The sequence below is a fragment of the Cetorhinus maximus genome, chromosome 13, assembly GCF_964194155.1.
Source record: "Cetorhinus maximus chromosome 13, sCetMax3.hap1.1, whole genome shotgun sequence".
NCBI lineage: Eukaryota > Metazoa > Chordata > Chondrichthyes > Lamniformes > Cetorhinidae > Cetorhinus > Cetorhinus maximus.
In genome coordinates, this window is record NC_135891.1 from 81,754,643 (window position 1) to 81,826,731 (window position 72,089).

Consider the following 72,089-nt stretch of genomic DNA (forward strand, 5'->3'; position numbering starts at 1 on the left):
TTGTACGCAAAAAAAAATTGCCCAGTTTCCTTTATTGCCCCCAAATCACCGATAAATATTGTTAGAATTAAATCCTTTTGTTAGGGGGTTCATTTCCAAATTGTATTCTCTAATTTTTTTCACTACACTGCCCTTCGCTTTCTACCTTAAAAAATCTTTGGGAGCAACATTTTGACTCAGACTTATCAGAAGAGAACTGGAAGTCTATTCTCTCTTATGTACATTCCTCATCTGTACATGCAAGACATGGGTTGCTACAATTAAAAAATCTTACATCGTATCCATCTAGCCAAGGTGAAATTATCTTAAGATTTATCCAAATTTTGATCCAACCTGTGATAAATGTCATATTGCCCCAGCCCCTCTAATTTATATGTACTGATCTTGTCCTAAATTGACTTTGTTTTGGACAAAGTTTTTTTAGATCACTCTCACACATTTTCAGTAGCAACATTGAACCTTCTCCTATTACAGCACTCTTTGCAGTGGAACCAAATTGCATCCTTCTTACAAAGATTCAGACTGATGCACTTGCCTTTTCAACATTTTTGGCTAGACATATTATTCTATTAAATTGGAAACAGTCTGCCCCACACCCTTTTACTAATTGGATACATGACCTTATGCAGAATCTTAAACAAGATAATAAAGTACACTATAACAGGCCCCACTGATGGATTTTATGTAGCTCGGCAACCTTTCTCAGATTATTTTGAGGAACTACAGCTCTGTACTTTTATATAACCGACTCTAATTAGGTTGTATGTATTATATCAGGTGAAACTATATCTGACCTATGATTGTTGATGATTTTATTATTTATTTTTTGGGGTTTGGGGAGGGTTTTTTTTCTCTTTCCCTTTCCTTCCTCCTACTTCTCTCTTCCTTTCTTTCTTTTTCTTTTCCAAGCATTAGTATATTGAATCATTGCTGTGCTGTAAGATTTTTTTTGTACGGTTACTTATTATGACTGTAGTTAAAATTTATTTTAAATAAAGAATTAATTTTTTTAAATCCCTGGAACTCCTTTCTTAACAGTGCTGTGGATGGAGGAAAGACCCTCCACTGTTTGGAGACATGCCTAGCACAAAGGAAGATGGCTGTGGTTGTTGGAGGTCAGTCATCTCAGTTCCAGGACATCACTGCAAATGTTCCTCAGGGTAGTCTCCTAGGCCCAGCCATCTTCAGCTGCTTTATCAATGACCTTCCTTCCATCATAAGGTCAGGAGTGGGGATGTTCGCTGATGATTGCACAATGTTCAGCACCATTCGCGAATCCTCAGATACTGAAGCAGCACATGTCCAAATCAGACACTTCCTCCTACCTCTCCCTGGACCATGACCCCACCACAGAACATCAAGCCATTGTTTCCAGGACTGTCACTGACCTCATCTCCTCTGGAGATCTTCCTCCCACAGCTTCCAACTTGATAGTCGCCCAACCTCGGACAGCCCGCTTCTACCTCCTACCCAAAATCCACAAACAGAACTGTCCTGGCAGACCGATCGTGTCAGCCTGTTCCTGCCCCACGGAACTCATTTCTCGTTATCTTGACTCCCTTCTCTCTCCCCTTGTCCAGTCCCTTCCCACCTACATCCGTGATTCCTCTGACACCTTACGTCACATCAACAATTTCCAGTTCCCTGGCCCCAACCGCTTCCTCTTCACCATGGATGTCCAATCCCTCTACACCTCCATCCCCCACCAGGATGGTCTGAGGGCCCTTAGCTTCTTCCTTGAACAGAGGCCCGAACAATCCCCATCCACCACTACTCTCCTCCATCTGGCTGAACTTGTTCTCACACTGAACAATTTCTCCTTTAACTCCTCTCACTTCCTCCAAATAAAAGGTGTGGCTATGGGTACCCGCATGGGTCCCAGCTATGCCTGTCTCTTTATGGGGTATGTGGAACATTCCTTGTTCCAGTCCTACTCCGGCCCCCTCCCACAACTCTTTCTCCGGTACATCGATGATTACTTCAGTGCTGCTTCATGCTCTCGTCGGGACCTGGAAAAATTTATTAATTTTGCTTCCAATCTCCACCCCTCCATCATTTTCACATGGTCCATCTCTGACACTTCTCTTCCCTTCCTTGACCTCTCTGTCTCAATTTCTGATGATAGACTGTCCACCAATATCCATTACAAGCCTACCGACTCCCACAGCTACCTCGACTACAGCTCCTCACACCCCGCTTCCTGTAAGGACTCCATCCCATTCTCTCAGTTCCTTCGCCTCCGTCGCATCTGTTCTGATGACGCTACCTTCAAAAACAGCTCCTCTGACATGTCCTCCTTCTTCCTTAACCGAGGTTTTCCACCCACGGTCGTTGACAGGGCCCTCAACCGTGTCCGACCCATATCCCGCGCATCCACCCTCACGCCTTCTCCTCCTTCCCAGAAACATGATAGGGTCCCCCTTGTCCTCACTTATCACCCCATCAGCCTCCGCATTCAAAGGATCATCCTCCACCATTTCCGCCAACTCCAGCATGATGCCACCACCAAACACATCTTCCCTTCACCCCCCCTGGCGGCATTCCGTAGGGATCGTTCCCTCCGGGACACCCTGTCCACTCCTCCATCACCCCCTACTCCTCAACCCCCACCTATGGCACCTCCCCATGCCCACGCAGAAGATGCAACACCTGCCCCTTCACTTCCTCTCTCCTCACTGTCCAAGGGCCCAAACACTCCTTTCAAGTGAAGCAGCATTTCACTTGCATTTCCCCTAACTTAGTCTACTGCATTCGTTGCTCCCAATGCGGTCTCCTCTACATTGGAGAGACCAAACGCAAACTGGGCGACCGCTTTGCAGAACACCTGCGGTCTGTCCGCAAGAAAGACTCAAACCTCCCTGTCGCTTGCCATTTTAACACTCCACCCTGTTCTCTTGCCCACATGTCTGTCCTTGGCTTGCTGCATTGTTCCAGTGAAGCCCAACGCAAACTGGAGGAACAGCACCTCATCTTCCGACTAGGCACTTTACAGCCTTCCGGGCTGAATATTGAATTCAACAACTTTAGATCTTAAACTCCCCCTCCCCCCATCCCCACCCCCACCCCGTTTCTTCCCCCTCCCCCTTTTTTTTCAATAATTTATATAGATTCTTCTTTTCCCACCTATTTCCATTATTTTTAAATCTAAAACTAAAACTTTGTTAGTCTTTCCACCCCACCCCCACTAGAGCTGTACCTTGAGTATCCTGCCTTCCATTCTTAATTAGCACTTTTCTTAGATATCACCACCTTCAACACCTCTTTGATCCTTTTGACTGTGACATCTTTTGATTATCTTCTCCTATCACTGCTTGCTTATCCCCACAACCACCCCACCCTCAACTTCTCTCTCCCCCCCGCCCCCCACCTTAGACCAGCTTATATTTCACCTCTCTCCTAACTATATTTCAGTTCTGCCGAAGGGTCGTGAGGACTCGAAAAGTCAACTGATTTCTTCTCCACCGATGCTGCCAGACCTGCTGAGTTTTTCCAGGTAATTCTGTTTTTGTTTTGGGCTGACAAGTGGCAAGTAACATTCGCGCCACACAAGTGCCGGGCTATGACCATCTCCAACAAGAGAGAATCTAACCATCGCCCCTTGACGTTCAATGGCATCACCATCACTTAATCCCCCACATCCTGGGGGGGTTACCATTGACAAGAAACTCAACTGGACTAGCCATATAAGTACTGTGGCCATAAGACCAGGTCAGAGGCAAGGAATCCACATCCACAAACATTCACTCCCTCCACCACCGACGCACAGTAGCAGCAGTGTGTACCAGCTACAAGATGCACTGCAGGAATTCACCAAGGCTCCTTAGACAGTACTTTTCAAACCCACAACCGCTACCATCTAGAAAGACAAGGGCAGCAGGTACATGGGAACACCACCACCTGGAAGTTCCCCTCCAAGTCACTCACCATCCTGACTTGGAAATATATCACCATTCCTTCACTGTCACTGGGTCAAAATCCTGGAACTCATTTCCTAAAAACACTGTGGGTATACCTACACCACATGTGCTGCAATGTTTCAAGGCAGCAGCTCACCACCAATCTCTCAAGGGCAACTAGGGATGGCCCAGCCAGCGAAGCCCACATCCCGTGAATGAATAAAAACAAATGCTCCTAAACCATGTTGATAGCAGTGGTTCCACAAGGCAACTCACTGCCACTTTTTCCAAGGGCAATTAAGGATAGGCAATAGAATTAATATCCCATCCCATTAGCAATGATTAAAATGTCAACATTCTGATTGATAGCTTTAAAGGCTGTAATTCCAGCATCTTCCTGCTGGTGGCACTGCAAGACAGACTTTTAGTAGCTCAACAGCACCACCTGCAGGATATTAATGAGCATCATGGTAACTTTCCCACCTCACCAGACCCATTGCACACCTACATAAACACAGAGATCGTTAAATATTCCACAACCACACATTTTAACAGTGATGAAACAAGAATCGTGTAGAATTTATGTTCTTTGTGCATTGTTGGATGGTTACCAGACTCAGGACTCCATTTCAATTTTCATGGATCTCTTTCTAAACCACACTTTATTTTTATCACCTGTCACCATTTATTGTGATCATAAATCTCAATGTGATCCAACGTAAAGTTGAGATTGTGGATCATTACTCCCACAATGGCCAAGTGAGTAAATGTACCACCTGGTGTAGAACTAAACATAGGAACAGGGGTAGATACTTCAATTAGATCATGGCTGATCTACAACTTCAACACCATCTCCCCATCTCGGTTCCAAACCTTGGACGAATAAAAATGTATAAAACTCATTTGAAACTTGTCAGTGATCTTGCCCTACATTTGTCACAACAACAACCTGTGTGAAGAAGTGATTTCTGATGTCATCCCTAACAGTCTAGCTCTAATTTGATGGTTATAGCCCCTTGTACTACATTTCCCAATTAGAAGACATTGTTTCTCTTTATCTTAGCAACTCCAATAATTATTCTAAACACTTAGTTCACTCTTTAATCTTCCATACTTAAGGACATACATACCTGATCCAAGCTGTCCTTAATTTAACCGTTTCAGTTGTGGTATGCTGGTGACTCTGTGCTGAACAAGGTTAATATATCCTCTGAGGTGGCATGCCCAGAACTGAATGAAGATCTCCAGATGGAATCTAACCAGAGCTCTGTTCAGCAGTACCAACTAGAGCTCTGTTCAGCTGTAACGCAACTTCCACCCCTGTTGAAATAGTGGACAACATTCCAATAGTCTTTTAAATAACTTTTTCTACTTGTCCACTAGTTTTTAATAATTTAGTCAGACCCATAAATCTTTCTGTTCATCCAGTCATACCTTCTGACCATTTAGAAAAAAAGTGATCCAACTTTCTTAGGTCTGATGTAGACGATCTCACTTTCCCAATTAAATACCATCGATCACAGTTTTGCCTACTCACCTAATCTATCAACGGCTCTTCGCAATTTTCTGCTCCCCAAAAAAAGCTAGGTTCATTGGATATATTGAATCTCACCCTCAGTGGATCACTACCTTGACGTGGTGGAGAAGTTTGGGCACTCCGACGATCCCTGAACCCTTGAGCAATGCAATTGGGAGCTCCTTTGCTCCTGACAAGACTACCATGGTGGCAAGATTGGGGGGAGGTGCCAGACAAAGTGCAGTCCCAAAAGCCCCTCAGCAATAGAACAGGTGAAAGAAGACAGTGCATCTCACCGGCTGTGAAGGTGGAAGAAGGCTGCAATGGCTAGGTGGTCCCGATCACCGGGGTTGACATCACCTAAAACTGACCACCAACCTATCAGGATCATGTGAACCAATGATGGCACCCCAAGATCCCCATGTTAAACAAAGTTATGCATAGGATTCTACCAGGGTCCATTTGCCAAGTTCTGTGGCAATGGAAAATTGGAGACAGGGACAGGGCTGTGTCGTTGGACACCTCTATTGGGACAGAAGTGTCTTTGAGCAGCAGAATCTGTGACTGATCAGTCCTCTTCAGAATACTCTCTGCTCACTCCACATGAGGAGGGGGGCTAGAAAACGTGTCCTAAAAACAAGCTGTCCTACTTCTGGTTGGGGAACCACACCATCTGGGATCACCATTTTGTGGCCAAAGAAAGAACACTTTAAATTTCGCAATTTGGAATGTTAGAATGCTCATGGATAATCTCAGAGTGACCATCCAGAAAGAGAACTCCAAGTTCTATCAAACCTCCAAACTGACATTGTCACCCTCAGTGAGACACGCCTTCCTCAGGAGGGGCAGATGAAGGACAAGCACCACTGGAAGGAAAAGTCTGACAGCGACACTCAAGTCCACAAGAGTTGGTTTTGCCTCCAGAATAGGATCTTGGATGCCCTGACAAAAATCCCCAATTGTATCAATTAAAGATTCACGACATGTCACCTACAGCTCAGCCGTAATCAATATGCCACGACCATCAGTGCTTATGCTCCAACTCTTGACTCCAATGAAGGAAATGAAGGAAAGGAATTAAATGAAAGGTTAAGGAAATGTTCTGTTCTGACCTTGATGAGATCCTTACTGCCATCCCAAAAGAAAAAAAAAATCATCCTTTTGGGGACTTTAATGCCTGGGTTGGCCGTGATTCAGATGTCTGGAACAGAAACAGCAGGAAAAACAGGGTGGGAAAAGCCAATGTAAATGGTGTCCTCTTGCTGACAATGTGCTGCGCATGGCCTCATTATAACAAATACCCTCTTCCGCCAGCAGGATAAATACAAAACCACATGGATAAAAACACCTAGGTGGCACTTCCTGGATTACGTCATTGTTCAAGTCAAAGATCTAAGTGATGTCGGTATCACTCGATCCATGTGGTTAACTGGTGCCTGCTAGACAGATCATTGACTTGTTCAAACGGTGATGAACATCCACCTAGCACCAAGACATCGCAAGAAACAAAAGTCCAAGAGAAAGAAGATCAACATCTCAAAGCAGCCCGACCAAAAAAGTAGATTCCATGTGCACCTCACCACCAATCAGGAAAATCCTCATGCATCTAATTCAACTGCAGAACAGTGGATCAAATAAAGTCAACTGTAGTAGAACTCCTGTGCCCAGATCACTGGGGTGGTTCCAGAGGACTGGAGGATTGCAAATGTTACACCCTTGTTCAAAACAGGATATAAAGATAAGTCCAGTAACTACAGGCCAGTCAGTTGAACCTCGGTGGTGGGGGAGCTTCTAGAAGCGATAATTCGGGAAAAAGTTAATTGTCACTTGGGCAAATGTAGGTTAATTAAGGAAAGCCAGCATGGATTTATTAGGGCAAATCATGTTGAAATAACTTGATTGAGTTTTTTGACGAAAGGGTTCATGAAGCTGTGATGTTGTGTACATGGACTTTCAAAATTTGATGAAGTACCACATAACAGGCTTGTCAGCCAAGTCAGAGCTCATGAAATAAGTGCAATAGTAGCAGCATGGATATGAAATTTGTTGAGTAACAGGAAACAGTATTGATGAGCGATTGTTTTTTTGGGCTGGAGGAAGGCGTATAGCGGGGTTCCCCAGGGACTGGTGTTTAAGACCCCTGCTTTTCCATATATATATTCATGACCCAGACTTTGGTGTACTGGGCACAGTTTCAAAATTTGCAGATGATACAAAAGTTGGAAGTATTGTGAAATGTAAGAAAGACATCAAAAGGACATAGACAAGTAGGTGGAATGGATGGGCAAGTGGTAGATGAAATTCAATGCAGAGAAGTGTGAAGAGCTTCATTTTGGTAAGAAGAATGTAGAGACAAGTGCAGACCCAATGGGCCGAATGGCCTCCTTCTGCACTGTAAAGTTTTTGTGATTCTGTGACAATATAAAATAAAGGGTATAATTCTAAAAGCAGTGCACGAGCAAAGCAGGATGACCAACTCTCATGGAGAAAATTAAGGGACAACCTGCTATGGGGGCCCGTACCAGTGAGGGGTGGGGAGTGGGGGCGAAGGCAATGTTGTGAGAGCGGGAGACCGCTGCCAGAGCTGAGAGAACAGGGGAGGGGGCTGCTGCCAGAGCTGAGGGAACAGGGGAGGGGGCTGCTGCCAGAGCTGAGGGAACAGGGGAGGGGGCTGCTGCCAGAGCTGAGGGAACAGGGGAGGGGGCTGCTGCCAGAGCTGAGGGAACAGGGGAGGGGGCTGCTGCCAGAGCTGAGGGAACAGGGGAGGGGGCTGCTGCCAGAGCTGAGGGAACAGGGGACGGGGCTGCTGCCAGAGCATACATACAGGTGGAGTATCTGCCCCCCATAACCTTTGACTCCCTTGTCTATCAAAAATCTGTCCAACTCAGCCTCGAATAAATTCAATCACCCAACCTCCACTGCTTTCTGGGGAAGAGAATTCCACAAACTAATGACACTTTGAGAGAAAATATTTCTCCTCAACTCTGACTGAAATGGTAGACCTCTCATTCTTAAACTGTGTCCCCTAGTTTTAGTCTCTTTCACAAGTGGAAACATCCTCCCAGTGAGTATCTACCCTATCAAATCCCATGAAGGGTCTGGACAGAGTAAATAGGGAGAAACTGTTCCCATTGGTGGAAGCATCAAGAACCAGAGGGCATAGATTTAAAATAATTGGTAAAAGAAGCAATGGTGGCAAGAGGAAAAACCTTTTCTCGGAGCAAGTGCTTAGGATCTGGAATGCGCTGCACGAGAGTAGGATGGAGACAGATTCAATTGAGGTTTTCAAAAGGGAATTGGATTGTTATCTGAAAAGATGATCATGCAGGGTTACAGGGAGAAGGTGGAGGAGTGGTACTAGCTGAATTGCTGCCTCAGAGAGCCAGCACAGATACAATGGACCAAATGGCCTTCTTCTGTGCTGTAACCATTTTATTCTATGATAGTTTGGGGCACTACACCTCTACATAGTGTATTGGCCTTAGAGGGGAAGCAGCGCAGATTCACCAGAATGATATCAGGGCTAAAAGAGTTAAATTATGAGGATTGATTGCTTATATTAGGCATGTATTCCCTTGAATATAGAAGATTAAGGGGTAATCTAATTGAGGTGTTTAAGATTATTAATAGATTTAATAGGGTAGATAGAGGAAAACCATTTCCTCTGGTGGCAGAGTGCAGTACAAGGTAGCATACCCTCAAAAGTTAAAACTAGAAAAAAGGATGCACCTTTCACAACTGCAGGACATCCCCAAGCACTTTACCATTTAACTCCACCATTAGGGCTTAGCATCCATTCCTTTGTAAAATGCCTTGGACATTATATTCTATGGTAAAGATTCCAACATTAATGCAAGTTATTTCTGTTGTTTATTGTCTTGGCGACAGAGTGCCATAAGAACATAAGAAATAGGAGGAGTAGGCCATTCAGCCCCTCGAGCCCACTGCACCAGTCAATAAAATCATGGCTGACCTGATGTGGCCTTAACTCCACTTTCCTGCCTGACCTCTAGAACCTTTGACTACCTTGTCAATCAAAAATCTAACTCAGCCCTGAATACATCCAATGACCCAGCCTCCACAGCTCGCTGGGAGAGAGAATTCCAAACTCTAATGACCCTCTGAGAGAAGAAGTTCCTCCTCATCTCCATCTTAAATGGGAGACCCCTCATTTTGAAACTGTGCCCCCAGTTCTAGATTTCCCCACGAGGAGAAACATCCTCTTAGCACCTACCCTGCCAAGCCCCCTCAGAATCTTTGACACAGGCATCTCTTGCATTCTGTCTCACATTTTTACATTTGCCGGTGAGTAGGCAGTCTGTTGTCAGCATCACAACAGCAAATGCATAGGACAAGCTCCTCGCATTTACACAAACGAACACAGCTTCTTTCAATAGGCAACAAAATCAGTGGCCCACGCTTCTTTGAGTCTACAGTTATGCAGGATCACAAGAAAGGCCAGTTCTTAGTAGACCATTTGCTAAATACGTCTGACTGATGAAGAGCAGCAATTAACAAAGCCAATGTAATAAAAACAAAGTGCTAGAGAAAAACTCAGCAGGTCTGGCAACAGAGTTAGCATTTCAAGTCCAATAGGACTCTTCTTCAGACCTCAAACTTAAACCAATGTAATGTTGTACAATGTAGCCAAAACAATATAGTACAAGTCAGAAGACAGAGATTCTGGTCACTTGGCATCTCAAGTGCTGCATCCAGTTCTGGTCGCTGAGACACACATAACATTCAGATGAGGTGAAGACTGGAGAGATTTGGGTTTTTCAGCCTTGGAAGGAGGCATCCAAGAGGTGATCTTATAGCCATACACAAGAAAATTGAAAAGATGGGAAAGATAAAACTAAAATGCTGCTTTAAGTAAAATTGCAAGAGAACAAGGGGAACATAGATTCAAACTAAAGAAAGATAAATTTAGGCCTGATGTCAGGAATTTGCTTCACACAAATTGATATTTTGTAATAGATTTCTGAGAGTAGTGGAAGTGAATATCCTGGCCCCCTTAAGGAAGAAATTGAATGTGAAATAGGACTGAAAATGGAAGTAGCTCTCTGGGTAACTGAAAAGGGCTGAATGGTTTTTCTTATTTGTAATTTCTTGTGGTCTTGTGAAGGAACTAAGCAAATTCAATAGATGGTGAAGGCTGAAAAATGTAATTTGTAATATCTATATGCTGCAGTTTTTGTATATAGGTCACGTCAGGTAAAGACAGTCCTTCAGTTTGCCAATGATTACTGCACATTAATTCCTAATGATAGCAATTTGACTATGCTATTATCAACATAATAAAGAAGATGGTTTGATTTGTCAGGGAAGAAAATGCTTTTGCAATGCTGATTAACTCCATGTATGAACTCACAATTGGATACCCTTGGCCTTTTCAGCAGTATTTAAGGCGTTGGAGCTGTTCAAATCTTGATGAGTCTGGAACTTCCAAGAGATATAATTCAGACCAGCACAGTTCTTGCGGTAGTTAGAAATACAAGAAAAAAAGATGTGTAATAATTTTAGATAGAAGAATATTTATTATAATAGTTATTTATTTGTCAATTAAATCCTCTTAAATGAGATCTGATGTGATGTTCTACCACTTGTCAAAAGAGAGGACAGAGAACCTACAGAGATAGTAGATAATTCCATTAACCAAAATAACTAATGGAAAGGATTTTCATGAGAACATTCACGAAAGCTAGCTAATGAAGATGCTCTCGCAGGTTGGAAGCTGACATTCACTAATTAGTGTTCTAAAATATGAAGGATAAAAATGTCTAGAGCAAGAAGTACAAGAGGATAAGACTTATTTTTGCAAAGGAGACCTTCAATTGGCCACTCATCTTCAGTTTACCCTAAAAGATTCGCTGAGCATTTGACCTACATTACAAAAGTAACTAAACTTCAAAAGTACTTAGATAAAAGCAAAAAACTGCGGATGCTGGAAATCCAAAACAAAAATAAAAATACCTGGAAAAGCTCAGCAGGTCTGGCAGCATCTGCAGAGAGGAACACAGTTAACGTTTCGAGTCCGTATGACTCTTCAACAGAACAGTTCAACATTCTGTTGAAGAGTCATACGGACTCGAAACGTTAATTGTGTTCCTCTCCGCAGATGCTGCCAAACCTGCTGAGCTTTTCCAGGTATTTTTATTTTTGTTTCAAATATACTTAATTGATTGTAAAACATTTTGGGGTGTTCTCAAGTCGTGAAAAAAATAAAGGCTTGCATTTATGTAGCATTGCTCACAACCTCAGGATGTCCCAAAATACTGTACAGAAAATTAAATTACTTTTTGAAACGCAGTCACTGTTGTAATGTAGAGAAATCACTAAATGGAATTGTTTCTTTCAGAGATTTCAGTCCACATCAATGCAGCATACAGAAACATCAGTGCTGATGTCATATGCATGTACCTGTATTAAAAATATTTTTAAAGAATCCCTGAAAAACTATACATCACTTCAAGTGAAATGTTGATTTCCAATTCTAGCTGATTTGATTTACATAAAATTTCCCCATAGTAAACCAATCTTCGTACATTTCAGACAAAGCAGTCTCTCAGCATGTTTTTTTTTGAGAGACCGGGAGTGTACCAAGGGCAATCTATGCTATATTCAGAATAAAGCACCAGCAAAAGGATCTGCACAATTTTCATCAATACAAACTTGTCATGCTGTAGTTACACAGTCCTTCTGCTGTGTGACTTTACACCTAGGCTGTGTTCGAGGAATCCATCTCTGGAAATGTTTTAAGCCTGGGAGCACCATCTTGAGCCTGTTAACAGCTAGTTTCATATCATCTTTCCAGGGTTTTGAACCTGCCATGTGAGGGACAGGACCATGGCCTGCCCCTTATCAAGCAAAACGTCACCAGTGGTAGCAGAGCAAAGAGCAGGGACTTCCTGTGTTAATTGTTTGCAGTTCTTTGCATCATCATAGTATTGGAGCCTAGTGAAATTAAGCAACCTCAGGTAGGAGAAAATGGGTGAGTGAGGGAGTGGAAATCAAGCCAAATAAGTAGCCTAGATTCTCAAAGAATGAGAAAGTCAATTAAAAACTTTGATCTGCTCCTAGAGCTTGGGGTGTAGGATATCAGCCTCCCTGGCAGCCATATGCAGAGATGTGGCTGCACTGGAGTTTGTCCCTACCTCTTTTGTACAAATTAGGTGTCCTCCCTTTGACCCCAAAAGCCCTGATAGAGTCAACAATGTAGAGCACCAGCAGGTGGGAGGGCCCTTATACCTGTTTTCACTACCACTATAATTGTTTTTCCACCTTTTTCCATTATAAATTGTGTCTGCCTTAATGATGGCAATATCTCGCTGTAATTACACCCTCCTGCCAGTGATGGTGCTGCTTATGGCATGACAAGTTTAAATAGACAATTCCCGCTATACATAATTTAATTATAAATTCCTATAAGTATGTACGATGCAAGATTTTAATATACTGATTAAAAAATGTTATATAAACTAAAACCAACTCTTAGAGAACACTCAGAAGCCAAATACAAAAATGACATTTATAAGTAGCCCAAAAGTAAAGCACTGCAGACGCTGGATATCTGAAATAAAAACAGAAAATGCTGGAGATACTCAGCAGGTCCGGCACCAGTTATCCTCCGGGAGGAGGGCAGCACTGATATTTGCCCAAACTAAAAATGCAATTCAGTTAATTTTTGATGTGTCAATTTTGAAATTGTGTCAATAAAGAAATCAATAGCTTACAGTCCCACCGGCTACTGAGTATTACCACTCAGAAACAACAGTTGCTGCAAATTGACATATCTTGTCATCTTAAAACAATAACAACTACAACCTAAGAGGATGGGCTTGGCATACCAGGGGAGAGATAACATTTGAAAACTCATCTACTTTCAACGTCGATATATATAATAACGAGCTTTTCTGCAACATATCGAAGAAACCTGAGGTAAGTTTGGTGATATCTTCATACGCACAGCCATATTAACACTTAGCTCATCGAATCGCAAGCTTATACTGCCAACTTCAAAAGAACCGCAAAACCCGGTCCATACAACTTGATTGACAAAGGATGCTGTTCTTCAGGACTCTCCCCTTCCCCGTCTGCTAGTACAGGAGCGGACGGCGGAGCCAGGTTCGCCGCACCCGGCTGCTCTTTGGACCAATGGAAACGGTCGGTCACGGTGGAACCTGCGATTGACGTTAGTAGTGCCCAATGGAGCGACAGGGAAGACGAGGAACCGGTGTGATAGACAGTCGGGTTATCCAATGGGGTAGGAGAGGGCGGTCCTTTGTTGGCTGGCGGCGCGCGGGGTTGACTTTGTTTGATTTTAACGGATTTTTTTTTTCGCCTCTCCGCTCGGCCTGGGCTTTCCCCATCTTCAGCTCGAGTCCCAGAGAGACCCCAGTGCCGCCCGGTACTCTCACCCCGTGCTGAGTGCGGGGCTCAGACAGAGTGAGTGTGAATTTGTCGAGAGAGAAAGAAAATAAATAAATACTCGGCATGAGCCGGGAAACGGGCCCAGGCCATGCGGCATTTGGGGCCTGCGCTCCTGCAAGCTAGGCCTCGGATTTGGAGTAATTGGTCACCCCCGAGACAGAGAGGGATGCCGGTTGGAAAGGCCCAAAGATGTGGTGGCAGAGTGAAGGGCGGGGCGGGACGGAGGGGGAGGTTGGTTGTTGCGCTTTGAGCGGGAAGAGGGGACCGATGGAAGCCCAGAGGCTTTTTAGCGGGAGGGAAAGGGGAGGCTGTTCAGCTAATCCTAAATCAAGATCGAGGATATATGCCGGTGGGGTAGGCCCTTCTAAATAAATGTGACGGTTGTAAGATGGGAAAAAGCTGGAGGCCTCCGAAGAGCGGGATGTTAATGCCCCGGTGGCTCCAGCTGCAGTGGCGAAAAAGGTGGATGCAGGAACCGGGCCACTGCATTCGGCAGAACAATGCACCTTGCACCCGGGCCAGCAGCTTTTGTACCCAACACTCCAGTCATTTCATTGCATAAGTCTCTTTAAGCACCTATTAAAAACGAAAATAAGCCTTTCGTCTGGATTTAGGAAAACAATCTAAAGAACTACAAATATTTGTAATGTCTTTTTAAAAAATAATTTATTTTCGTCTTATTCCCCACACGTCGATTAAATAAGCTAAATATACCCCAACGATTGATTTCCCCCCTCCACCCCACAAATATCTTGCCTTCCAGTAGTTGGTCATTTTCCAAACTTCCATCTCGGGTAAAGGTGCAACTGATTGCAGATGTGCATGCTTGAATGAATATGTAGGCACATATTGTTTACCAAGTGAAGGTAACTAAAGCATGCATCGCCTGTTTCTTGTTTTTAAGGTTTTCCCCTTTATCTGCAGCTATCCAGCTCACAAATCTAAATGACAAAATTTACTGTTATCTAAATGTACTGTTCAGCCGCACTTGTTTATTTTCCCAGGTAGCACTTTTGCACAAAATATGAATTTGCATTTTGTGATTTAAAAGCCATTTCGAAATGATGAAATTTCAACAGCCTTAATGCTACACTTTATCCAGCTCTGCATGATCTAGAATGATGTTTAGTTTGTAGTCATTGAATTTTGGTAAAACTTACATTTGGTATTTGTGCCTTAACGTGTTTCTTACCAACTTCTGCAGGGGCTTCCCATGCAGATCAATTACTTTACAGTACAATGTTTTCAACATGGCAACCATTTTAAACGCAGCAAGATCCCATAAAGAGCAATGGAATAAATGACAAACTTAAGGGCATTGATAATGGTGGTTGAGTGTAAAATGTTGGCCAAGCTACTTGAGTGACCCAAAGAATTGCTTAATATTTGTTTTTTTGTGTGCATGGTGCCTTCAACTATGCAACAGCCCGTCGGTACTGTACTGAAGTGTCAGCCTAAATTGTATACTTTAAGATAGTTACGATGTACTGTGTTTTGATAGTTAAATATTTTGGGTGCTTAGTTGTCTGTAAATTTGCTGCAATTTTGACTTCTCTATCTACTCCATATATTGACTGCAGTTTTAATCCAGTTAACTTGATGAGCCTTTTGGATGTCCGTGCATTTGTTTTAAACTGCTGATAACCAAGGCTTGTACCTGGGTCAAATCTCAGAATTCCAATTGTTTGTTGATGAGTATAATATGCCACATTAACCTGGAGCAGTGAAAAGATTCTGCCATTTCCACTGTGTGAATTTTGGTGACTTAGTGCACATCAATTAAATGCTCAACTTTTCAGGATCCTCATTCTTTTTCCACTAATACAATGTTAACCTGGTTAGCAGCAGCCTGGTTTGAAACATGGATCTTTAATTTCTGGTGTACAATTCAATAACTTAAATGTATATATTTGTGCATTGTCCCAAGCAGATAACTTATTTCATTGCTTATGAATGAATTTAATGTTAAACTTCAGATAAATTCTGAACGATTGCACCAGCAAGAAAATATTTTTTTGCCTCTTTTGAATCCAGGTATAGAGACAGTTGAAACGTTTGAGATGGTGAATAGTGAGCGAGTTCAATTAAGCTTGGTCCCCATGCTACTTTTAGATAGTAAAATCACCTTTGCCTGCTATTACTGGACTTGTCAAGCCAGAAAGTACTTCCTCAGGAGCATTTTGAGCTGTTTGAAATGAGAGTTCTAGATGTTGAGAATGCTAGATTGTTGAACATGCAGTAACCAGCTCGTGTTGCATTCAACAGTGCACTTCACTGACCATGCTTCTCTTTAAAATGCTTGAGCTGCAGGAACCTTTCCACTTGTGCTGAGGGAATTTCTTTGTGGTTTAACAGGTAAAGTTGTAGCAGTCTGAGAGTGCAAAGGCTGCGTTTTGCTTTTGCAATGTTGATGATGGTGACAGATCGGTATCTTTTTTTAAAAATTTGGTCATGGGATGTGGGCTTTGCTGGCAGGGCCAGCATTTATTGTCCGTCCCTAGTTGCCCTTGAGAAGGTGGTGGTGAGCTGCTGCAATCCATGCGGTGTAGGTACACCCATAGTGCTGTTAGGAAGGGAATTCCAGGATTTTGACCCAGCGACAGTGAAGGAAATATATCACCATTTCAAGTCAGGATGGTGAGTGGCTTGGAGGGGAACTTCCAGGTGGTGGTGTTCCCATGTGTCTGCTGCCCTTGTCCTTCTAGATGATAGTGGTCGTGAATTTGGGGTTACCACTGACCAGGAATGCTGTCTGAGGAGGCTTGGTGAGTTCCTGCACTGCATCTTGTAGATGGTATACTCTGCCACTGTGTGTTGGTGGTGGAGGGAGTGAATATTTGTGGATGGGGTGCCAATCAAGCAGGCTGCTTTGTTCTGAAGGGTGTCGCGTTTCTTGAGTGTGGATGGAGCTGCACTCATCCACACAAGTGGAAAATATTCCATCACACTCATGACTTGTGTCTTGTAGATGGCGGATTGGCTTTGGGAGTTAGGTGGGGTGCTACTCACTACAGGATTCCTACCCTCTGACCTGCTTTTGTAGCCACAGTATTTATATGGTTAGTCCAGTTCAGTTTCTGGTCAGTGGTAACCCCCCAGGATGTTGATAGCGGGGTATTCAGCAATGGTAATGCCATTGAATGTCAAGGGGTGATGGTTAGATTCTCTTTTTATTGGAGATGGTTGTTGCCTGACACTTGTGTGGCGTGAATGTTACTTGCCACTTGTCAGCCCAAGCCTGGATATTGAGCAGGTCTTGCTGCATTTGGACATGGACTGCTTCAGTATCTGAGGAGTCATGAATGGTGCTGAACATTGTGCATTCATCAGCGAATATTCCCATTTCTGACCTTATGATGGAAGGAAGGTCATTGATGAAGCAGCTGAAGATGGTTGGGCCAAGTTCCTTGAGGAACTCCTGCAGTGATGTCTTGGAACTGAAATGATTGACCTCCAACAACCACAACCATTTCCCTTTGCGCTAGGTATGACTCCAACCAGAGGAGAGTTTTCCCCCTGACTCCAGTTTTGCTAGGGCTCCCTGTTGCCACATGCGGTCAAATGCTACCTTGGTGTCAAGGGCAGTCACTCTCACGTCATCTCGGGAGTTCAGCTCTTTTGTCCATGTTTGAACCAAGGCTGTAATGAGGTCAGGAGCAAAGTGGCCCTGGTGGAACCCAAACTGATTCTCAGTGAGCAGGTTGTTGCTAGCAAGTGCTGCTTGATAGCACTGTTGATAACCCCTTCCATTACTTTACTGATGATCGCAAGTAGACTTATGGGGCGATAATTGGCCTGGTTAGATTTCTCCTGCTTTTTGCATACAGGGTACACATTGCCGGGTAGATGCCAGTGTTGTAGCTGTACTGGAACAGCTTGGCTAGGGGCATAACAAGTTCTGGAGCACAAGTTTTCAGTACTATTGCCGGAATATTGTCAGGGCCCATCATCTTTGCCATATCCAGCCCTAAGCTGTTTCTTGATGTTACATGGAGTGAATCGAATTGGCTGAAGGCTGGCATCTCTGATACTGGGGCCTCTGGAGGAGGATCATCCACTAGGCACTTCTGGCTGAAGATTGTTGCAAATGTTTCAGCTTTATCTTTTTCAAAATTCATCCACGGGATGTGGGCATCGCTGGCTAGGCCAGCATTTATTGCTCATCCTTAATTTCCCTTGAGAAGGTAGTGGTGAGCAGCCTTCTTGAACCGCTGCAGTCCTCATGGTGTAGATACACCCAGAGTGCTGTTAGGGATGGAGTTCCAGTGACACTGAAGGAACGTCAATATATTTCCGATTCAGGACAGTGAGTGGCTTGGGGGGGGTACTTTCAGTTGGTGATGGTACCATGTATCTGCTGTCCTTCAAGATGGTAGTGCTTGTGGGTTGGAAGATGCTGCCTAAGGAGCCTTGGTGAGTTCCTGCAGTGCATCTTGTAGCTGGTACACACTGCTGCCACTGTTCATCAGTGGTGATGGGAGTGAATGTTTGTGGAAGGGGTGACAATCAAGCGGGCTGCTTTGTCCTGGTTGGTGTCAAGCTTCTTGAGTGTTATTGGAGCTGCACTCATCCAGGCAAGTGGAGAGTATTCCAACGCAATCCTGACTTGTCCCTTGTAGATGGTGGACAGGCTTTACACTGATATGCTGGGCTCCCCCACCATTTGTGGAGCCTCCTCCTCCAGTGAGTTGTTTAATTGTCCACCACTATTCAGGACTGCAGAGCTTAGATCTGGTCTGTTGGTTGTGGGATCACTTAGCTCTGTCTATCACTTGCTGCTTATGCTGTTTGGCAGGCAAGCAGTCCTGTGTTGCAGCTTCACCAGGTTGACACCTCATTTTTAGGTATGCCTGGTGCTGCTCATGGCATGCCCTCCTGCACTCTTCATTGAACCAGGGTTGATTCCCTGGCTTGGCAGTAATGGTAGAGTTGGGAGTATGGCAGGCTGTGAGGTTACAGATTGTGATTGTATACAATTCTGCTGTTGCTGATGGCCCACAGTGCCTCATGGTTGCCCAGTCTTGAGTTGCTAAATCTGTTCGAAATCTATCCAATTTAGCATAGTGGTAGTGCCACACAACATGGTGGAGGTTATGCTCGAAGTGAAGACGGGACTTTGTCTCCACAAGGACTGTGCCATGGTTATTCCTAAATATACTGTCATGGACAGATACATCTGCGGCAGGCAGGTTGCTGAGGATGAAGTCAAGTATGTTTTTCCTTCCTGTTGGTTCTCTCATCATCTGCCGCAGACCTCGTCTAACTATGTCCTTTAGGACTCGGCCACCTTGGTCTGTTGTGATGCTACCGGGCCACTCTTGGTGATGGACATTCAGGCCCCCCCACCCAGAATGCATTCTGCGCCCTTGCAACCCTCAGTGCTTCCCCCAAGTGGCATTCAACATGGAGGAGTACTGATTCATCAGCTGAGCGGGAGCAGCCCTTGTAGTCAGCAGGAGGTTTCTTTGCCCATGTTGACTTGATGCCATGAGACTTCATGGGGTCCGGAGTCGGTGTTGACGACTCCCAGGGCAACTCCCTCCTGACTATACCACTGTGCTGCCACCTCTGCTGGGCCGGTCCTGCTGGGCCGGTCCTGCTGGTGGAATGGCGATGGTGGTGTCTGGGACATTTGTCTGTAAGCTATGATTCTGTGAGTATGACTGTGTCAGGCTGTTGCTTGACTAGTCCATGAGACAGCTCTCCCAATTTTGGCACTAGCCCCCAGTAATTAGTAAGGAGGACTTTGCAGGGTCAACAGGGCTGAGTTTGCCATTGTTGTTTCCAATGCTTAGGTCGATGCTGGGTGGTCAATCTGGTTTCATTCTCTATCGAGTTTTTAATGGTTTGATACAAGTGAGTGGCTTGTTCAGCCATTTCACAGGGCATTTAAGAGTCAACCATATTGTTGTGGGTCTGGAGTCACATGTAGGCCAGACCAGGTGAAGATGGCAGATTTCCTTCCCTAAAGGATGTTAGGGAAATGATTAGACTTCAAATGGGTAGAAACATTAGTCTTCAGTTTGTCTAGGTTCTCTCTTTAGTGGCTCTGTTCATCATCTTGTTGCACTATTAAATTTTTTTAAAACTTTGAATACTGAAGTAAAAACAAAATATACTAGAACTATTCAGATCAGTCAGCATCAGTAGTCGGAAGACAAATTAATGATTCAGATTTTTAACTCTTTTCTATTGCTTGACACTTAGATTCAATGGCAACTAAGTGCCTGGTCAGTTTTACACAATCACAAAAACCCATGAGGAAAGGCCATCAAAATTCATCCTTCCATTGAAACCTTGACCTTCTAAATGCTGCTTGAATAACAGCAGAGTTTTTGACCACAGGGGTGACAGTCTTAAACTTGCTTAATGTTTGTACCTAGTCTCGCAATCCTTCAGTCACAGTTTAATTTGTCTCGGTGCTTGGGATTAACCTTCCTATTATACTTTTAATACGATTCCTGTCATGTGCCTCTATTCATTACAGAGAGTTAAGAGTTCCAACTAGCAAAAATGATGCATGTTCAAATGGACCATTGCATTTAAAATAACATTGTACCAAACAGTAGATGAAGCATTTCTGCAAAGATGTGATTTGAGTAAATCCATGTAGAAGTGGTAACATAGAACATTTTTCTGCTTTTGGGCATACATTCAGTGACTTATAAATTACGTAGAGTTTTTGGCTGAAGCTAATGTTGGTACTACCAATGATCAAGTTGCTGTTTATGTTTGTTTTTAAATGGGTTCGGAGACTGCAGTTAATTTACATTTATATAGTTCCTTTATAGAAAACATCCAAGATAAGATACAAATAGATAAAGGGAACATACATTCAACCATAATAAAAGCAAAAAACTGCGGATGCTGGAAATCCAAAACAAAAATAAAAATACCTGGAAAAACTCAGCAGGTCTGGCAGCATCTGTGGAGAGGAACACAGTTAATGTTTCGAGTCCGTATGACTCTTCAACAGAACTAAGTAAAAATAGAAAAGAGGTGAAATATAAGCTGGTTTAAGTGGGGGGGTGGGTGGGACAGGTAGAGCTGGATAAGGGCCAGTGATAGGTGGAGATAGCCAAAAGATGTCGTAGACAAAAGGACTAAGAGGTGTTGAAGGTGGTGATATTATCTAAGGAATGTGCTATTAAGGGTAGAAAGCAGGACAAGCAAGGTACAGATAGCCCGAGTGGGGTGAAGGGAAGGGATCGAAATAGGCTAAAAGGTAGAGATAAAACAATGGATGGAAATACATTTAAAAATAATGGAAATCGGTGGGGACACCTTCGGTCTGTCCGCAAGCATGACCCAGACCTCCCTGTCGCTTGCCATTTCAACACTCCACCCTGCTCTCATGCCCACATGTCCGTCCTTGGCCTGCTGCATTGTTCCAGTGAAGCTCAACGCAAACTGGAGGAACAGCACCTCATCTTCCAACTAGGCACTTTACAGCCTTCAAGACTGAATATTGAGTTCAACAATTTTAGATCATGAACTCTCTCCTCCATTCCCACCCCCTTTCTGATTCCCCCCCTTTTTTCCCAATAATTTATATAGATTTTTCTTTTCCCACCTATTTCCATTATTTTTAAATGTATTTCCATCCATTATTTTGTCTCTACCTTTTAGCCTTTTTAGTATTCCTTCACCCCACCCCACCCCCACTAGGGCTATCTGTACCTTGCTTGTCCTGCTTTCTACCCTTAATTAACACATTCATTAGATAATTTCAACACCTCTTTGTCCTTTTGTCTATGACATCTTTTGGCTATCTCCACCTATCACTGGCCCTCTATCCAGCTCTACCTGTCTCTCTCTCCCCGCCCCTCCCTTAAACCAGCTTATATTTCACCTCTTTTCAATTTTTACTTAGTTCTGTTGAAGAGTCATACGGACTCGAAACGTTAACTGTGTTCCTCTCAGCAGATGCTGCCAGACCTACTGAGTCTTTCCAGGTATTTTTATTTTTGTTTTGTTATACATTCAACCATGGTGTGAGAGTTGGGAGGAGTAGGTCAGGAATGCACAAAAAACTAACTACGGGATATTGGAGTGTGTGGAACAGGGAATAAGGGTGGTAGCAGTTACAGAGATAGATATAGGATTAAGGACAAGAATTTTAAATACAATCTGTTGGGGAGCAGGTTGCCAGTGTAGATTAGGGAAGGCAGCAGTGGCAAGTGAGTGGAGACAGGGGGCATGCAGATGTGATTTGAACAAGTTGGATTTTTTTGGAGGGTGGTGGCTGACAAGTGGCATGGGGGGCCTTAGAGGATATTTTTTACTCATGTTATTTCTGGGATCTTAATGACACTCAGATTTTAATAAGTCTGGGTTACTAATGTTCCTCTTCAGAGGCTACTCAGATGTATTTAGTTGCAGTGTGATTATTTTAACTTTGGTTCTGAATTTTCCTGAAAAGGATACTTCTATTGTCATGTCTCAAAAAAAGACCTTGCTCATTTTTTGAAATTTTAAAGTAATGCCCTGCACTTCATTGTTCGGTTTTGCGCTAGAGCAATTTTTGTGCAGCTGTTTTAAGTATCAGATTGGCACAGAACAAAATAAGAGTTCAAAATAAGTTATTAAAGACCAAATGGTGAGAAGGAAAGGGAGTTGAATGTGCAAGTAAATTGGTGGGGGCGGGTGGGGGGCAGTTAGATGGTGTAGTTGCTCTAGTAGACTTGGATCACTAGGCAGATCCTGACTTTTGATCCGTGTCTGCATCTTTAATTGGGTGACCCTTCCATTTGGGCTGGCAAAAAAAAAAATCAAAGTTTGAGGATGAACAGGCTATAAAAATGACATGTTACCTGCTGTAGCCTGCCTTTTACAAGCTTTGAGCAGATTAATCGTAGAAAAGTGAGAAAGTTCTCATGGGTTGAAGAGACATTGCAGTGGTGGAAGGCAGCAGAACAGAATAAGCCAAGATTATATATCAGGTCTGGTTTATTCCTCCTTGTTATAACAGTATTTTTCACTCCCTTTTAATTTGGTTGTCATCCAAATCTTTCACCCTTGCATCTATGAATTGCAAGTTATGCAGAATGTTGAGATGTAGAGAATACACAGGAACTCTGGAATTTATGTACTGTGAGTAGGCTGACCTGGAAATTCATGTTTCAGTTCTTATAGTATAATATAAATTATATCCCATAGCACTCTGGCTTTTTGAATACAGCACTACAGTAGGAGGCAAGATAAGGGCAAATGAAGTTGGGGGTAATATATTAGCATAGATAGAGGATTAGTTAACAGACAGGAAGCAGAGAGTGGGCATAAACAGGGCATTTTCAACTTGGCAGGCAATGAATAGTGGAGTGCCATAAAGATCAGTGCTAGGTCCTCAGCTATTTACCACCCATGAACTAGATATCTAACACACTGTCTCTTTGTCTAAGTTTGCTGATGGTACAAAGCTGGGTGGAAAGGGAAGCTGTGGGGAGGACACAAATGCTACAAAGAGATAGGTTAGGTGAGTGGGCAACAAGATGACAGGTGGAATAATAATGAAGGGAAGTGTGAAGTTATTTACTTTGGTCATAAGAATAGAAAAGCAGAATATTTTTTAAAATGTGGGCATTGATGTTCAAAGAGACTTGTGTGGTTAGGTGTGCTCGTATAGGAAACGCAGAAAGTTAGCATGCAGAAACAGCAAGCAATTAGGAAGGCAAATAGCACGTTGGCCATTAAAAGGGGATTGGAGTACAGGAATAAAGAAGTCTTGCTAAAATTGAACAGCGTTTTGGTGAGACCACACCTGGAGTACTGTGTGCAGTTTTGGTCTCCAGATTTAAGAAAAGATATACTTGCATTGGAGACAGTATAGTAAACGTACATTAAATTGGTCCCTGGCATGAGGGGGTTGTCCTGTGATGAGAGGCTGAGCAAATTGGGCCTATTTTCTCTGGAGTTTAGAAGAATGACAGGCGATCTCATTGAAACGTACAAGATTCTGAAGGGGCTTGATAAGGTAGACGCTGAGTGATTATTTCCATGGTCAGGGAATCTAAAACACAGGGGCACGGTCTCAGTATAAGGGGCCAACCATTTAGGACCAAGATGAGGGGAAATTACTTCACTCGAGGGGTTGAGTATCTTTGGAATTCTTTACCCCAGAGGATTGTGGATGCTCCATCGTTGAATGCATTTAAGGCTGGGATAGACAGGTTTTTGGTGTCAGAATCGAGGGATATGTGTAATGGGCAGGGCAGTGGAGTAGAAGCCCAAGATCAGCCATGATCGTTTGGAATGGCTGAGCAGACTCGACGGCCCATATGGCCTACTCCTACTCCTATTTCTTGTGTTCTTGTGCTACTTATATTGAGTGCTTCTGATGAAAATAAAAAGAGCTCTTTTCCTTGTTGCGCCTTTCTGAACTTTTTTAAAATCTCCAAGCAATATGCTTGGGGGTAGACATTTTTAACAATGTTACTTATCCTACCTTGCATTATTACATTGTTTTCAGAAGGGTTTAGTAGTTTAAAACTTAAAGGAACTGAATTACTTTACTGTGAAATACCTCTTACTAAGGATAGATTTCTGTAATGCTTTCAACAGTAGAATTACAAATACGATGTATGACTTGATCTGGCACTATTGACCAATTTCCCTTGCTTTCTGTATTAAACTGATGGACAAAAGTAAAATAAAATGTAATTTGTTTTTTGTGAATGTGGCAGGTAAGCTAAATGATGTCACATCTATGATATGCTTAATTGATAGTCTCCAATACCAGCAATGATAAACAGTTCTTCACTGTACAGTTCTCTAGTCAAAATGAGTTCTCTAGCCACTCAGTTAGGTTTGGAAGGTCAAAATCTATAGCTGTGGTGCTGATTATTTTTTCACAGTTCAAATGTACATAGTATGCAGATTGCATTCTTCTTACCATTCCAACTGACAGAAAAAGAAAGTTCTGACATCAAAATAAAATTCAACACATACTTGATCTAGGACTTGATGCACACCTTTGCACTGTTTGCAGATCCCTCTGTTCACTGGTATTGTTGGTTCTAGGGATTTTGGCTTATAATTGCATCTTTCTCAGACAATGTGATGTATTTGTATGCTTATTCTTTTCACAGGTGAGCTCTTTTTGAAATGTCAAACGACCAATCTTGTTACAGTAACGGTTACCAAGCAGAGCTTGATCTCATGGCTGAGGAATGCAAGGATCATGGGGATGACAATATAAGAACCAACTTAATTGTCAACTACTTGCCTCAGAACATGACGCAAGATGAGCTGCGAAGCCTTTTTGGCAGTATAGGCGAGGTGGAGTCTGCCAAGCTCATTCGCGACAAAGTCGCAGGTAAGGACCTTTAAGGTAAAGCTGCAGCCATTGCTGCTTTTTTGTTTTTAGATAATAAGATTTGTATGCAAATCTTTGGGAGCCAGTTCAACTAATACTTTTCTTCTGAATTACAATGAACATAGAGCCAGTTTCAGAAATGTTGAATCAAGCAAAGCCAAATATGAATCATTTCTCATTTTAAGGTGGAAGGAACATAAATTGATCTTCTGTCATTGACCTCTCCAAAAACCTTTTGGGGGGGAGATTGTCACTGGCTCAATTACTTTGAGCATATTGTTGTATTTTGAGATGGTAGTGAGTTGGACATTGCAATTCAGTTTAATGTAGTATAGTTCTGTTTGTTATATAAACAGCTATTCCTTGTATCCAGAAGAGTGTTGCTATATGGCAAATGAAGGTGGAGATCTTTAAAACAAGGAGACTTTTATCATAATGAGAAAATGATGAACCTGTGTTACTTTTGTGTGCCTCATTTACACAATTGCCCAAACAAAATGGATCTGCCACAGTGAAGCCCACTTTCATTCTACATTGAACATTGGGTACCAATATCTTGGAGCTCAGTTGTTCTGGTATGACAGAGTATTAACTACAGGCTAGAAAAGTGGGACTGAGAAATAAGTACCTTCAGGTGATAGGGTGTGAAGGTCATGGGTGCCAAAGTGACTATTGTAGAAAACCGTGTTTTTGCTTATGTCTTCATTTTAAAATGAGATAGACCTGCACACCGTATGGATTTTTGCAAATCAGTAGTTGAATAATTTTGATGCCATTTTACGTGGTATCTATCCTGCATTGTTCTTTTAGATATAAAGGTGAAACTGAAAGAGTGATTATGGAATCTTAAAAATTTCAGAAAATTTACTTTTACTATCTCAGTTTGGAACTGAGCTGTACAGAGCAACAAGGATTCTGTTCATTGGTATAAGCAGATCTTAGTGAGGATTATGGTATGGATGATTTAATTAGCCTCATTATCACTGAGTTAGGGATCTCTCGCACAGTTTGGCTTTCAAATGTTCGACTTTGTTTCTGACATTGTTCAAATCATTCTTTCAATAATTGGAGTACAATTTGGAACTTTCAGTTTGTGGACCAATTAATTCTTGTTGCATTCATATACTCTGGTTAAGGCTTGTCGATTTTCCAGGCTTGGTGATTGGTTAATGTAGTCTTTCATATATAAAGCATTGTGGTTCCATTTAGTTAACAGTTCTGGACCTATATTGGTAGCTACTAATCAGCATATTGAAAACTAACCCTATTGGTGGAAGTTGGACTAGAAGCTTGCAACTTCTTCAGTTAAATGAACCTGTGTATCTAGGGTCCAAATTTTTTTTCCCTCTTTATTTCGTGAGATCTGGGTGTCATTGGCAAGGCCAGTATTTTTTGCCCATCCCTAATTGCCATTGAACCTAATAGCTTGCTAGGCCATTTCAGATGGCAGTTAAGAGTCAACCACATTGGTGTGGGCCTGGAGTCACATGTAAGCTAAACCAGGTAAGGATGGCAGGACATTTGTTGGACCAGATGGGCTTTTACAACAATGAGAGTTGTCATGGTCACCATCACTGATGACTAGTTTTATAACTCCAGATTTATTAATTGAATTCAAATTCCACCAGCTGTCATGGGATTTGAGCCCATGCCCCCAGAGCATTAGCCTGGACCCCTGGATTACTAGTCCAATGATATTACCACTACGCCACCGTCTCCTTCATTGTTACTGAGTCAAAATCTTGGAACTCTCTCTCTAACAGCACTGTGGATGTTCCTACATCACGTGGACTGCAGCAGTTCAAGAAGGCAGCTAACCACCACCTTCTCAAGGGCAGTTAGGGATAGGCAATAAATGCTGGCCTAGCCAGCAACACCCACATCCCATCTATTGATTTTTAAAAATTAATTCAAGAATATAGGAGAACCAATGCAAACAGCCCTGTTGTTTTCAATTTCCTTATTTTCTGCTCTACTCAGAGTAAGGCCCCAGGTGTTGAGGTTTGGAGTTTGTCTTATTCAGTATTTGTGTGTTGTTGATTGAAGGAACACTGCTATATCATCAATGTAAGTATAGATTAATGCAAGTTCATGGCATGACCCGGTTTAGATTTGAACAGGACTTTCCAGCATTGTAAGCACGTTTCCTGTCTCCACAGTGTTACTCTTTAATAAACATTTTTTTATCAGAAAAATCTGGAATGGATGCTGCCTCCCTTGTTATTTTGCTAAAATTAGGCAGATATTCTAGCATTTACCATTAAAGGACTCGAAGAATGGCAAGACTATTCCATCTAACAACTTTGGAAGACAGAATAGCCAACTTTCAAAAGAATGCAGAATGGGGTGGTAGTTAACACACTAGATGCTTACACCGACAGCAAGGAAAGCACATTAAGTTATCCTTTGTTCCGATAGCATCTTACATAGATGAAAGTGTACGTTACCATTCTGTCCTCTAGATAACAGACATAATTTTGAAAGTGCAAATCTTTGGTGCTGGATCTGCGCCATTGCTGTTTGTGGGGCTGGATTTAAAAGGGAGGATAAGCATGAAAGGTAAAAAAAAATCACTCCTGCTATAAAGCTTAAATTATCTTTCTGGTTTAGTTTTTTAATTATTGAAGGAAGTTAATTATTTTTATATTGGATATTGAATTTCGTGCCTTGTTTGTTTCTGTTACAGCTACACTATTTCTATCCATCTTCATGCAGTACAATTACGATTCATTGAGGGCAGTTTTGGTTCTTCAGTTTACACACATGTTGTTTTGTACGGACCTGGGTCCTAAGTTTGATCTTATGGCATCAAGGAAGGGAAAGATATTTTACATTGTGGCAATTTATTTTTCATTCCAACCTTGCATGCTAAAGCTAAAACCGCAAGTGAGATCAATCTTATCTTTGCTCCTTTCTCCCCCCCGCCTCTCTCTCTTTCTCTATTCTCCCATGCCCTCCGTTCATTCCCAAAGACCTCTGATGACTGACTAGTTTTGAAAAATGAACTCATTGTACTTAGGTGCCTAAGAAGTTAGCACTGCTTGTGAAACTGTACATTAGGAAGAGTAGCCTATGGGGAGAAGAAAGGGGTCAGAATTTTGGGATGTGATTAGCAATTTTCTAGCTGTTCTCTGTAATTCACTTTTTTTAGAAGGGTAGCTCCAGTGAAGGAGATTTTTCTCTCTCACTCCTAGATCCATTTGGATCCCTCACCTTTGCTGATAAGAAGGAACCAAAGGCCTTTGCCAGTGTATGGCATTGATCTCATCTTCCTTAGAGGTGTATGGTATTGATCTCGTCTTCCTTTTTAGCGGATGCAACAACTTCTTCCCAGCATGATTCGTAAGGCAGCAAAATGGATACCAAAGTATGCAGGCATTTACCATCAAAGGTGAATTGATCTCCAATCACCTGTGACATATGTTATTCTCCAACATTTTATCTTACCAAGCTACCCTGTGCTTGCACATCTTTAAACATTTTACATTTATTGAGAAGATATTCTTCTGGTTTGTTCAGTCAGTCAGTCAATGCAGTCACTGGATGGGGAGGAGGGAATTGACCACTCTAATGACCCTGGATTACATGGGTACAATGAAGAGGATTGAAAATCAGCATGGAATGCCTAGCTGACTTTCTTTCCTTGTCTTAGGTTGCAGAGACCATTGGAATATTTCTTTCCCCCTCTCCCCAACTCGCACTCCTCACCCCACATCCCTCACAATGACTGACATTCTCTCATGGATCTTAGATTATTTGATGTACTGAGAGATCCCACACTGCTTATTTACCCAATAAGTCATTGATAGCAGCTGTCCAGTATCGTCATCACATTTTCAATTGCAAGAAATTCGAAAGATATCCATATGAATGTTTCTAATCCCAAACTTATAATGTCTCCCTTCCAAAACGAAAATAGCCTTTGAATATCTTCAGGCTTTTAATCCATTTACATTGTTAATTTATATTATAAATCTTTAATTTTATTAAGACTTGTATGCTTATATTTAAAATGAGAAGTAACTAATGTAGTTGAATTGCTATGCTGCTTTTGCTTTTTTAGACCGATATTTTTAGTTTAGTTGCAGATATCTATGCATAATTACTTGCTGCTTATAACATTGTTACTTAAATGGAACAGTGGGTTTGTGTGCAAGTTTGAAGACATCTTAAAAATCTGAATTTATAGCTGTTCCAAACTAATTTGTATGCATGGAACATTTAGACAACAATGGCAAAAACATACAAGATAGCCCAGTTGACCATTCTTCGCTATTGAACCAAGGCAGATAGTTGGTGGACTAGTCAAATATTGGGAGAAGAAAGAACAGGGACCATGGTGAAATCTATTCTCATCATCCCTGATGTTTATATCGGTGATTTGGCAGTGGTGGGGGAGAGGTTTACAGGAAAACAATGAAGGTAAACTTTGGCACCAACTGCCAGATGGACCTGCCCAAAGCTGGCTTGGAGTTGGGTTTGCAGGGAGCAGGGGGTGGGTGCAGAAGGAGAGGTGTTATGCTCAATACCAGAGCAGACAGTGCACCAATCCATTGAGTCTTTCAGGACACCAAGGTAAACATAGAAAATAGGAGCAGGAGTAGGTCATTCAGCCCTTCAAACCATGGCTGATCCTCTATCTCAACGCCATACTCCCGCGTTCTCCCCAGACCCCTTGACACCTTTAGAGTCTAGAAATCTATCTATTTCCTTCTTAAATATATTCAGTGACTTGACCTCCCCAGCCTACTGTGGTAGAGAATTCCACAGATTCACCACCCTCTTGAGTGAAGGAGTTTCTCCTCATCTCAGTCCTGAGTGGCCTACCCCATATCCTGAGCATGTGACCCCTTGTTCTAGACTCCCTAGCCAAAGGAAACATCATCCCTGCATTCAGTCTGTCCAGCCCTTGCAGAATTTTAAACGTTTCAATGAGATCTCCTTTCATTCTTCTAAACTCCAGTGAATACAGACCTAGTCAACTTAATCTCTCCTCATACAACAATCCTGCCACCCCAGGAATCAGTCTGGTGAACCTTCACTGCACTCCCTCTATGGCAAGCGTATCCTTTCTTCAGTAAGGAGACCAAAACTGCACGCACTAGTCCAGGCGTGATCTCACCAAGGCCCTGTACAGTTGCAGTAAGACATCCTTGTTCCTCTTGCAATGAAGGCCAACATACCATTTGCCTTCTTAACTACTTGCTGCACCTGCATGCCGGCTTTCAGTAATTTGTGTACAAAAACACCCAGGTCCCTTTGTAGATCAATATTTCCCAATCTATCGCCATTTATATAATACTCTGCCATTCTGTTTATGCTACCGAAGTGGATATCTTCACACTTATCCACGTTATACTGCATCTGCCATGTACTTGCCCACTCACTCAAATAACCTTGAAGCCTCTTAACATCCTCCTCATCACTCACATTCCCACCAAGTTTCATGTCATCAGCAAACTTAGAAATATTACATTTGGTTCCCTCATCCAAATTATTGACAAATGTTGTGAATAGCTGGCGCCCAAGCAATGATCCCTGCAGTACCCCACTAGTCACCGCCTGCCACTCTGAAAAAGACCCATTTAGCCCTACTCTCTGTTTCCTGTCTGCTAACCAATTCTCAATCCATGCCAATATAATGCCCCTAATCCCATGTGCTTTAATCTTACACACTAACCTCTTATGTGGGACTTTATCAAAAGCTTTCTGAAAATCCAAATACACCACATCCACTGGTTCTCCCTTATCTATTCTGCTAGTTACGTCCTCAAAAAAAACTCCAGTAGGTTTGTCAAACATGATTCCCTTTCATAAATACATATTTACTGTCTAATCCTGTTGATATTTTCTAAATGTCCTGTTTTCACATCCTTTATAATAGACTCTAGCATTTTCCCTACTACTGATGTTAGGCTAACCAGTCTGTAATCCCCTGTTTTCTCCCTCCTTCCTTTTTTAAATAGTGGGGTTACATTTGTCACCCTCCAATCCATCGCAACTGTTCCAGAATCTACAGAATTTTGGAAGATGGCAACCAACACATCCACTAATTCTAAGGCCACCTCCTTTAGTACCCTGGAATGTAGATTATCAGGCCCTGGGGATTTATTGGCTTTCAGTCCTATTAATTTCTCCATCACTTTTTTTAGTAGTACTAATTTCCTTCAATTCCTCCTTTTCACTAGACCCTTGGTTCCCTGGCATTTCTGGGGAGTTGTTTGCGTCTTCCCCTGTGAAGACAGAACTAAAGTAGTTGTTTAATTGCTCTGCCATTTCCTTTCCTCTATTATAAATTCTCCTGTTTCGGACTGTAAGGGACCAACATTTGTCTTCGCTAATCTTTTTCTTTTTACTTACTTATGGAAGCTTTTACAGCCTGCTTTTATGTTCCTTGCAAGTTTACTCTCATACTCTATTTTTCCCCTCTTAATCAAACTCTTGGTCCTCCTGCTGAATTCTAACCTGCTCCCAGTCCTCATGCATGCTACTTTTTCTAGCAACCTTATACGACTCCTCTTTGGATCTAATACTAACCTTAATTTCTTTTGTTAGCCATGGTTGGGCTGCTGTTCCTGTTGTGTTTTTGCGCCAGAAAGGAATATATAACTGTTGCAATGCATACATTCGTTCCTTAAATATTAGCCATTGCATATCCACTGACTTGCCTTTTAATGAAGGTCCCCAATCTATCTGAGCCAACTCACGCCTCATACCTTTGTAGTTTTCTTTGTTTAGATTTAGGGCCCTAGTTTCGGATCAGACTACTTCACTTTATATCCTAATGAGGAATTCTGTCATGTTATGGTCACTATTCCCTAAAAGACCCCGCACAACAGGATTATTAATTAACCCCCTCATATTGCACAATACGAAATCGAGGATAGCCTGTTCCCTAGTTGGTTCCTCAACATACTGGTCTAAAACAAATCTTGTACACACTCCAGGAATTCATCTGCCATAATATTATTTGCTAATTTAGGTAGATTAACAGTCCTTTTATAGAATCCTTCAGAAATGGTAATAATTATACTGAGCACTTCTATTCATTTAGAGCCTTATGTCAAAACTTGTGATGCTTGGAAATGACAAATTACTTACTGCTTAGTTCCCTAATGTAGTGGAGAGTGAAGTAGATATAGCAAATTTGAGTGGTTTTTGACCAAGTTCAGAACACCTCATCTGTTGCACTCGTTCCTTTGTGGTTTCCTCAATTTCTCTGTATTCTGTGATCGAAGGTGGTGCTGTTCCAGAATAAATTTCGAGCAGTGTGTAAAGTGCATCACATATCACTTTTTGGCCAGGAATGGGGCTGTTGCAGTATTCATGCAGCATCCCTCCAATGTTGCTATGAGCTGGCAATAAGGACGTGTAAAATGGAATCTTTAGCCAAGTTAAAATGGCACTCAAAATTTTACAGTGGTAACGAATGGATAAGAAGTTCAGTAATAATGCTCAGCCACTGCATGCCCATCAAAAAAACAAAATACTGCAGATGCTGAAAATTTGAAATAAAAACCAAAAGTGCTGAAATATTCAGCAAGTCAAGCCTGTACATGTATATGCATAGTACCTCATTTGGATAGCACATCTTGCCTGAAATGCAAATTTTATTAAAGCTGCTTCCTGTAAAAGTTCTACTTTTGTAAAGATCATGTGGGAATGTTAATTACATAAATTATTGTAAATTTCAGGAAAATATGGTGTATTTTTATCCCAGTGTCACTTCCTTTCTAATAAATGTGCAATGGGTAGACTGTCTATCACTGCTTTTATCCTTAGCTGAGTTTATTCTGCAGTTTTTTTTGGTGTGAGGCTGGGTGACTACTAATCAGATTTGCCTTATTCAATCATAATGAATTTGCTGCAAGGGTTAAATATATATTGCTGGTTTTGATAGCAGTGCAGTATATGCTGTATATGTTGGTAAGATAAAAATTTACATAGGGAATCTTGATGGAGCAGGTGGTGTGTTGTCATTCAATTGCTGATTTATGGCCATACTGGCTTTTTATAGAAGTTCTGGCATTACATGAAAGACCTTCTTTCTGTTAATATGATTTTGGTTTGTGACTTAGCTTTTGAACCATAGAACGCTACAGCATAGGAAACAGGCCATTCGGCCCTTCTAGTCTGTGCCGAAATATTATTCCGCTAGTCCCATTGACCTGCACCTAGTCCATAACCCTCCAGACCTCTCCCATCCATGTATCTATCTAATTTATTCTTAAAACTTAAGAGTGAGCCCGCATTTACCACGTCAGATGGTAGCTCGTTCCACATTCTCACCACTCTCTGAGTGAAGAAGTTCCCCCTAATGTTCCCCCTAAACCTTTCCCCTTTCACCCTAAAGCCATGTCCTCTCGTGTTTATTTCTCCTAATCTAAGTGGAAAGAGCCTACTTGCATTTACTCTGTCTATATCCCTCACAATTTTGTAAACTTCTATCAAATCTCCCCTCATTCTTCTACGCTCCAAGGAATAAAGTCCTAACCTGTTTAATCTTTCCCTGTAACTCAACTCAAGACCCGGCAACATCCTAGTAAATCTTCTCTGCACACTCTCAATCTTACTGATATCCTTCCTGTAGTTAGGCGACCAGAACTGCACACAATACTCCAAAGTTGGCTTCACCAATATCTTATACAACCTCACCATAACATCCCAACTCCTATACTCAATACTTTGATTTATGAAGGCCAGTATGCCAAAAGCTTTCTTTACCATCTTGTCTACCTGTGACGCCACTTTCAGGGAATTATGTATCTGAACTCCCAGATCCCTTTGTTCCTCCGCACTCCTCAGTGCCCTACCATTTACTGTGTATGTCCTTTTGGGCTAAGTTAAACTAGGGGTTAGCTGGGGATCTTATGTGCAGCGTACACTCTGGCAATATAACATGGAGTGGGATTGGAGGGTTTTAGAAAACCCATAACTAGCAGTAACTCTGACTTGTTTGTATAAGGAGTTGCTTTTGCTTAATGCAGCCAACAGAACTTTGGCTGCCTATGCAGATTACAGTTTAAATGGAGATAGCATATGATAAAATGAGAGCTTTTGCTTCCAGGGAATTTAACTGGGATGTTGCTGACCTAACACTTATTTTTAAATAGGACACAGCCTCGGATATGGGTTTGTAAATTATGTGGCCGCCAAAGATGCTGAGAGAGCTATTAACACACTTAATGGTCTGAGACTGCAGTCAAAAACTATAAAGGTAAGCGTCCTGCTACTATAACTTTGTACGTGTTTCACAGTATGTAGACATTCAATCTTTTCTCGCTACCCGCCTCAAAGTTATTGACTTGTGCTATTCATGGGTGTTTTGCCCTCTTCCTTAAACCAAAGATGAAGGTAGTTATGGCAAGCGGCTGCTGCTCTCACTGAGATCAATAACTTGGCCAAAAATGGTACCTTATTTGGCTTAATTCCATGCTGGGCGATTTTCATCAACTGATCTGTCATGGTGCTTAAATATTAGGCTATAAATGTGCTGTACAAACTTTCACCGTTGATAATGTTCAAATCTCATGGTGATATTGTCATTTATAAATTGAAATTTTTAGTGGGTGTTGAAGCTTTAAGGTCCAGCGACATGTTTCCCTGCAGTCATGCAGGTAAGTTTTTGATTGGAGATGAGGTCTTTCCTTGAAAAGCTGGATGCTATCTTCAGTTTGAATTTTGTGCAGCTCCTTAAAACATACTGTCTCTGCAGACTCAGCACATGAGACCTGAGCATTTAAGGAGAAAAGGGGCTGTGTACTGTGTATCCTCAAAATAAATTAAATGTCACTGAAGTTATCCATAGACATTGTTCTTCAAAAAGAAACGCTCCAGTAAATGTGTTAACATTGACAGTTAAATCTATGAGCATACCTGCAAAGTCTCCAGCAGTCAGTTTGTTACTAGGATCAGGTAAGGTATTGGCACCACAAAAGTATAGGAAAATTTGAAGCTAATGTACTTCAGTGTTCCTTCTTGCCGTGCTCTTAAATAATCTCATCAAAATGCTTCCACTATTGATATTAACACTGTAACCTCAGTTTTAATACCTCAAAATGTGCTATTCAGATACAGCCTATCGTCAGGATGAAATCTGTTCTTCACAATTAAAATAGTTATAGGGCTTTACATATCCAATGCTATATTTAATAAACTGCTAATGCCAGCAATGAACATATTATTTGAAAGGTTTCATATGCCCGGCCGAGTTCCGACAGCATTAAGGACGCAAACCTGTATGTGAGCGGGCTGCCAAAGACAATGACTCAAAAGGATTTAGAACAGCTTTTTGGACGTTATGGCCGCATCATCACATCTCGTGTCCTCGTTGACCAAGTTACAGGTGGGTAACTTTTACGTTTTTATCAACAATAAAAGGAATATTTGTAAATATGCATAAAGATGATATTTGTAACTTTGGAATATTGTCTCTGAGCTTTTGGCTGACTGCATTAAAGTGGACCTAACTAACCCACTTTAGTGTGCACATTTATTAACTTAATCTTGTCGAAACATCTCTGGGAACTTGGCTCTTTTCCCCATATTTCATTTCCCTTATCCCTCTGGTCCAGAAGCGGTTCTGCTGATACCATGGTTTCTCCTGAGTGAAGGTCAGTTTCCTTTTTGCTTAAAACCATTTTAATTGTTAAGCATTCAAACATTATTTAATAGTGCCAGCAGCCCAGTCACCTACAAATGTTCTGGCTTACATTTTTCAAATTCTTTGACAACATTTCTGAAGATAGCTTTGACTGCCTGCTGGGTTATGGTTTCACAGTTATTTCCCCCAAGGTTCACTAAACTGGTTAAATTCTATATTCCATTCCTGTATGAAATCACAATTGAGACTGTTTGTATGTGTTGCATTAAACTGCTAAAGTGGCAATATTATATCCATGAACCTTGCCTTTGTAGTGCATTTGTTGACTACTTTTATGCACTAGTACTTGAATGGCGCTTTTTCCAGTAATTACATTTGCAGTCAGTCTTAATACACATTTTTATTGGGTTTTTTTTAAGCATTAAAATAATTAACTTAATATATACCAGAGCAAATCAACAAGCCACATTTTATAAACTAATCTTAAATGGATTGCTCGCACACTAGTCTACTTTCTTCAATTGTTCCCCTCTTGGTAGCAAACCGTTTTAGTAAATCTCATTTGTTTTCAGGTATGTCCAGGGGAGTGGCTTTTATTCGGTTTGACAGGAAATCTGAAGCAGATGAAGCTATTAACAATCTGAATGGGCACAAACCACCTGGTGCTGTTGAACCAATTACGGTAAAACTTGCAGCCAATCCTAACCAGAAAACAAATGCATCACTGCTGGCACAGCTCTACCATTCACCAGCAAGGCGCTTTCCAGGACCATTGCACCATCAGGCACAAAGATTCAGGTGTGTTCTGTCACTCTCACTGGTGCTAATTCTGAATTGCTTTTTTGTGTCGATGGGGAGGAAGCAAGAAGTAACATGAAAGACTACTTGACCTTTTTATGGATTTCAACCACCTTTTGCTTCAAGATTACTTCATGTACTGATTCATTCAGTACCAAAAAAATGACTTCAATCGTCCTGGACTCTTGATGCTGACGCATTGTTTTGCCACTGTTTCCCTGTTAGAATTTATTGTGGATTCTTTCAGATATAGTACAGAACTTTGCAACTGGGGTAGTAGATGTGTTTGGCAATTCATTAATTAATCTGCTGCTCAATGAGCACCAATTTGGACCCTGATTAACTTAAATTGAATTTCTATTCATATTATAAATAGCTCATTGTCCGCTTTGAAAGTGAATGCTGGAAAGTTGATGGGCTTGTCCAGAAAGACTTATTCATCGAGGGTCACTCGCTATCATAAATCTTATGAGGGAATGGGTATTCAAATATTTGTAGTAGTGGGCCAGATCCATTCTTTGCAACTATCAAATGATATACAAATGATTAAATCCATTCTATCCATTCTGATATAGGTGGAATCATCATTCAACACCATGGCAATCCCCAATATATATTGTGCTCTTTGGAGTTTTGAACCCATACCATGTCTGTATCTTCAGCTCCATTTTTTTCTCCATTTTCTTCCCCATTATTTTTCTAATTTTTCCCTGTTTGTTTTGCTTGTCTCTGCTACAGTGGGGAAGAGATGAGGTGACAACATCATTGCTAATAAGTCTGGAACTTTGGGAAGACTTGGCGCTGTATCTTTGAGGAAATGTCAGACTGAAAGTAACTTAATTATGGTGATGAGGAATTATTAGATGACAATCCTTGGGCTCCATGACTTTCTAACAGCTATTTTGGGTAATGCTAAGTAGATTGGCCAAACCCCAGCAGCAACCCTTCCTCCCACTTCTAGTCACATGTGATTAAGGGCAAGTGAGTGCAAAGGACTTGCTTGGGGGGGATAAAGCAACTGACATAAATAGTTAATCTTCCAGTGAGGAAATAAAAATATTAAGCAGACATGGCGGGGATGCAACAGGTTAACATGCCTATTGCCCCCATTGTTGCTTTACCCATTAAGTGAGGACATGTCTCAAAAATTTACAGTACCGCATGTCTGACTGGATGGACTAACAAGTTGCTTGCGACAAATGTCATCTGTTGAATGGCAGGCTTTGAACTACCACAGCAAGAGTGGTCCTTGCTAAACAGGTTCAGAACAGGCCAAGGCACCTTTGCGGCCAGCCTTCACCGCTGGGCCGCAGTACACTAGTGGAGAGACGCAAACAATGCTGCACATTACCGAGGAGTGCCCCCGCTACAGACTAAGTAGCAGACTGATCACGATAAGCTCAGCAAATGAGGAGGCTATCGCTTGTCTTTGGGGAGTTGCATTCGTTAAATAAAACTGGATGGCAGAAGATAACCGGTGAGAGATGTGCATCTGCCTATTGTAAATGCTGGCACCACTGTCTGATAGTTCAGGTCTCCCGTGATACAGGACTACGTCACCATATAATTTAGATGCACTGTATATTCAAAATTGATGTAATTTTTGATTTGCATCTGACATTTGAAAATGCTTTCTTATTTGTCTTGTCAAAAATGTCTAGCATCAGCTATTTCCATGTGCTACAAATCTGGCCAGTAACTTTGGGTTTGTTCAGATGCTACCTTTGCAAAGAAGTCTAAGAAAATTGCAGGATTTAGTAGTAAGACACTTATACCAATATTATGTAGCTTCAATTTTTAACTGGAATAAGGTAGCAGTTTGAATACTTTCATGTTTGGTGATTCTGTAGTTCAGGTTGCAGGAAAGTGAAGCCAATGAGCCAACTCTTTGTTGATAAAGCTGCTCTTTTGTTCCATTGGATCTAAAAAGCTGCAGTGGTAAGGAAGCTATGCTTGTTTGTGTGTGGAATGAATCTGACAGAAGGGAACTTGGTAACCCTTTGACTGTACTTGTGTAAAAATGCACAATAGAGCTGTGTTGGGCTACAGTGTAGGCGTTTGCAAAACCATAAAATGTTTTACAGCAGTTTTAAGTGAAAGGTTTTTACTCTGGATGAAGTGTTAATTCCTACGTTTGTCTAGATGGATCAGTTCCGCTAAGATTAAACCAGTGGCTTAATGCCAATAGTCTTCCCAATCCCCTGTCATGAAATTTTTATTGTCTTTTTATTTTTTGGAAGGGTATGAGAATTTTTACTAATTTTCATTTGCTTTCATCACTTTTGAAGCTTTTGCCACCAACTTAAAGTTAATTTTCTTTGTTTGTTTGTTAGGTTTTCGCCGATGAGTGTTGACAATATGAGTAGTTTGTCAGGTGTGAACGTTGGTGGTCACAATCCATCTGGCTGGTGCATCTTCATCTACAACCTGGGCCAAGACGCAGATGAGGGGATCCTGTGGCAGATGTTTGGCCCATTCGGAGCCGTGACCAATGTCAAAGTTATACGTGATTTCAACACCAACAAATGCAAAGGGTTTGGCTTTGTAACCATGACAAACTATGAAGAGGCTGCCATGGCCATTGCTAGCCTGAATGGCTATCGCCTCGGAGACAAAATCCTCCAGGTCTCCTTCAAAACCAGCAAGTCACACAAGGTGTAATTTAAAGCTTGTGCTCATTTGTAAGCATTTGATTAGAAATACACTGCTGAAAGGTGAATAAGTCCACTAGTGTAAAGCAACTCTTACTGTTGTGACAGAAGTGTTTTGTCTACCATTCTAGAAGAATAAGTGAAAAGGATTTTTTTATATTAGTACTCTGGGATGCAACTAACATGAAATGTTCAAAAGTTTGATACATTTCCTTCCATATTCCCCTCCTTTCTTCCTACCCACCCAGAAAAGGAGGGTAAAATACTGAACTGTATAGTTCATGGATTTGAAATAATATCACTTTAAATTGCAATATTCATTCCATTTTAATATAATCAGTTGTGTAGCTAGCAGCTCCTAGTTGATTCCTGCTTGCATTTGGGAAAGCAGTTTCATAAATGCACTACTTGCTAGCATAGGCTTCACGCATTAGTAAATCTTTTTGAATTAAAATGTTGATTTGTGCCTGTGATATTAATATGTTTAGTATTAAGTTCATCCAGACTTCTGAGCCATGGCTGTAATTTACAGTTTTCTGTAGATAAGTGTAAATGGCACCTTCTATGTCCTCCTTGTCTCATGAAATATGGAGGTAGGTGCAAACCAATTCAATTTTAATTCCTGACGAGTACAACCATGAGCTAATCATATTAATGAGATTTACAGTGTACAGTACAAAAATGGAGCAGGTGACAAGCAAATTTGCCAAATTTCTGGGTGAAAGGAACATTTTGTTTGGGAAGGTTCATATAATACAGGATTAATTCTGCTTGTAATATTATCCTGGAAGTTCAAACCTTTGAACATTTGTAGGTTTGTTGCACCCCATCTAGTGAACTCCATTTCTTTTTTAAAAAACGTTTTTGTTTTTTGCATAATTGACATGCTAAGTTGGGATAATGCGTCAGAATAGAAAGTACTTAATGTTTTTTTCATGCAGGTTAGCTGTCAACACAAAGCTTTGTTAAAATAGATTTAAAGAAGACTAATCTAAAAGTTTTTACAAACTGCCTTTGAACTTAGTTAATGTTCTGTTATATAATTTCTTTTCATTTTGTTTCCTTTGTTTTGTTTGACTATTGATTTTACTTTTGCATTTATGATCATTAAATTTGTTTTGTTTTGCTCCAATTTTGTTTTGTTTTTGTTATTTTTCGTTTTAAAGTTCATTTGCTGTTTAGCGCTTCAAAATTTTGTTTTAGAATTAAGGGTAGGGCTTGAGGGGCCAGTGTGCAGACAGGCACCTGATCTTTAGGTACCCTGCCAAAGAGTTTTACACCTTATGCTGAAGTGGGCTTCACAGAGCATCTATTTTTATAAACAAACTTTTTACAGGAGTGCTAGCAGGGGATTTTGATTGGAAAGTTTTGTATGCCAACTGGTGAGCTTTTAAATAAATTAACCAGACTTGAACCTTCAGTAGACAGTTAGCTGTAACGGCTTTTAAATCTTTGTCAGAATTAAATGCAGACACAAATCCACTGGTCCTGTTTGAATTAGTGCAGGTTGCAATGAAGGAAGTGAAGTATTGTTTATGTTTAGCACCTGATTATGAATAGTGGTAGGAGAAACTAAACTACTTAAACCCATGTTAAATGCACAGTCGAACTTAGACTTAAATGTATGGCAAAGGGAGCTGACAGCAAATGTACCATTTCTTTGGACCTATTTTTTTGTGCCAAATGCACTATGTTGAAACACCAGAATATAATTTGTGAATGTTATTAGAGTATCTCAAAATATGAATAGTTAAGCAAAGTAGACTTTCAGTTGACCTCCTTTTCTCATTCCCCAGTTCCCTAGTACTTCAAAACTCCAAGGGAAGAAGCTCGAGGAAAACATACTTAATTTTTCATATACAAATACATTTTGAACTTTGAAAAATTGTCGGAAAGTTATTGCAGTTTCTGAGAGCTGAAGGCAGTATGTCCATCAGATTAGTGCAGACTAATCTACGTTTCTCCTTTCTCATTCTAAGGCCCTTTTTCTCCTAACTTTGCCTGGCACATTGTAGTTTCCAGTGCTAGGTGCAGTTCAGTCTTACTCAGAGAACAAATCCGATTATAGTGATGTTTCAGAATTTACTTTAATGCTATTGCCTGAATATCAGTTACATTCTGGTGGAAAATGGAAGTTTTCCATGGAAGGAATAATATTTGAGATGTAATTTGTATCTGAAATAATTAGGAATAGCCTGCTACAGGAGAATAACAAAACAATTGGATTATCTGTGTGTGTGTGTATGTGTGTGTGTGTAGATTTTCATCACAATCAGTTTTTTAAAATTTGTTTCAGAGCTAATTATTCACTATTATAAACTGATTTATTATTCAGCTAATTAAATGCCTTCAGTTACGCAACCATATTCAGAACTTGCATGTGAGGAAACCCTGTTGTGAAAAGAGAATCTGGCTGACGGCTTGTGCATTTGTTTGAGAGCTTACATTTTCTGGTAAAATCAGGTTTGGTATGTTTGAAGAATGATTTTTGTTAGGACTTTGTAACACACGGCAGTATATTTCCTTGCCACAAATATGATATGTGACAAAAGTTGCTCTTGGTATTTCGTGTGATTGAAATGATAAAGCTTTTGATACCTGAATTTTTTTGGTTAATTTCTAGGCCAATTTGTCTGTCATGACAAGCCAATAATTCTACTCACTAACAAGTGAATGGTCAACTATCAATTTATTTTGTAACCTGAGGACTCTTGGTGTATTTTTCCAACTAAAGGGTATTGTGCAATTACTGGTTGGACACATGTCATAACCATTGCTCTTTTGTTCTCCCATTCGGCACACTTTAGAACACTGCACAGCCTGACGGTTAAACTAAGTGGACTTAACTTGCGCCTGTCTTCATCCGTAATTTGTACTTGCTCTCTGCTTATTTACAGGACGGCATCTAATTAATATGAATTGGATTCTGTCTAATACTGCGTAGGCTTACACAGTGTGATGTGTATAAAAAACAATTCAGCTGCACTTTTTCAAAAATGCAAACTGAAATGGAGCTCTCACTGCAGATATGCAGACAGAGCTGTTACTTGTCATCCTCAGGCTGCACTGTTTTGTGCCCACAATTTGGTGGGGTGTTGGGAAAGCATTGATGCTTTATCTCAATAGGACACTAAATTATTTTTCAGAAAATTGAAGAACCAGGGTTGCATCTCCTGATAGTGGTTTACAACAGATCAGTTGTATTTCATAAAAAGGTATGAGTCATGATTATAATTTTGTTTGCAAACCACATTGATTCCTGGATTGCACAGATATCTGTGTGTTAGCACTTCTAATTTATTGATGTCCTAATCGGTTATTCCAAACTTGGCCCCTGCTGTATAGCACTTTGTTATCCTGTAATCAGAGTGTAAGTGTAGCTGTAAAGGGTTTCTCTCCAGCTTAGAATCTTTTTATTTATTTAAAAAAACTTCACCTATCATTGCATGAATTCCGAACATTCCTAAGATGACTGGACAATTGTGCACTTGAGGTTAGTTTATCAACAAGGTGGTTGCAATTAATACCATATTCTTTCCCCTCCCCCATCTCCCATTTCTACATCTACTCAAATTAAGATTTCAGGATACGCTTTCTTCCTACTTAATGCTGCAAAAAAAAAAAATCCCCTACCATGTATTTCTTTGCCTTCTCTTCTTCCCACCTTCCAATCTCTGCTGCTGCCCACCACCAAAGAAATAAGCATGCTTCCAGTGTGAACATAATTTAATTTTCAGCTGTAAAACCTGTAACATGAGGGTTGATGGTTTCTTGCTCTTAGTGACATCAGAAGGACAGGGGTAATGTCTGAAATAGCTTGGACAGTTTTTGAAAAATAAATTTAAATAATTTCTCTTTCTATTCATTGGTTCTCACCAAACTGTTTTGTGCTATTATTGATTCCTAAAGTAGAACTGTAAGATACATTTTGAAGAGGCCCAATTAATAGTCAATATTCCTCTATTTTGTGCTTGTACACTGCTGCAAATGACTGCTGAGCCCCGCTATAAAGAAAGGTTCTGTTTCCCAACAATTTATAATTAGGCATCAGTAATTTATGTTCAAACACCCAGGCTTGGGTCTTTCAAATGTTAATCAATTAAACTGTGCCAGTAAAGTTGGATTAGCAACAACTAAATGTTACCACTTGTAAATTAACAGGTTTGAATAGTGGTGACCAAGCTGCCTTGACAGAATCTTTGAAAACATAGCTTCAAATAGCTGGATTTTGTATGGTTATTCCTAGTTTGTAATCTGGTGCAAAAGAACTGCACCAAAGCTGAGGAATTCTGGTAAAAGCATGCTACAGATTGGATATATGATGCTGATCATATGCATCATTCTGGAGTTCAGTCCTTCCAGATTTCCCTTTTCACTATTAGGCAGATCACCAGAAAGGCACATGCTTCCTCAGATTTTCAACTCTTAGTGGAACCTGTCTCCTGCTACCCACAAAAAGAGAATGTGTAGGTAATGTTAATATTATTCATGTCTTACAAAAATATATTTGAAAACTATTTGTGCAGTTTTGTGATATATTTTGAATTTATTTTAGAAAAGGGCAAATTGAAAACCATGCAAATCTCAAAATTAAAACTCTGCTTGGACATTGAAGTAACATGCAATTTTTTTAGTTCACTGCAGGCAGGGAAGTAAATCTGTTTCCAGTTGTCTGTATTTTAACTGGGAAAGGTGCAAGCAAAGTAACAAATTGTCCTTGGGTGGCATCAGTTTGTGTATTGTCTCCCAGATGTCTCAATTCCAGTAAACAGTCCTTCAGGTTTAATTGCATCTGCAGTATGTCCAATGTGGGATAGTTTTCTAGTTTCCTCGCCCAATTCGAGACCTAAACTAGGTTATGCTTGTTACTTTCAGCAATTTGGGGAAATAGTTATGAAGTTCTTCGCATTTGGGAACTTGTCAGCAACTCTGAATTTATGCAATGAGTAGCTAGGATTAGAAATGAGGAAGGCCACTGACTTGAATTATGGCCTGTGCTAAGTTAGCTGGTCTCAGCCAAGGCATTTGTGGCTGTGTAGCAATTGGCCTTGGTGCTCTTGGGTTAGGGAAAATTAGTCACTGATACCGCTCCTGATCCCAGTACAAAAGCCCTTGCTGGATGAAGACAGGATTGCATTTGGGTATGATGACCCCTTTTCTGCATTTCCCTTTCCCCCCCCCACTGATGAGGCTCACATAAATAATGGCTACATAGGCAAGTTACTGGAGGACATATGGTGCCGCACCAGCAACGCTTCATTTTCTTCAGAAATAAAGGAGCAAGAAACTGACGAAAAGGGGTTGCTTCTGACCCAGTAATTATATTGGAGAAGTTACGTATTGCTCAATGGTTATTGTTATATATTAGTATGAACTATCTTTATCATCCTGAAGAATTTAGCCATTTGGGAACTTATTTACTTGAAGTGCTAAAGAATGTGAATTTATATTAAAAGTAAGTTTAGTTTACAATACATTTTATTTTTGATCATCCTTCATCTTAACTAGTAAATATACTTATTCTGTGAAGTTTGACATTTTGGTTGGAAACAAACAAGGAAAAGCATTGAGATTTGTTTCCACTGTTCCTGAGGAATAGGTGGTGTTGGATTTTCACTTTGATACCTAGGTGTCCGTTAAAACACATTTGGTCACTGCTTTGCACCAATCAACATTGGATGGACTTTATTTATCCTGTGAGTTGCTATCAAAGGGCTACCTAAGATTGTGAAAAATGGTAATTGAAAGTATTCATTTGAAGGCTTGGGAAGGAGCGAAGAGAGCGTCTGGCTCATGTACAATGGGAAACTTTTCTTGATCCCTGGATGAAATAACTATGTGTTAGCCTGTCTGCATTATTTGCTTTTTAATGTGACTGATGTTTAACAAGGGGAGAGAACGCAGGAGTGAATATCAAGTCAGACCTGTAAATTTTAACAGCTACTTCTTTGAAAAGAGTAATACTAGTGAATGTTAGATCCCTCCATCCCAAACTAAGCAAGTGGAATGGAGACAGGACCAGTGGATATTAAAAGCCTTCAGTAGCTGAAGTGGAAGCAGTAATAGTAGTTCTTTATAGCCACTCCCCCACCCTCCTACCCCCATCTTCCCTCCCCCACCCCCCAAAAGAGAGCAGTAAAGGCTTCACATGCCAACCTAAATAACATCAAGAATGAAAATGGGACCAAGTGATAATTATTAGCACCATCTCAAGAAACAGCATGCCAAATCAGAGACACGATATTAGGTGATGTATGGAGTTTCCTAACCAACTTGTTAGATTAGCAGCAGTGCTGGGCCTTTCATTTATTTTGGTTGCCTCATTTTTTTTAATTTTATATTTTAAATATTACTGTGATTAAAAGTGTGAAATATATTCAGCCGTAGTGTCATCTACAGAATACTTTTAGATTTGATGTTGCCTCAACTAGGTTCTGTTCCCTGGGTCATGTTTATATAGCTATTAATGGGAGCCATAGATTAATATATTGGTAAAATGCAGTAGGCTTCATGCACTTAATGGAACCCCAACACCTCAAGTCAACAGACATGCTGCAACTTTTTTGTTCAAGGCCTTTTTATTCCTGTGTGTGTAATTTGTCTGTGCACAACTTATTGAAGTCAAAATTCAGACTAAGTGTCAGTTCTAACTCCATGACCTGCTGAAGATGCAAGGTGATAAATGCTACAAAAATTGATGCTTATTCAATCCTTGTATCTCCAACAAGTTTGAAATGCTTTAAGTTCACTGTAGTAGTAGTTTGTAATTTAATTTTGACATTTAGCATGAAGGACCACTTAAATTTCAAACATACTTTTTTATATAGAGGAAATGAATAGCACTTTATAAGAGTAGCCCTGTAACAACTTTGAATGTCTGTGTTCCCCCTTTTGCTGTGCACAGTCATATACAAATGGCCAACCATGTGAAGTTACAGTTAGGTAAAGCTGACTTGTAATTGCATTATCCCAGCCGCTTTAAATCCTTGACAATTGTAGCAGCTATCTCATCTGGGGAATGTGTTAATTTCAGGGCTGCTTTTTGTTTTACTTTGCTACTGTGTTTTATGAAATTATTGACATTGAAGAATGATGGAGATGCAGTATAGTGTAACTAATTGGATGAGAGAGTATATTAGAATTTGAGGGGTAGTGGATTTTTCAATTGGAACACCAGAATTCACAAGGTGAAACTTTTATTCAAATTTGAATTTTAGTCAACTGCCAAACTTCTGCAAAATGCATATTATGGTCCAACTATTAGTTTTTGAGTTGCACTAATATTTTTATTTTTAAATTGTAGCTATGCATACAGACAACAATTTAATTTTCTGTAGAAGCAGCACATTGAGTGCTCAAATTCTCTTTTTTTATGCGAGACATGATGGAATTAACTGAACAATTACATTGAAGTTGCAAAAGAAAACATTAGTCCATTTTATAGTTTTGCCTTGAATTCTGAATGTATTGGTCTGGTCTAAATTAATTACACTAATTTTATGCTTTGCCTTAAACAGTACATGTTGTGTGGTACCATACCACAAATTCTCATGAATGCACTGGCATGTGCAACAGGGCAAGGAAACAAATAGGGATTTGAATCTTGCTGTTTATAGCCTGATTCAGATGCATGTACACCTGAGACAGTTTTTAAATTGGCTCCAAGTGTTTTATACCCAATGGACATGGGGATAAATTTGCACTGTTGAGATGGTTTTTTTGTACTTGAGCCAAGTTATAAACTGAAAGGCTGTAAAATAAAAGGCTAAAATCTGAAAGGATTACTTCAAATCTTCTAAAGTATCTTATGGTGGAACAAATATTCATGCTGAATTTCCTGTTCCTTAGTACAGTTTGAACAAAAGCTCTGGAGCTTGACAGTACAAGCATGTTAGGACATTCCATAATTTAGTACTCTAATATACATGACGAGTTCATATGACAGCCACTGCAAGTTAAACTACCTTTTATTTAATAATGCTAATAACTTGAATATTAAGCACCACAAGTACTGAAAAATGAAGTCATTCAAGTGAGATTGCAAGAAGCACTGGGAATATTCCATGGGATTGGAAAAGTTGTATAAAACTGAGATTGGATGTTTGTCCGGAGTACCCAGGGAAATCGTCATCAGTTCTGAGAGCTAGCCAAAAGAAAGGGGCGGGTGTAATGTATTTTAAAGTTGTATGTTACTTTTTTTTTTGAAGAGTTAAGTAATGCATGGCAGCTAGTAGGAGTTATTTTTCATTAATGCAGTACAAGGTATAGTTCCCGGCAAGGTAGATGTGCCTGGGCTTGATGTGTACTGTGAGTTGGTGGATGTAAATGTTTAAATACTGTTGCTTTATTTTAGTTTGCTACAAAGCCAGAAGGCTGTTTTAAGTTATTAAACATTTTTGTACTTAATTTATTTTCTCACCAATATTAAATTATGTTTGATTCTGTTTTAAAAGATGAGTCTGACTGAACTCTTGATTTGCTTTTCCACACAGTCTGAAGGAAAATAGTATTCATGGTTTTTTTTCTTTCAGGTTTTAAAGATGGAACTAAATTATGTATCACATGACTGCCTTGAGTTGTCTAAAAGCATTAAATTCGAGGGTTTAAAATAGAAAGCATTTCTAAATGTTCTTGATTTTTCTTCTCTATCAATGTGAGCTTCACTCCAGTACCAGATTGATGGAGTGAAGTGTCGAAGAATGGCCTCATCAGTTGACCATAATTGCGCTGACGTCATGATGTTGCCGGTGGTTCAAATCAGATTTTATTGGTTCAGTTATGGGCCTTGTGCTTGTGGTCCGTCATAACACATGCTTGTGTCTAAATATTCTTGTTAGTATGTCTAGTTTAAACGCAGTGAAATCTGAAAAAATTATTCTGGGAATTAAGTTCATATTGTATGATTTCACTGATCCCCAATCACCAGGGGAACTGCTAAACTTCAGTTGCCTTGAAGGGCACTGCCATCCTGCATCTGCAAAATGTTTTCTTCTTGAAATTGAGCATTTAAGATTGCTTTCAGTACCATTGAGAGCAAGCTATTCAATTATGATGCATAATACAAATTATAAATTTAAAATTAAACTTTTTTATTTAACTGAGGTAACCAAGCACAGGTCCAACTGCAGTAGCAGATGCTTTAAGCAATGCAGCGCTTTCAGCCATTGTTTCATTGATATTTCATGTCACTACAGTGACATGATTTACATGGTTTACAGTAACCCTGTCTAACTCTTGTCAGGTGTGTCTTTCCATTTCAGAGAAATGCCGCCAGCATTTCTAACTTCTCAAGACCACATGAGGCTACAGTGTATGGATCCACTTCATTGCAGAATATGTACTTACCCCTTTACAGATTCGTGTTGGAGAATTTGAACTCACCTAGAACAACAGTGCAATGTTCTCTTTCCCATAAGCTAATGCATCAAAATAACTCGTCCGTAGTTTCCTGTGGAACTTAACGCAGCATTTTTAAAATTCCATTCTTCCTAGTGATTTCAATGTATGGATTTGTATTTTGTTTGAGCTCTATTAGTATTTGTAGAAAATTTATTTAGTTCTGCTTTGAATATGGTATGAAACCTCACTGGCGATGATCAGTGCCTTGACCATTTTATACTGATCAGAACACCCATGCCACAGTTTGAAGAGCAATGGAAAATACTGGACTTCAGTCACCTCAGATTTATGACTATACATTAGGAGTAATTAACATTACTCAACTAAATGTTGACCTTTAGTTCTATTTCCTGTTGCATAGGACAAGAAGTCTTTGAAATGAGAATTGTAGTTTTGCTACTGTCCCCTGTGCACTAAGTGTGAACCTTCATTGATTATATCAGTGCAGCTAAAGTTTTTGGTGATTGGGAGTGAGAGGCAACTCAGAAGAGGAGTACCAGTTTAGTGTGGCTCTAAGACATCAGGTACAGATTATTTTGCTTCACGGATCATTAATGCACAATAAGTATTTAGCCCCTGATCATTTTACAGCTAATGGAAAGTGTGTTCCTGGAATAGACTTCTCAGCCAGATGATGACGAGAGTCCTTACTGAACTTGAGGAGGATCTCCATCCAGCAATCTACATTGACACTGATGTCGTGTTTGAGTTTGTTGAAGGAACAACCTTCAATGTCCTTGTGCCTGGTTCAAAAGTGCCAGTGTTGAGTTACATATGAGGTGTTCACCTGGTTCCTACTGCTCTGTGCCTTCTCTCTAGCAGCTGATAAAAGTGAGATTCTCCAAGAACAAAACTTTGTTTTTACAAAGCACTGCAATTTGTATTTACCATCAGGAGAGCTGCATGGACTACTTGGTTAAATTAATCTTGCAAATTGACTAATTCAATGAAGATATCTTGTGTCTTCTAACATTGTGCATCACTTCCACCACTAGAGGGCCTTTTGGTACTGACCAATAAGCAACCAAAGATCACAATTACATCTTATTCAGGTTGTATAATTGGTTCTGTCTTTGCTTATCAATTTTAGGAAATTAGTCCTCTATATCTGGATGCCATTTTTGCCCCTTTCTACTTCGTTTGATTACTTATCTAAATAATTAGGTATTGCACGGTGCCTGCTGTGTACAATGATTATAGTTTGGCCCATTGTGGATTTTGAAAAGATCAAGATCAAACGTGGGGTAATAATTAGGAGGTGACAATTACCAATATTCAAGCAGATTTATATTATGTTAGACTTGTATATTAATTTTCTGTTTACCTATGTTACAGTAGTTCAGAGAGATAAACTGCAATGTCTAGTTCTTAGTACCAATTTAGTTTTGTATTGCAGCACACAATATTTAACTGAATTAATCAGAGTCGTAATTATTTTTCTGTGATTTATTTATTTAAAAAAAATACAAATTGAAATTACAAAAAACTGAATTGGTACCAGGAGCTAGTGATGTGATATCTACTACTGTTTAATATGCAGGAGTCTCCAAATGGTACAGAATTCTCTGCTGGTGGCAATCTGCCTCAAAACGGGTAAACAAATGTATTTGTATTTATCTAGCGCTATATCAGCGCTTTATAAGCAATGAATATTTCTGAAATATACTCATGTGATAGATGGACACACAGTCAGCTTGTGCAAAGCAAGGATGAACAAATGATAAAATCATCTGTTTTTGGTGATGATGGTTGAGAGATAAATGTTGGCCAGGACAATGGAGAGCTCTGTCCTCTTCAAGTACTGCCATGGGATCTTTTACATCCATAACTCAGCAGACAGGGGGAAATATTGGTGAATCACATCCAAAAGATGACATTTCAGACAATGCAACACTTTTGCCACTACAGCGCTGAAATCTTGCCCTAGAGTTAACTGCTTAGCTCACTAAGTTCTGACCCAGAGGCAAGCATGCTGAACCAAACAGTATCTTTATTTCAGTCAGTGGGAAAACGGCACCTCAATGAGTGACGCTGGAATAATACTGCAAGTTATAGTGTATTGGTTTAGACAGCTGCTGGAGCCACTTGTCAGCCATTTGCACGACAAATGGAACTTTGAAGCCTAGAGTTTTGAAATCAGGTGTCAAAGCAGGCAGAAGGCTAACCCCTGGCTAATGCAAATGTATTTTGTACTGGGGGTCAAAAATCAGCGAGTACTCTTTGTTGGCTTCAGTCATTATTTTGTGCCAGTGTTTAGGCGATCAAATTAGTTGAATTTGTGGGAACAAATGTTTCATTGGCTGCTACCAGCTCTCCACTGTATTCCCCCCCACCCCCAAACTTGCAGCTAAAAGAACAGTTAAAAATTCTGTTCCTAATCTTTGAATAAGGATGACATGATAAAAGTCAGGCTGTAATAAGTTTTTTTTTGCCTTAAATAAAGATAGTCTGAGATATTCATCATTTAATTTTTGAGTTACAGCAAATCTTAGGGAGGCCAAATATAATGTTTAAACCCATCTTTCTGTTAACCTATGTAAATCTGAAGTTGCTGAGAGTAATAGATCTTGGTGTTCAGATTAATATTTATCTAATATTGTGACAACAGTGCTTAAAAAGCCCTTTACAAATCTCCAGGGCTACTCCAGGATGCCAGCCAATCAACAGAAATTAAGGCTGAGTTGGCTCAATTTGATGGGGCTTGGGGTTGCATTTGACCTATAGGCTGTTATTTGAACAGTTTCCCAAGACGGTACTCCTGAATAATTGGATTAGAAAAGATAAGATATGGCACTTAAATAAAACCAAAACAGCTCAACCAAAATCTTAAGTTTTCTATATTAATTTGGATCCAATTCGGGGTATTAAAAGTGTAGCTTGTGGGCCACATCTGGAAACTGGCCCATGAAGTTTAGGGAACTGGATTGTATTTGAAACTAAAACAGAAAACACTGGAAGCATAGAACCAGTAAGCCTGGATGTGTGATCAGACAGTTGACATTTTGGCTTTGTGCTCTTTGGGTGCACACTTATACTTTTATGGCTAGACCAGTTTGATATTGAGGCTCTGAAAGTTCATAAAGGGTGGTTATCGCAGCTGATGCCTCATTAATGGATTCATGAGAACTTTTAAATGAAACTGTGATTGTGGCCCTGTAGATTCGCATCTTAAATGGCCTGGAAGCCGAGTGTGAATGTTATTATTGAGGGAAACAGGGTGGCTAGAGTGATATTTGATGTTACATTCTATGGGTCATAATTTGGAGAAGTGCATTCCCCTGTAAGTTGAAGTAGGTAAATACAGTTCAAAAATTGCTGGTAAATACAGTTCTTTTGTTTTGTCCTTTTCATCTGTGCTGCTGGGTTACATATAAGCCTTTGCCAATGAGCTGACTGCAGGCTCTGATCTCAATAATCTGAAATTTGGCTCGTTCATTCTTAACTATGACAGGAATGATTGGATCTGGCAACTCTGACTCCTAATGAATAATAGAATTTTTAAAATTAGCTTTTGTTTTAAGCCAAGTTCAACATAGTTCAGCTTCTTGGCATTTACATTTTCCAGTAATGGCATAATATCAAGAAGCCAGACCAGACATGGTGGACAAATCACATCTGTCTGGATGACCTGCAACAAAAATGTGCCCAAAAGAGGAATAACACGTCATGTGTTTTTATATTTTAACAAAAATATGAAATGAAACACGTAATAGAAAAATGATTTTATTTTAAAAAATCATCGCTCCGTATTGTATGTCATCTGTATAGGAGTAATTTGTATTAGGGTATTTAGGAACTTTGCTGTACAGATTTTTATAAGAAGTTACTGTTTTTATGTCCAGTTTTCACAAAATTGCTGTACAGTCCAGTGGAAAAAAAACAGCAGGCCTGAAGTATGTAGACTGGAATAAATACTCTTTGAAATAATGTTTAGGCTCTTTTTTTAATGACGTTTACTTAGCCAGTGTTTTCCGTTTTGAGTGTCTTTATTCTGCACCCAGGTCTGACAATTGTGCTAAGCATTTTGAAAATCCATTTCATGGAACACTGAAATTTTACTCCAGATGGGGCCTAGCCTAATTAGGATAGGATGGCTTCCTGGTCACCTGCTTTCCTTTCATGCACTGTGGTGCCCGTTCATGACCTGGCTGTGTCATTTCAATGTCAGGATCATGTTGGAGACTTAAAAGTGTTGCACACAGTTGCACCTTTGGGGAAACTAATATATTAAGCTTTAACCAAAGAAGTTCTACAGTAGATATTTTAACTCAAACCTGAAAAAGGCCTCACAACACTAGACTAATTTTTAACTGGTACACAAAATATGCATTGAAAAGTGTTGGGACAAAACATTGGTCATGTTGCATTGGTATCCCAGTCTGGAATATAAAGTTGTCAAGAGAATGTGACATTTAGAAGCATGAAAGTTGAGCTTTGGGCAAAGCAGACAAATTACATTCCCTAACCATGCTGGATCCTAACTTCTGGTCAACTTGTCAGAAGTCTTACAATTACTACACTGAGCCCTTATTTCCAAAATGTTAAATTTAAAATCTTTGACCTTGTCTTTAAATCCTTTTCTGGCCAAACTCCATTCCTGTCTCCATGATCTCCAGATGTGCCTGCTCCTCCCTCATGCTTCTGTCCTCTGACTCTGGCCTGTTTTATTTTCCTATTGTCCCGTAATTGGTGGCACAAATTTCAGCTGCTTTAAGCCTGCTCTATTTACTGGAGTTTTTTGTCCAAACCTGTCCGTTCACCTAATACCTTAATAAAAATCCTCTCAAAACCTGTCTTTTTAACAAAGTTTTTAGTCACCTGTTAGTTCTAGCACCATGGTTCAGGATGCTGTTAATGCTGCTTTAAAAGTGTTGGAGGTTTATGCTGCTGACAGATTAGGTTCCACTTAGTCTTGTAATGTGCACTGCCAACAGCTGGGCAGGGACCCTCCTTCAGCATAGGTTCATAAAATGCTGCCACCTTTTCCAGAAACCCGCCCAACTCCTTTTTGAAAGACTGTAGGGAATCGATATTTGCCAAAACTTCACTAAAACAAACACTTCCTAACTCTGCTTAAGGATTAATTTTTGCATTTTTCCTATGCTTAGCATCCTATCCATCTCAAGTATCTACCCAACTGGCCAGGATCCAGTCTTTCAAAAAAGATTGCCCTATCCTGCTACTGCATTACCTATCATGATTGTAGTGTTTTTATACCTTTTTTAGTTAAAATTACAAAGTTTACATTGCTAAATCCAGTTCCGATAACTTGGGCTTTCCTGCTGTGTTAAGAAATTTGCAACTAGTTGATCACTAGGACCCAATTCACAGATGTCTCCCTAACTTGAAACTGAAATATAGCTTTTTAGTCATCCTGCAATTTTTTAACAGGCCTGAGACGCTAGAGGAGAGAACAAGAGCATCATTCGGTCTATTCTTTGTGAGCTGGATAGTGAATGGCACCAAGATATTCTACTGTTGTAGAAATCACAGCTGAACCTGAAGTGCTCCTTTGATATCCCTTTTACATGCAATCGGCCAACAAAGGTCACCAGGAGGAGGAATCCTGGTTCATTTTTTTTCTTCCTGTTCTCAAATTTACTAGGGATAATTGTAGCATCCATGATAGCTGTCACATGTAGTTCAAAATAATAAAAATGTCATTTAATTAATTCAGGTTGGGAGAACATAGCATTACAAACTAAAAGGCTTTGGCATTAGCAATCTTGGTATTACAACAGCCTCATGTCCATCCCCAAATCCTTTGAATTTGGTTAACAATAAGTGTACATTGGCAATCCAGTTGCATCATATGGATCGTTCATCCATAACCCCAGCAGTCCATGAAGCACCTTTGGTATTTAGACCAAAGTTGTTACATAATTTTTGCCCCTCTTGAACTTCTGACTACATTGACTCATGTTGATTACTAGCCAAGGATGTTATCAAGCAACTTGTCCAAGTAGCCATTCTTGACCTGTCTAAACCATGAAAGGATGGGAGTGAGGCATCATAACCAAACCCAAACATGCCTTAATCCAATGCACACTTTTCAGTGGATAAATGCTGGGCTTTTCTCCCCAGCCCACAATTGCAGAAGCCCATTGGGGCACTCCTGTTACTATTGTACTGAGATAAACCAACTCCAAGAGATTAAGCATCAAACCTGGTAAATTGCTGGTCCAAGTGGTTTAGAACTTCACTTAGACCAATGCTTATCCAGCTCACTTCTACATAAATTATCAAGTGACGACAGAATTGGGCTTAGCTGTGACCTCCCTCTTTATTTGAATAATGTGATAACACTGACATCAACATCACTGCCTGTAAACCCTTGAAAGAGTCAGGAGATTTTGAGGGGGGGCAAAAATGCATACAGGAAATGTCATGACTTCATTCACATTGCCATTGCATATCATTTTTAAAATTACTTACCCTGCCTTACCCTTACCTGTTTGTTTAGGGAAGATCTAGTGGTGAAGTTCCACAGGTGCTACATGTCCTCTGAGCTGTCCTTTTTTTACACACACTTCATTATAAACAAGTTCTACTTACGGTGAAGAGAGTATTAGTCTGAGGTGCAAATGGGCACTTTGAGATCATCAAAGGGAAGATCTACACATAATATCCTCCATCTGGCTGCTCCTAGTCAATGGTTTAAAATGTTGACAGCAAGTAGAAGGGGAGAGATGAGAGAGATCTAAGTACAAATATCTGCCTTTAAAATGAGGATTATTTGACATTTCAGAATTCAGATCCCCTTAAAGTAGGATTATCACCATCAGCTGCACTGTTCAAAAATTAAACTGCTGAAAATGGCATGATTATTTTTAAGGTTCAATTTGTCTATAATGATTTTTTTGAACATTGTGTTAATAGTAAGTGCTGGTGGCATTATCAGAGGAGCTGGTATAAAGGATTAACAATCTGACGCTGTGAATCATACTAACAACTAATTTGACAAAAGCCCACATGGCTTGATTGAGGACTTTTTGCGACAGGTAAGAACATGTTTTTAATACTTTGTGTGTGTATGATCATCTCCTTACTGACGTAGATGAATTTGCATGTGTTCAAGTTCCCTCTAACAGCTAGTGCAAGATGTCATCATGCGAGTAGAAGGCCCTCCCTTGAGTTCAAAAGGGAAATACGCCAACCAGTGTGATATAGAGCCAGAAGACCAGAAAGGTTTTAGATTTGTGGATCTCGGCTGGAGAAGTAATAATGCCATAAAGTAGCCTGACCCTTGGGTAGAGAGGAGGAAAATCAGGCACCTTTGTCATATATGGTAACTATTCATAATCACTGCTGATAAAGTTAGTGCATGTGATGGACCAGTGACTTTGGGGAAAGTACTAGTAAATGGAGCAATTGCAGGAAAGCACCTGTAAATGGGGGAGTTGGAGGGGGGGGTGGGTGCGGTGGTATCAGTGTTAAAAGCAGCCCTCTGGTATCTTGTCTGACTGCACACTGCTCAAATGTGAGCTTACATAATGGACACTGGGAGACTTTTCATCCCATCCCAATGAGATTGTTAACGGGGGGGATTTAATAGAGAGAAACTGTTTGTTTTTACTGGTGGGGGTGGTGGGAAGGAGATTGTTGGTAACCAGAGAACACATAACACAATTTGCATAAGAACTGTGGGGAGATTTCATTTAAGCAGCTAATGGGCTACCTGAAAGGTTGGTGGAAGCAGATTCAAAAGAGAAAGGGATAAATAATTCAAAGGGAAACAGTTGCAGGGCTAAAGGGAAAGATCAGGAGCATGAGGGGACTATTTGGATAGCTTTTTTCAAGAAGCTGGCTTAGGCATGGTAGGCTGAATGATCCTACTTTGCACAGCATCAAAGCTGCTTCACCTAAGATCCATAAACACATTTTTCAGTAGGGGTCAGTAGATTGCCATTAGAGCAAAATCCCCAGTGATTTCTCCCCCCTATTCTGTGGACGTTGAAGCCACTTATAAAGATGGCTGTGATAAGTTAACTCAACATGGACCAATCGGTGAACTTGGCATCTTCTGATCTATATGTTGCATTTATCAACTGAGTCATTAGTGCTACCTTTCTCAGGTCCACCCTCTTCCTAACTCCACGGACAGGCTATGCAGATGGGCCTGTTGCAAGACCACGCACCAGGCAATGTAGGATAGTATCTTGTGTTAACTCAGCCCATTTGGTTTTCCCATCCTTTGGCTATTCACTTGGTGTCTCACCTGACACCAGCGCAGAGATAAGAAATTCTGGGTTTCAAACTTTCTCATAGTTGCACATTCCATTTGAACACATTGTTATGATGTGGCAGATGGTAATTGCCGAGCTGACCAAATCCCAAAGGGAAACTTGACCAAGCTATCACAACGATTTGTAAATTTGTATTTTATTACGAGAAGGTATGTGCACTGAAGTCAGAAGTAAAGACTCCACTACCACATTTGGAGATTTTGAATATTAAACTAAAACCTTTATTAATAAAACAAAAAAAAAACTTAAAACACACAAGATTACAGTTACACAGTTAAGTTTTGCCTTGCAACATTTCCCAAAAGACTTCTAGTTAACTAGACTCCCATAATAAATGTCCATTTTCAGGCAACAATCCAAATAGATTCTTAATTTATAAAACATCCAGTAATATTACCACAAGGCACCCACTGTTGCTATAAGAGAGGTATTTCACAAGCTTCCCCCTCACTTGAGAATGGAAATCCAAGGCTTGTAACAAAACATTTAATTCTGGAACATACAAGCACCTCTCTAAGGTGACTAGAGGCTGCTTATTACAGGCCAGTCCTCACACAGTCCACCCCTCAAGATCTCACATGGCCACCCACCATACAGCTTTCAATCTTTCCTTAAAGATATTTTCTTCCTTTTGATCTTTAAACCCATTATTTTAACTCTCTTTTTCCCAGAATATAAAAATCTTTCATGTTGTCATTGTGGTCAGCACTTTCAGGAAAAACAAACTTTGCCTCATTTAATTACAATCTTTGTCAGTTGTAAAACTTCCTGTTATGCCTCTTTGAAATTCAATAGATAGATAACAAATCACTTCTCACTTATCTCGTAACGCAAATTCCCATTCATACTGTATCTACTGGGACCTCAGCTCGTCCCTCTCCTTTTCAAAATACCAACTTTTACACCTTATCCCTTTGATGATTTAGACCTTGAAGTCTATCTTCAGTTTAACTAAATTAGTCTCACACTCAACACACACACAGCCTCCACAGTAATATTGGAAAGAATGATATTCTCTTTACAACCTGCATTTGATACTCTTTTGCAGATAATAGAATCATACATAGGAGGTCATTCAATCCATCTGTTTTGGTTCTTTGAAAGCCAAAGCAATTAGCCCCACCCCACTGAGTTTCTCCTTTTCAAGTATTCACTTTCCTTTTTAGAGTTCCAGTTGAACCTGCTCCCACCACCTTTTCATGCAGTGTATTTAATATCCACTTTTGTTTTTAAATATGGTTGTGTTTTTTTAAACAATGTCTTCCTTTTCCTCCTGTCCTCTCCTCAAGCCTGCTGACTTACACATGTGCCAGTTGCAATACTTCAGCCAAGTGCTATGTATTTATGTGTGAGGCAGAGAGTGAATATTAGCAGGCTCTTTGCCCATCCCTACAGAGCCTGATCTTGTCCTCACCCTGTCTTTCCATTAGCCATCTGGAGCGAGTGCGCTGGGTGAGTTCGGCATCCCCGCCCTTCCTAAATGAGGGGCACAAGAGATAGCACCCAAGTGACGCTATTCCATAACTGAAGACTTGCCTGAAAACTAAGAAGCAGTCTGCTGAAAAGCTTAATTTTTTTTAACCCCTGCCATTTTGGAGCCACTAAATATTCCAAGGCATTAAAGAAGGCCATAGCAATAATGAAAAACACAAAATAATTAAGTTTGAAGAACTCTACTTTAGATCTTTAAATGAACATTTCCTGCTGTGAGCTCCAGTTGTGCAGTGTCTCATTATTGTCACAAATCAGACAGTACAAACTTGTGAAACTTTAATCTTAATCGGATTATGTGACTGTTGCGGTTGTTTTCAAAACTGTTCCTTGTTGAACTATTCAAAAGTATACCTTCCCACTGTTCCAGTCTACTGGGACTGCCAGGTGGCTGCTGAAACTGTTCCACAACACTGCACTGGATGGGACCTCACTGCTCATGAACTCCCAGTGACTGTCCAGCTGACTCCAACCAAGCCCACGGGCAATTTGCTGGCCAGGCAAATTTATGTGTGCTGGCTCCTTTAGTGGATATCTGCTGAAAGCCCAAGTAGCTTATTGAAGGATCAGGGAGTTGCTGAGCTGCAATCGAGACCAGAGGAAACATGGTGACGAAATAATAAAACGCATTTACATTGTGAATTTATGTTACAATCTACAATACATTTCCTGCCATCCACTTCCTTTATAGCTTACAAGTGTCCCAGGTAAGCAAGACAAATTTGGATCACCAGTACTAGCATCCAGCTTTGGTTGTGGCTTCTAACCTCAGCCATTGTTCCCACTACATTTCTTTCTTGTGATGTTTGGAGCCGCTGGATGATTTGCACGTGATGGCAGTTGGTTTCTTGATTTTGCACCTACACTGTACCATTACACTGTCCACTAACCAGTCAAACAAAGCTCAAAGCTTATTCATGGTGAGGTTAATGCAGTACTTCAATCTCTACAACTGCTGTATTAATATAGTACTAGAGTTTCACTCTTGGAATTTGCAGCATTGTTTTGTGAAATTATTGCTTCATCATGTGATCTCTGACATCATTGTACATGATAAATTAGAGAATATGAATTATCTCTTAGCTGTGTCTGTAATTTTTGCATTGCTTTTTCTCCCCTTCTGTTCTGCCTCTTTCTTTGGCTCTTCTCATGCTTCTCCCTTGCTATGCTTCTCTCTTCCTAATTCTTTCTTTTCCTCTGCTTGCATTTTTCTTGGTTCCTTCTGGGTGGTATGTAATGATTGTCTGGCATGATGTAGCTCCAATAGGGTGGAATTGTTGAAAAAATGTTTTCCTCAGCAGCTCACTTCCGCATCACACATATTCTTCTCACCCTGTCACTTCCATTACATTGCACATTTATTCACCTTCCCACTACCATCTCTCCTTCCTGTCTACCATGATACCCTAGCTCTTGTCCTTTTGAGCTAGCCACTCATCTCGGGTCTCCTCACTCTCAAGGTGGTTTCTTTGTCTTCTCTCTTCTATTCTGCTTCTTTCAAGCTTTGTTTTCTTTCAGAATTTAACTCTTTAGATCAAATTAAAAGAAGGAAGATATACTTTATATATCTGTCTCACACAGTAAATTAGTGTCAGCAAAAATAAATGATTATTCTCAAAATTCAAGTTGTTTTGATTTTAACTACATTAACATGAAGAGAAGGCACTATTTCTCTTCTCCAACTTAGTATAAGTTCTGATATTTATAGGTAAATAAAAGCTACAAAAATGCATCATCAATACAATGTGTATTTCTTTCCTCACAGATGCATACACAGCCTCTTTGTTTAAGAACATTTCAGAATAAAGCAAATTTAGCTCATTAGCTCACAATTTGAGCAAAAGGCCATGCCCAGATTATTGGGAGATGTTGAGACCTTCCGACAAAGGCTTTGATAAAGGCATGACAAAATGCAAGGGCAATTCATTAGGTAAATTTATTTATGTTGTGAAATATACAGCATTTCGTGAAAGCACATATTTTGGGCAATACTTTAGGTCAAAAAATGGCAGAGAAGGAATTTTCAGCTGAAAATTTTTCATGATACATTTTTAACTATTTATGTGAAAAACTCACCCAATAGCCAAATTATCCAATTCCAGGATGATGAGTTTTCATCAACTAGATTCATCCAGCACAGAAAGTGGTTATTCGGCCCATTATGCCTATGCCAGATTGCTCTTTTCCAATGGCTCTCAATTTTTCCTATTCAAGAGTATATCCAATTCTCCTTTGAAAGGTGCTATTGAATCTGCTTCCACCACCCAACCACCCAGTGTTTTCTTGATCATAACTTGCCGTACAAAACAACTGTAATTCGCTGCCAATTATGTTAAATCTTTGTACTCTGGTTATAACCGTCTGCCAATGGAAACAGTTTTGCCCTATTTACTCTCCAAAATGCCTCAGATTATTTTAACTGACAGTGAATTCTATAGTTAAATGATTTAGGCCATTTCATGGGAATAAGTTGTTATTTTTTTCATCCTTGCACTGAGGCTCGCATAATCCACTGTGCCATTTGTCTGATTTGGAGCCCAGGTATATTTGAACTTCAGCTAACCAAATTGTAGGTCCTTTTATAGACTTCTGCCCCCTTTATTCTCAATACATTGTAATCAAGATTGATCACACCACCAACTAATTCGCTCTTCTCAGGTAACTCAAAATTTGAGTTTCTACTTTCCCTCTAATCATGGTGTTGCCCAGCCACTGTTTGTTTATTTATCTTATTCATCTCCTACTCTCTTCAACCTCAGTATCCTGTCCTTTGGTTCCAGGCCTCTCGTCAAAGATTTACGGCAAAACAAAGGCAGCACTTTGAATTGGAATCACCCAGGATGTGTTGGTCCCATTTTTGTGGGTACAGTCCACTCCACTCTTTTCCATAGCTGAAGGGAGCCTGGAACCAACTAATGAATGTATATTCTGAAATCTACCATTACCTGAGAATCTATACAAATTAAGAAACTTGTGAAGCTGCTTCAAGAAACTGGTCCAAACTCATGACTTTGAGGACCTCTTGTCACAAGAGAGCTCCTATTTATTGCATCAGCTCAAATTAGATTCAAACCCAGTTTCCAGAGGTGAATGAGCACTTTCCCAACCTACTGTAGCAACCAGGAATCAATTTCCTTCTTTGAGTACACCAAATGTGTCAGTACTCACTGAACTAAGAGGTGGTCTATTCAATAGAATAACATGTGAAATAAATTGCTGATTAGAAGGAATGAAGTCCTACCTACCCTTAAAAATACGTGATCAAGTGCTTTTTTAGATGCTTTTCATGTTGTTCCATGTGTACAGTGTTGGATCTCCTCACCTGTAGATCCCTCCAGTTACGTTACAGATGTGGAGAAGCTCCCTTATCCCATGAAGGTCTGAAACTGAAGACCCCAAGCTATTTCACGTGGATCACATCACTGGCTGGGCATGCAGCATACTCAGCCATTAGAGTATTTCCCTGGGGTGTTGTGATTCCAGATCAGCCCCCAGTTAGATGCAAGTCACAACTATTGATTTACATTCCTGGGAAGAGCGCCCTGCAGTAAGTTCTTGTTGAAAATAACAAAAATGACATCACAAGACAGCGCGAAAGAGCGGAGGAGAGATCAGAACCGGCGCGAGTGTGGGCAAACTTCAAAAAGTGACGTCAGCACAAAGATGAGAGCTGATTGGTGAGTAGTGGGCAAGTGTTTTTCTCCAGTTTAAAATAGATTAGGTTAAGGAAAGGTAAGAGTTCTAGTTTTTAGTTAAAGTACACAAATAATTTTAAGTTTTTTTTCTGTATTTAACTTAAAGTAAGGGTTTTTTTTTCAACTAGAGGTATGGTAGGGCAGCTCAGTCCTGTGTTATGTATCGCCTGCAACATGTGGGAAGTTTTAGACGCTCCTTGAGCACTGACCGACCACATGTGCAGGAAGTGCTGCCAGCTGCAGCTACTTGAGCTCCAAGTTTTAGAGCTGGAGGCACTGAGGTGCATCCATGAGGCTGAGTGTTTCGTGGATAGCACGTTTTTAGACGTCAACCCACAGCTAACGGAAGTGCAGACAAAGAGGGAATGGGTGACCATCAGTCAGAAGAAAGATGTCAGGCAGGTAGTCAAGAAATCCCCAGGATGCATCTCGCTCAAGAACCATTTTTCTGTGTTGGAAAACGGTGAGACTGACTGCTCCTCTGGGGAGTGCAGCCACGCTCATGGCACTGTGAGTGGCTCAGCTGCACAGTGGGGGAGGAAAAAGAGGGGAAGAGCAATAGTGGTAGGAGACTCGATAGTAAGGGGAACAGACAGGCATTTCTCCAGCCATAAACGTCACACCAGGATGGTATGTTGCCTCCCTGATGCCAGGGTCAAGGATGTCACTGAACGTCTGCAGGGCATTCTAAAGGGGGAGGACAAACAGACAGAGATTGTGATACATATTGGTACCAATGACATAGGTAGAAAGAAGGATGAGGTCCTGCAAGCAGAATTTAGGGAGCTAGGAAATAGATGAAAAAACAGGACCTCAAAGGTAGTAATCTCTGGATTACTTCCGGTGCCACGTGCTAGTGAGTATAGAAATAGGAGGTTAGTCCAGATGAATGCGTGGTTGGAGAGATGGTGCAGGAGGGATGGCTTTAGATTTCTGGGACATTGGGACTGTTTCTGAGAGTGGTGGGACCTGCACAAGGCGGACGGGATGCACCTGAACCAGAATGGGACCAACATCCTTGTTGGGAGGTTTGCTAGTGCCGTTGGGGAGGGTTTAAACTAACTTGGCAGGGGGATGGGATCCTGAGAGGAGGTTCAGCAGGGGGAGATGCACAGCCAAAATTAGATAAGAGAGCAAGTGAGTCTGGAAGGCATAAAAATTATAGGCCAGTTAAGGCACAAGGGAGTTTGGCAAGGTTGGATGGTATTTATTTTAATGCAAGGAGTCTGACGAATAAGGCAGATGAGTTGAGGGCACAGATTAACACATGAAAGTATGATGTCGTTTCTGTCACAGAGACATAGTTGAGAGAGGGGCAGGATTGGCAGCTCAAACTCCCAGGATATAGGGTCTTCAGGCGAGACAGAGAAGGAGGTAAAAGAGGAGGGGTATCGCAATATTGATCAAGGAATCAATTACAGCAGTAAGGAGGGATGACATCCTAGAAGGCTTCTCAAATGAAGCCACATGGGTAGAACTGAAAAACAAAAAATGAGCATTCACATTGCTGGGAGTGTATTATAGGCCCCCGAACAGTCGGAGAGAAATAGAAGAGAAGATATATAGGCAAATTTCAGAGAAGTGTAAAAATGATAGGATAGTAATAGTGGGGGATTTCAACTTCCCCAACATTAACTGGGTTAGCCAAAGTGTAATAGGTTCAGAGGGAGCGGAATTCTTAAAATGCATCCAGGAGGGCTTTTTAAGCCAGTACGTAGAAGGTTCTACAAGAGAGGGGGCGGTCCTGGACTTAATTTTAGGGAATGAAGCCGGGCAAGTGGTAGAGGTATCAATGGGGGAAGCATTTTGCAGATAGTGATCATAACTCCGTTAGATTCAAGGTTGTTATGGAAAAGGACAAGGATGGGCCAGAAATCAGAGTTCTAAATTGGGGGAAGGCCGATTTTAATAAGATCAGATATGATTTGGCCAGAGTGGACTGGGAGCAGCTACTTTTAGGTAAATCTGCATCAGAGCAATGGGACTCATTCAAGAAGGAAATAGGGAGAGTAGAGGGCCAACGTTTACCAGTAAAGACAAAGGGTGGGACCAACAAATGCAGGGATCCCTGGATGTGGAGGGATTTACAGGATTGGATAAAGAGAAAAAGGGAGGCTTATGGCAGATACCGAGGGTTCAAAACAGCGGAAGCCCTAGAGGAGTATAGAATGTGTAGAGGGGATCTTAAAAAGGAAATTAGGAGAGCAAAAAGGAGGCATGAGAAACATTGGCAGGTAAAATAAAGGAAAATCCAAAGTTATTTTACAAGTACATTAAGAGTAAGAGGGTAACTAGGGAAAGAGTAGGGCCCATTAAGGACCATAGTGGTAATTTGTGTGTGGAGCCGGAAGACGTAGGTAGGGTTCTAAATGAATACTTTGTGTCAGTGTTCACAAGTGAGAGGGACGACATGGGTATAAAAATTAGGCAGAAGGACTATGATATAATTAACGAAATTAGCATAGAAAGGGAGGAGGTTCTAAGTGGTCTGGCAGGCTTAAAAGTAAATAATCTCCAGGCCTGGGTGAAATGTATCCCAGGCTGTTGAGTAAGGCAAGGGAGGAGGTAGCAGGGGTGCTGGCAATAATTTTCAATACCTCTCTGGCCACAGGAGAGGTGCCAGAGGACTGGAGGACATCCAATGGGGTACCGTTATTCAAGAAGAGAGGAAGGGATAAATCAGGGAACTACTAGCCTGTCTAACCTCAGTGGTGGGGAAACTATTGGAAGCAACTCTGAGGGACAGAATTAATCTACACTTGAAAAGGCAGGGATTAATCAAGGACAGTCAGCATGGTTTTGTAAAGGGGAGGTCATGTTTGACCAATTTAATTTAATTTTTCAAAGAGGTGACCAGGTGTGTAGATGAGGGCAATGCATTTGACATAGTCTACTTGGACTTCAGCAAGGCTTTTGATAAGGTCCCGCATGGGAGACTGATAACGAAGGTAAGAGCCCATGGGATCCAAGGTAATTTGGCAAATTGGATCCAGAATTGGCTGAGTGACAGGAAGCAGAAGGTGATGAACCAGGGGTGTTTTTGTGACTGGATGCCTGTGTCCAGTGGGGTTCCACAGGGATTGGTGTTGGGTCCCTTGCTGTTTCTGGTATATATAAATGATTTAGACTCGAATGTAGGAGGGTTGATCAGTCAGTTCATGGAAGATATGAACATTGGTGGGGCGGTAAATAGTGAGGAGGATAGCCTTAGATTACAGGAGGATATAGATGGGCTGGTCAGATGGGCTGATCAGTGGCAAATGGAATTTAATCTGGATAAGTGTGAGCTGATGCACTTGGGCAGGACAAACAAGGCACGGGAATACACGATGAATGGTAGGACCCTGGGAAGTATCGAGGATCAGAGGGACCTTGGTGTACATGTCCACCGGTCCCTTAAGGTAGCGGAACAGGTAGGTAAGGTTGTTAAGAAGGCATATGGGATACTTGCATTTATTAGCCGAGGCGTAGAATATAAGAGCAGGGAGGTTATGCTGGAACTGTATAAAACGCTGGTTAAGCCACAGCTAGAGTATTGCGTGCAGTTCTGGAATCCGCATTATAGGAAGGATGTGATTGCACTGGAGAGAGTGCAGAGGAGATTTACCAGGACGTTGCCTGGGCTGGAGAGTTTTAGTTATGAGGAGAGATTGGGTAGACTGAGGTTATTTTCCCTGGAGCAGAGGAGATTGAGGGGGGACATGATTGAGGTGTATAAAATTATGAGGGGCATAGATAGGGTAGACAGGAAGGAACTTTTCCCCTTGGTGGAGGGACCAATAACCAGGGGGCATAGATTTAAGGTAAGGGGCAGGAGGCTTAGAGGGGATGTGAGGAAGAATTTTTTCACCCAGAGGGTGGTGGGAATCTGGAACTCACTGCCTGAAAGTGTGATAGAGGCAGAAACCCTCATGACATTTAAGAAGTATTTGGATGTGCACTTGTGATGCCATGGCATACAAGGCTATGGGCCTAGTGCTGGAAAATGGGATTAGAATAGTTAGGTACTTTTTTGACCGGTGCAGACTTGATGGGCCGAAGGGCCTTTTTCTGTGCTGTAGGCCTCTATGACATTCAAACATCTTGCCACATTATTGCAGCGGTCTAGAGCAGTAGCTCTCAATCGGGGGTTGTGGCCCTCTTGGGGCCCATGAGAAGGTTTCGAGGAATCTGCCATAAAAAACGACAAAGTGTTTGCAGAAAAGAATACTTATGAAATAATAGGTAATAACCCAAATATGAGTCAGGACAAGCAAGAGTTTGGAGGGGTGGGTGCGTGTTGTTGATGTCTTGTAAATCAATGTATGTTATCCAATGAGAGTGAATCAGAGGTGGGGCCTCTGTTCAGACAGGTTGAAATGTGGAGAGAGTGAGAGAAAAAGCAAATTGTCCCATGTTTGAGGCAGCAGTGCTGGTTGGTGTTTGGACCAGTGAGCAGAAGGAGACCCCAGAAGGAATTGGCAGCACAAGGACTGTGCCTTTGCCTGGAAAACAACACTGAGACTCAATGCCAGAAAGAGAGCATAACCTAAAGCTTTGTGCGTCAAATCCATTGGCAAAATTCTCTGTGTGTCCATGTTTTCTTCATGCTTTTGATTTCTCCTTAGTTCCACCTCATGCGTGTAATTTCACTCCCTAAAGAATTCCTGCCTGCTATACCATGGGGAGTTATAATTGTCTCCACTATCATATTTATACAATACATACGTTTTTTTTTAAAGTGCTCGCCCAAGGTACGAAGAAGTTTCAAACTGGAAGGAGAATTATGAGATGTCTGGTAAATTGGAGTATGGAGAAAAGAGAATCTCAAGAAGGGATCAGAGGGTAGCGTTCAAGTGGTAAGCAAATCAAAAATAACAAATATATACATTTAATTATAAACTTTTGTAGAGAAAAATACTTATTACAGGGGAACAATTACATTGGAATTTTTATATCATGGAAGGGAGCCTCAAATAAAAAGTTTGTGAATCCTTGGTATAGAAGTGAGGAGACATGATATAGTAGAGCTCTGTTTGGATAAGATGTATACCTCAATCAAACTCCCATCCCTCCATATTATAAATGAGCAAGAATTTTGGGGGAAAAAATCCCTGCCATTGGCATGTTCTTCATCTCCATCATCTTCCAATTCTACTCATGGTTTCACAAATTATCTTTCTGCAGTCAACTATTGATATTTTGTGTTATGAATATTGAAATTTACAAGATGATTTTGTTTTAAAATGTCTTCTTTAACTGAAGGCGAAACAATGTTTTGGATTAGGGGGGTGGTGAGCTCGTACTAAAAATCTCTGCCTGGAGACTGGTCCATGTGATCTGACTACCATGGGCAAGAACCTTGAACAGAACCCTATTGAAATATCAAGTGACAGTTTCCAAACTTTTTCAGAGTAACTCACAGTAAAAGGACAGCTGCTTTGTAAGATACAGGGAGATAACGTAATTCCTGTAGTGTGGAGGAACAAAGCAGTTGCTGCTATGAGGAGCAAAGAAGCAGTGCTTTATGTGAGTAACTATTTAGAATACTTGTAAGAGTTGGTTTACTGTTTGAAATGAGGGGGACAGACCGACAGACTTTGAGATTTAAGGAAACAGGAGTAGCTGTGGTGGACTTTGCTGGTGAAAGTTAGGGCTGAAATATGCAGGCTGAGTGAAATAATTTTCAAAGGGCACCAGAAGTTTTGACCTGTTGTGGCAAGTAGAAGTGAACCTGCTAGAATGCTGCAAGTAACTTGCAATTTGTTCTTGTAAGTTACACATCTGCCAGAGTGCAGTGCACCCCAAATGGGGTTGTAAAATGTAATTTTTTTATTCATTCATGGAATGTTGGCTTCTCTGACTGGGCCAGCATTTAATGCCCATCCCTAGTTGCCCTTGAGAAGGTGGTGGTGAGCTGCCTTCTTTAACCGCTGCTGTCCATGTGGTACAGGTACACCTACAGTGCCGTTAGGGAGGGATTTCAGGATTTTGACCCAGTGACAGTGAAGGAACAGCGAAATATTTCCCAGGTGAGTAACTTAGAGGGGAGCTTCCAGGTGGTGGCGTTCCCATCTATCTGCTGCCCTTGTCCCCCTAGATGGTAGTGGTCATGGGTTTCGAAGGTGCTTTCAAAGGAGCCTTGGTGACTTCCTGCAGTGCATCTGGTAGATGGTACACACTGCTGCTACTGTCCGTCGGTGGTGGAGGGAGTGAATGTTTGTGAATGTGGTATCAATCAAGCGGGCTGCTTTGTCCTGGACGGTGTCAAGCTTCTTCAATGTTGTGGGAGCTGTACTCATCCAGGCAAGTGAGAAGTATTCCATCTCATTCCTGACTTGTGCCTTGTAGATGGTGAACAGGCTTTGGGGAGTCTGGCGGTGAGTTACTCATCGCACGATTCCTAGCCTCTGACCTCCTTTTGTAGCCACAGTATTTATATGGCCAGTCCAGTTCAGTTTCTGGTCAATGGTAACCCCCCAGGATGTTGACAGCGGGGGGAATCAGTGATGATAATGCCATTGAACATCAAGGGGCGATGGTTGGATCCTCTCTTGTTGGAGATGGTCATTGCCTGACACCTGTGTGGCATGAATGTTACTTGTCAGCCCAAGCCTGGGTATTGTCCAGGTCTTGCTGCATTTGGACATGGACTACTTCAGTACCTGAGAAATTGTGAATGGTGCTGAACGTTGTGCAATCATCAGCGAACATCTCCACTTCTGACCTTATGAAAGAAGGAAGGTCATTAATGAAGCAGCTGAAGATGGTTGGGCCGAGGACACTACCTTAAGTGACACCTGCAGTGATGCCCTGGAACTGAGATGACTGACCTCCAACAACCACAACCATCCTCCTTTGCACTAGGTATGATTCCAGCCAGTGGAGAGTTTACCCCCTGATTCCCATTGAATTTAGTTTTGCTAGGGCACCCTGATGCCACACTCGGTCAATCGCGGCTTTGATGTCAAGGACAGTCACTCTCACCTCACCTCGGGAGTTCAGCTCTTTTGCCCATGTTTGAACCAAAGCTGTAATGAGGTCAAGAGCTGAGTGGCCCTGGCAGAACCCAAGCTGGGCATCAGTGAGCAGGATATTGCTAAGCAAGTGCTGCTTCATAGCACTGTTGATGACCTCTTCCATTATTTTACTGATCAAGCGTAGACTGATAATGCAGTAATTGGCTGGGTTGGATTTGTCCTACTTTTTATGTACAGGACATACCTGGGCAATTTTCCACATAGCCGGGTAGATGCCAGTGCTGTAGCTGTACAGGAACAGCTTGGCTAGGGGTGTGGCAAGTTCTGGAGCACATGTCTTCAGTACTATTGCCGGAATATTGTCAAGGTCCATAGCCGTTGCACTATCCAGTGCCTTCAGCCTTTTCTTGATATCCCGTGGAGTGAATCAAATTAGCATCTGTAATGCTGGGGACCTCTGGAGGAGGCCGAGATGGATCATCCATTCGGCACTTCTGGCTTAAGATTGTAGCAAATGCTTCAGCCTTATATTTTGCACTGATATGCTGGGCTCCTCCATCATTGAGGGTGGAGATACTTGTGGAGCCTCCCCATCCAGTGAGTTGTTTAATTGCCCACCACCATTCACAACTGGATGTGGCAGGACTGCAGAGCTTAGATCTGATCTGTTGGTTGTGGGATCGCTTAGCTCTGTCTATCACTTGCTGCTTATGCTGTTTGGCATGCAAGTAGTCCTGTGTCATAGCTTCACCAGGTTGACACCTCATTTTTAGGTATGCCTGGTGCTGCTTCTGGCATGCCCTCCCGCACTCTTTATTGAACCAGGGTTGATCCCTGGCTTGAGGCTAATGGTAGAGTGGGGGATATGCGGACCATGAGGTTACAGATTGTGTTCGAGTACAATTCTGCTGCTGCTGATGGCCCACCGCGCCTCATGGATGGCCAGTCTTGAGTTGCTAGATCTGTTCAAAATCTATCCAACTTAGCACGGTGGTAGTGCCACACAACACGATGGAAGGTGTCCTCAATGTGAAAGCAAGATTTCGTCTTCACAACAACTTTGCGGTGGTCACTCCTACTGATACTGTCATGGACTGATGCATCTGCGGCAGGCAGGCTGGTGAGGACAAGTTCAAGCATGTTTTTCCCTTTTGTTGGTTCCCTCGCCACCTGCCACAGACCCTAGCAGCTATGTCATTTAGCAGTCGACCAGCTCAGTCAGTAGTGGTGCTACCGAGCCACTCTTGGTGATAGACATTGAAGTCCCCCACCCAGAATACATTCTGCACCCTTTCCACCCTCAGTGCTTCCTCAAACTGTTGTTCAACATGGAGGAGTACTGATTCATCAGCTGAAGGAAGGTGGTACATGGTAATCAGCAGGATGTTTCCTTGCCCATATTTGACCTGATGCCATGAGACTTCATGGAGTCCGGAGTCGATGTTGAAGACTTCCAGGGCAACTCCTTCCCGACTGTGTACCACTGTGTCACCATCTCTGCTAGGTCTGTCCTGCCGGTGGGACAGGACATACCCAGGAATGTTGATGGTGGTGTCTGGGACATTGCCTGTAAAATACAATTCTGTGAGGATGACTATGCCAGACTGTTGTTTGAGTAGTCTGTGAGACAGCTCTCCCAATTTTACCACTCATCTCCATATGTTAGTAAGGAGGACTTTGCAGGGTCAACAGGGTTGAGATTGCCGTTGTCTTTTCCGGTGCCTAGATCAATGCCGGGTGGTCTGTCCGGTTTCATTCCTTTTTTGTGAATTTGTAGTGGGTTGATACAACTGAGTGGCTTGCTAGGCCATTTCAGGGGGTATTTAAGAGTCAGCCAAACCGCTGTGGGTCATGTAGCCAGACCAGGTAAGGACGGCAGATCTCCTAAAGGACATTAGCGAACTAGGTGGGTTTTTACAAAAATCGATAATGGTTTCGTGGTCATCATTAAACTTTTAATTCCAGATTTTTATTGAATTCAAATTCCACCATCTACCATGGCGGAATTCAAACCTGGGTCCCCAGAGCATTACCCTGGGTCTCTGGATTACTAGTCCAGCGACAACACCACTACAGCCAGTGCCTCCCCTCTCAATTGCATTAATTAGTTAATCCAAAAGGGCCCTTTTCTTAGTTTGGTGTATTAGTTTCTTAAGTAATATTTGATCTAGGTTGATTTTAGTTGGTTTGTTACAGTAAAAGTCTTAAAATGTGAAATCTTGTCCTTCGGTTATTTCTATCAGTCGCTGGAAACTATTTTTTTTAAGTTATTGGTCTCTACAGGGTAATATTTGTCACTCCCTCTGCTCTTTGTTTTTGAGTCTGCCAACATCCAGGGGACTTTTATGGCATTTGACTAGGTTGGTTTCATCCCAGAGTTAAAAGAGGCGGCTGTAGACTAAAGTACCCCTATTTTACAGAGTCTGAGTTTTTTTTAAGTGGGCCTCCATAGCAGGCCCAGTGAGCTGGTTAAAAAGAGGCTGAAATAATGCAGAGGCTGCAGGGTATTCATTCTACCTACTGTTCTCTTCTAGTTTGGAGTTAAGTGTGTGAAGAATATGCTGCAAATTTTTGTCTCCCCTCAGAATGATTCACTCTGCAACAAAATAAAACATACGCTTGGACACGTTTCCTGCACAGATTTTCTTTATTGGCTCGTTTTACATTCATGGACAATGACTCATTGCCAGGCTGAAGCTGCTGGGATATCAGAAGTGACCTTTATTAAATCCATTACTCGTACTGAGCAAGCCACCCTTTTTAGAACCAAGTTACTGGCCACATTTACCTTCATGGAGCCTTCTGAATTAGGGGAAAACTATATACAAACACTTCAAATACAGCAGAACCACACAAAGCAAAATAGAAGTGCAAAATGTAATAGACACCAAAGGTAGAGGGTGGAAAATGGTGGGTTGGGGAAGAAAAGGGTGATATTTTCCCATAACTCAGACTGCTCTATTTAACAGCTAGATTGTGAGGCAGTTGCAGTTGTTTTTGAAGCTGTTCCTTGTTGAACTGCACAGGAGTATTGCTCCAATCTCTGCCAGGGACTGTCAGGTAGCTGCTGAGGCTGAAGATGTTGTCCAGG

General features: G+C 41.1%; 1 protein-coding gene and 1 pseudogene across 2 annotated transcripts in view; one reads left to right on the top strand and one right to left on the bottom strand.

The window, feature by feature from the left end:
- The first annotated feature begins 13,688 nt into the window (after positions 1-13,688).
- LOC144688758 (ELAV-like protein 1) lies at positions 13,689-40,340 on the top strand. Its single transcript, XM_078555669.1, has 6 exons — positions 13,689-13,857; positions 24,930-25,156; positions 34,270-34,373; positions 35,348-35,501; positions 36,332-36,557; positions 38,891-40,340. Exons 2-6 carry the CDS (start codon positions 24,946-24,948, stop codon positions 39,216-39,218), a joined length of 1,023 nt encoding a protein of 340 aa, XP_078411795.1. The 5' UTR covers positions 13,689-13,857; positions 24,930-24,945; the 3' UTR covers positions 39,219-40,340.
- Positions 40,341-71,960: 31,620 nt separating this feature from the next.
- LOC144688759 (immunoglobulin lambda-1 light chain-like) overlaps positions 71,961-72,089 on the bottom strand; it is a 5,568-nt pseudogene continuing 5,439 nt past the window's right edge. The window contains exon 4 of the transcript XR_013578477.1: positions 71,961-72,089. This exon is cut by the window's right edge and continues 205 nt beyond it. The product of XR_013578477.1 is annotated as an immunoglobulin lambda-1 light chain-like (transcript).

Coding starts and splice junctions, on each gene's coding strand:
- LOC144688758 (XM_078555669.1), top strand. CDS start 24,946: ATGTCAAACGACCAATCTTGTTACAGTAACGGTTACCAAGCAGAGCTT. Junction 34,374..35,347: donor TGCAGTCAAAAACTATAAAG/GTAAGCGTCCTG, acceptor ATTATTTGAAAG/GTTTCATATGCCCGGCCGAG. Junction 35,502..36,331: donor CCTCGTTGACCAAGTTACAG/GTGGGTAACTTT, acceptor ATTTGTTTTCAG/GTATGTCCAGGGGAGTGGCT.